The following is a 72089-nucleotide window of genomic DNA, read 5'->3' as shown; positions in this document are numbered from 1 at the left end:
CCAAGTTATATCGTGCTGCTATTTTTTCGAAGATATAACGTTAGTATAAAGGTAATAGAGAACATTAAGAGAAATATGGGACATTTGAAAAATTTCAATATTTATATCTCCTCCTGAATGTCGCGATAATTTTATGACAAAATAGAACTCTATTCTCTTCGCCAGTTTTATTTAATTTTTGAAGGAAAATGGCCATAAAAATACCTTGAGGAGTAATAACAGTATCAAACCCAGAGAGCCTAATAAGATTTGATATCTTTGAAAATACCATACAAATATTAATTAATGCACATAAAAACATAAGGTAAGGAAGCACTATCATTGCCCTCTGACTAACCAACAGTGTGGCCAAGGTTAGTCTCAGGACTTGGGCTGGGATCATCTGCCTTCACTAGCACATAATTTCATAACGCCAGGAAGAATCAGAAGAAAGAAGACATACCTCACATTCCAGTTGCTGCAAAACTTTTGAAAGGGTTCATCCGAGAGGTTTTGACTTGTGTTTATCCTCTGAATCTCCCCCATTTATATTAATTGAACACCTTTCTTGGGAGATAGCACTCCACTGTACAGACATCCTGCACTCTTTTAATTGAGCCCCTTTGGGGGAAAGTATCGTTTAAATATAACAATATATTCAGAACCCTAAAATAATTTGATCTATAATAAATTCTTAAGCAAGGGAGGAAGACCAGCCTGGGGACCCAGGGAGGGGAAGATTGCCAGGTACGAAGTCAGAGATTCACAAGGAAGTTAGAAGCTCCTTCCCTGGAGACTTTTAAAAATAGAATAGACAGCCCTCAACATACAGTGGTGTAGGAGGCCCCATTATACTTTGTTATTAGAGAACTTCACTATAGGTTTCCTTAGGCTTGATTAAAAAAAAAAAAAAAAGTGGGAGGAGGGCCAGAGAAAGCCACCTGATGTGAGGAAAATCAGTTTAAGAAATGCCTTTGATGGTGAACTACGTCTGCTCCTTTTAATATGAATTCTCTGATTTTTACACATGATTTTGAGGATAAAGTCTTAAATGGATTTAAATTCTAATATCTGTTTGATTGCACCGCTTTACATTTTTATCTACATTTTATATGACTATTGTGTTCACTGCATATTGTGCTATTTCGGGAACCTCAGTACATTCAAGGTCAAGAACAAATTGAAAGTCGTTATTTTACTTTTTATCTTCCCTTAACCCCATGGTTCTCAATATAATTGCGTGTATATGGAGACACACACCCATATACACATATGATTTAATAATAGCTTTTCAGGGGAAACTAATAACAGTTTAAGTATGTAGAATCTTCTACTAATTAATAAACTATGGGAACATTAATAAAAAATTTAACACACCCTTCTTCTTCAGTTTGTGATTCAAGATATCATAACAAATCCATTAGGAATCCTTTTCTCAGTTAAAAAAGAAAAGAAGAAAAATTCATCTTAATCCAATATCTGTATGTACACAGAGCATCATAGTGGCATGCCCACATGTCATTACTCTTGCTCAAGACTTGGGCCACTTTGCAATTTGAGTTTGAGGCCTTCTGAAGACTACTGAAATTCCTTTTGCATTCTCTATTTGGTTAAACTCATCGCTTCTTTTTTTTCATCAGATTACAATGCAAATAACACAACTAATCTCTCAGCTACCCGGATGTAGCATCTACCGCAAGACCAAATTTGCAGATACATACACTATGCTAAGCACATCATAATATAATTTTGTACTGAGGAGTTAACAACATTTTTTTTACCCTAATTGTAAATTCATTTATATTTTTAAGAAAATTAATCCTCATTTTTAAGAAAGGTTAATTGAGAACCTAGAACATGTTAATTCTACACTTTATTTTTGTTAAGTTTATTTATTTGGAGAGAGAGAGAGAGAGAGAGAGAACAAGTGGGGGTGGGGCAGAGAGAGAGGAGAGAGACAATCCCAAACAAGCTCGTGCTGCCAGTGCAGAGCCTGGCTGGGGGCTTGAACTCACAAAATGTGAGATCGTGATCTGAGCTGAAATCAAGAGTTGGACACCTAACCAGCTGAGCCACCCAGGCGTCCCTAATTTTACACTTTAATAAGGAGTTTTCAGTAACGTTCTGAGCTTTTCAATGCATCACGTTGGGCTGAGATATTTACTGTTGTGTTAGTTTACTACTGCTGCTGTTGATGACTTAAAACCACACATTTGTTATCTGGATGCTGGAGCTCAGAAGCCTGGCATGGTTTTCACTGGACTGAAAATCGAAGTGTTGGTAGGGCTGGCATTCTTCTGTGAAGGCTCCAGGGAAGAATCGGTTTCTCTGCTATTTTCCAATTTTTAGAGACTACCACATTCCTTGGCTCCTGACCCCTTCCTTCGTCTTCAAATCTAACAATGGCAGCTGGAGTCCTCAGATCTTACACTGCTTCACTCTGACCTATTTTTCTGTTAAGAACCCTTGTGATTATGTTGCTATTACTTGGACAATATGGGACAATATTTTCTTTTACAGCCAGCTGATTATCAACATTAATTCCATCTGAGACTTGAATTGCTCTTTGCAACATATTCCCACTCCAAGATGTGGACTTCTGGGGAAGGAATCATTGTCTAGTACACAACCCTCCAAATCTCAAGTACAGATTTATCATCAATTCCCCTATTCCTAACAAACTACAGCTAGTTTAAGTATCACCTGGAAAATGAATGTACCCAAACTGTGTAAGTAACTCCCCAAACTATTTTCCCACCATTTAGATGCTGATTATTTTTAAGTTTCATTGTTCACTTATATAATGTTATTTTCAAAATTCCATACAAAAAGGTATAGATACAAAATGATAAATGGTTTTGTGTGAGTTAGATCCTAAATTTTTTTTTTAATTTCAGAGAGAGAGAGAGAGCATGAGCAGGGGAGAGGGGCAGAGGGAGATATATATATAGAGAGAGAAAGACAATCTTAAGCAGACTCCACACCCAGTATGGAACCTCATGCGGGGCTTGATCCCACAACCCTGGGATCATGACCTGAGCCAAAATCAAGAGCCAGAGGCTCAAGTTAGCCACCCAGACACCCCAAATTCAATCCTACACCTTAATGCATGATAGAGAACTTGGATCAATATCATCTCCATAAGTGAGAAAGACGTGCCCCTGCCCTGGGTCCTGGGCTTTGGAAACCCCTTTTCTGGATTTTCTCTGGCACTCACCCTCTTGTTGGAAAGAAGCCCGTAGAAAGGGGTCTGGCTATTCAGAGTCCTTCCCCACCCCCTAGACTACACGCATGACACCTGGTACCCTGGAAGTCTCAATTATGTCGCCCAGATTATGAGAATGCTTGATCTCTTCTCCCCTAAGTTTACCTCATCAGGAATACACGGAGGTTTCCCTTGATATCTGAAAGTAGAGACTTCCTATGAAACCCTCTGTAAGCTGAAATGGGATAAAGCAAAAGGTAGCCCCTACTTCCCATAAGTTCCTGTTAGGCCACTTTACTTTCATAAAAGGCCTATGTTAATAGAGTAACGGCTTTCTTAATAAAAGCAAAAATCCTTTTCAGATTTCTTCTGGTTAGCGAATACAGGTACTAACACAGGTCTTTTGCAAAAGCAAATGGGTATAAAGCAAACTTTTGAAAAGTGGGGGGTACCTGTATGCATCCTTAGGCCTAAGAGGTGCCAAAACGTTAGTAAGTGCTTGAGGTATATATGGAGGTTGGAATGCAGGCTGTCATCTCCACACTAGCACCTGCAGGGTTTTGTAGTGCCCTACCAGCTAGAGGGAGGGAAGAGGAGACGAGGACACTTGGCGGGGGGGGTGGCAGGGGCGGTACAGGGGGTGAAGGGGAGTTGCAGAGGCCAGAGGCCCTTCCGGGGCATCATCTTGCCACACAGATCTCCTAGGGATTCTAGAATTCAAATTCAAATCTGGCCTTTCAGGTTGTTGTAACTTACATTTGTCAAGGTAGGAGGGTAGAACATGTTTATTTGAGTGTTTGTTAGTTTGATTTATGACCTTTAAATATTTACATGTAGAGTATGCGGGCTTGCATTTGTATACTCCTGCCTGGGGTCTTGAAAATATTAGGGGCCAGTCCGTCTTAGATATCCTTATTCTGATATTTTCATTCAAATTAAGTTTGCACATCAATAAGACAAATTAATACCTCTCGAAAAACACTTTTCAGACATATACTAGAATGTACCTATTTTTCCTCACCTAGTTCAAAGTATTCTGAAACTATCACAACTTGTTAATTTCAGGGCTTCAAGGACCTGATGATTCTTCAGTTTCTTATTGCTACAAGAAAAAGCTAATATTATTTGTGAATTCCTATCTATCTATCTATATATCTATCATCTACCTATCTACCTATCATCTATCTATCATCTATCTAGATATCTGTATAAATATGAGACCTGAGTTAGTGTATTTTGTTGGGAAGCCAAGAGAAACCATAAGAACTCTGGGCACTCAGAATGAACTAGGCATAAAGCCTTTCCATAGAGAGACTAACAGCAGGAAAGACAAAAAAGCCACTAGCGGTAATAGTAATTTTCACATTGTTTCATTGGTAGAATCATGAAGCAAAATATGGAGAACACAAGAAATTTTAAACTGGCATTCATACTTATTCATTGAGTCAATGAATAAAATTTCAATTTGGCAAAAAATATTTATAGAAATGTAAATTCAAGGGTCTTATTTTTACAATATGAATGTGAAAAGTCATAGAAGCTAGCTAATGATCAAGAGCAAATCTAACCAAGCCTCATCTTGTGTACTAACACCATCCCTGATAAATATGCACTAATCTCAGATTGAAGGTCAATCTTGTTTTTAATATATTATGTCAGTGTAACTACATTTTTAGATGTCTGTGTGATGGAAAAGAATAAAAAAGGAAAAGAAAAGAAAAAAGAAAAGAAAAGAAAAGAAAAGAAGAGGGAAGGAAAGAAAAAAGGAAAGGAAAGAAAAAAAGGAAAGGAAAGGAAAGGAATGGAAAGGAAAGGAAAGGGAAGGGAAGGAAAGGAAAGGAAATTCCAACCTCTCTTTGGAGAAAACTCTGAAAAGAACAAGCATATTTCTAATTTCTTATTGATCACGACTTCTACTGGTTATGGGTAACAATTATATAAATTTGACAAGGTTCATTCCTTTAGCTTGAGCCATTAAAAATCAATTCGTCTTTGTTTTATAGAACTATAGAACTACTGTTTTATATGCTATTGGATGTTCTTTATTGTAAGATCCTTTGATTATGTTTTCTACCAAAGAATATTGGGAATTTAATTAACTCCAAAAAATTACTAAATCTTAGGAAGTATTTTACAAAATGTCATTCTTTACTTAATAAAGGGCCAGCCCCATATTTCACGAGTTTCCATTCATCTGACAGAGCTGTGGTGTTTGTAATTGTGTATATAAAGCCATCAGTCTTCTAGAACCATCTTTAGCTGAGCGAGCCCCAAAGCATGGTCCATTCTGCTCATATCTGATCAGCATCTTTATAGCTTATCAGCCTTGGGGTTCAATTTTGTTTCGGATGCTTTTATAAATGAGCACAATCACTGGTGAATCTGTTCTTCCAGATTGCAAAGAGAAAAATTGAGAGAGGAACTTTAGTAGATTACTGTGTCATTGAGAATAAAGTACAAGCACAAATGCACCTAAAGTAGTCTCACAGATGATTTTTGTTGGGTGTACATTTTCAGTTTTATTTCAGTAAAATTAGATGATTGTCTTAGTTATTACTGTTTTTGAAGTTATGCTCTCACCCCAGGCTAGGAGTATGATCAATGCATTATCTTACTAAATCAATTTGTTCCAAAGTACTATTTTTTTTTCTTAAAAGGAAGGAAAGATAAAAGAATACAGGAACAGCAATAGATAGAAAGCATAAGAATTATTTCAGGACTTTCTTCTTCTGGGCAGGTGTATGATGCATTTCATAGTTTCTAGTAGCTAGATTCGACAGTATGGTTGTTCTCAGGATCCAAGGCAGTCACAGGAAATAGCAGAAGCCAAGAGGAAATTTTAAATCATTTTAGTGGCTTTTGCATTTATAAAATTTCTCTGTGAAAGAGGTCATAATAATATTTGCCTCAGCGAGTGGTTTCTTAAGTCAGTAGGACAATTAAAGTGTAATGTCCAGGGAAAAGTTGTATATCTCAAACACATGTATGAAAATCTTTCATAATATTCAATGTAGATCACATAAAATGTATCATTCGATATTTTAATAAAGGAAATAAAATCTCCAAAGATCAAGCTATCAAATGGTCAAGAGTATATGTTTAACTAATTAATCTTCAGAAAAACCATGAGGCTATCAAAGAAATTCCAGTGCCTGGCCAAGAATAATTTTCCTGTGTTACACCAGAAATTCAGAGGCGGAGTTTCAATGTTAAAAATCCACATTCAAATTGTTCCAGTCCTGGAAACATATTTTTCAGTCATTATAAAGTGTTATACTTTATAATAAAGTATATAAAGTGATATAAAGCATTATATCCTAGAGATTGTTCTCTTCATGGTAGGAGCAAACGCGGACATAAATGAGCCTCAAAGTACATGTGGTTTGTTCATTTTCTTTCTACTCATACTGTGTGGGGCATATAATTGATGACATCTTTCTTAAAACACTTACAACACTTTTATCAACTAAATGTTTGTGTCCCTCCAAAATCCATGTATTGAAACACTGTCCTCCAATATGATGGAGGGGGCTTTTAGGATTAGTTGAGATCAGAAGGGTAGAGTCCCCATGAATAGGATTTAGTGCCTTTGTAAGAGTCAATGAGAGAGCTTGCTTCCTCTCTCTGCTCTCTACCATGTGAGGACACAATGAGAAGCCTACAGTCTGCAACCCGGAAAAGGGTTCTCACCAGAACCCACCCATGCTGGCACCGGCCTCCAGAACTGGGAGAATTAAATTTCTGTGGGTTTATAAGCCACGCAATTACGGTATTAGAGCAGCACAAATGGACTAAGACAAAGAACTGTGAAACATATTCCTGAGACTACTTCAGGTGCGCTTGTGCTCATAATTTATTGTCAACGACATAATAATCTACTAAATATCCCCTCTCAATATTCAGTCCTCAAAACAGTTATCTTTTAGAATTGACCACATACTAACCATTTCGGCTGCTTGCATTGACAATCACTTTGGTTTACTTATAGACCAATCAATCAATGATGGAGCCAAAAATACCATCAAGATTTCTGGTTGAGGGAGCCTACAATGCATCATCTTGCCATTGTTACATCAAACAGACACCAAGAGAGGATTTCTTACAAGTGGTGAATGATTTAAGCTAATGTTAAAATTATTTCTAAAGAAGACGGAACTCCTGCCTGGATTTCTCTAAAATTATAGTCTATCACACTCCCATCCCTCACCCCTGGGTTCTTCCCTCCTCCTTTTCTCAATTCCGTGAGACTAAGTATGGTTAAAAATTAATAGATAATTAATATGAAACACACTGACTTCAAAAGCAGATGCCGTGTTGGCCTAGCTACACTGTGCTCAGAAGTTTGTGGAGAATGGGCTTTTAGTAAAACTGAACCCATTTTAGAATAGCCATGATGACAAAAATAAATAAATAAATGAAAGAGACAGACTAGAACATCCAAGAGTATTAAATTCATGTACAAGTCTGTTGGAGGAATTATAAAAATCTACTGTCTGATTCGTAGAGATCATTCAGCCAATCTTCTCACCCTTGGATGAGGAGAAAAGGAGCTTTAAGCACACAGTAGGTATATAAATAAAGCTGACCTAAAAGGACCAATGTATGGGAGGCAAAACAGCAAACAGTGATAGTGTCTCTCAATGCAGCTTTAAGGCTCGTACATGTTAGGCCTAGAGCAGCTGCTATAAACATTCCCTTGATAGGAAGGGACCACTAATGTGCCAAGGTAGTGCAGGAAATGGGTGTGACACAGGAAACAATGGTTATAGTATGTTTGAAGTCTTAAATAGACTTATAGAGAAAAATAAATGAGACATATGGGCAATTCTATGAACACAGAAAATAGAAATGTCAGCATACATTTTAGTGAGAACTTTTGCGTGGAATTGGGACCTTCCTTTGCTATTTGGCCTTTTGAGGACATCTAGAGTCACAAAAGTTTCCCATAAATGAGGACTTAAATAGAAGAAAATAAATAGCTGTCAGTCTCTCTGCTGGTCAGGTTTGGAAAACAAGTACAAGCGAAGAATGGCATTGCTTGAGGCCGGGGAGGTGTGGTGAGTTTGTTTTTTGCTTTACAATTTTTAAGTATTTACTTTTATTTTTTTGTTTGTTTCTTTTAAGCTTTTATTTAAATACCATGTAGTTAACATACAGTGTAACATTCGCTGGAGGAGTCGAATTTAGTGATTCATCATTTGTATATACCACCCGATGCTCATCACAAGTGCCCTCCTTAATCCCCATCACCCATTTATCCCATCCCCTAGCCCACCTCCCGTCCAGCAACCCTTGCTCTCGAGAGCTAAGAGTTTGTTTTATGATTTGCCTCTCTCTTTTTTTTTTTCCATTATATTCATCTGTTTAGTTTCTTCAATTCCACATGAGTGAACTCATATGGTATTTGTCTTTCTCTGACTGACTTATTTTGCTTAGCATAATACATTTTAGTTCCATCCCCGTTGTTGCACATGACAAGATTTCATTCTTTTTGGTGGCTGAGTAATAGTCCATTCCATTGTATATATACAATGGAAGATATACGTATATATATACGACCACCTCATCTTTATTCATTCATCAGTCGATGATCACTTGTGCTCTTTCCATAATTTGGCTATTGCTGATAATGCTGCTATAAACATTGAGGTGCATGTGTCCCTTCAAATCAGTATTTTTGTATCCTTTGGTAAACACCTACTAGTGCAATTGCTGGATTCTAGGGTAGTTCTCTTTTTAATTTCTTGAGGAAACTCCATACTGTTTTCCAGAGTAGTTGCACCAGTTGGCATTCCCACAAACAACGCAAGAGGATTCCCCTTTCTCCACATCACCCCAACATTTGTTGTCTCATTGTGGTTTTGATTTGTATTCCCAGATGAGTGATGTTGAGCATCTTTTCATGTGCCTGTTAGACATCAGAATGTCTTCTTTGGAAAAGTGTCTATTCATGACTTCTGCCCATTTCTTCACTGGATTATTTGTGGGTGTTGAGTTGGATAATTTTTATAGATTTGGGATAATAACCCTTTATCTGATATGTCATTTGCAAATGTCTTCTCTCATTCTGAAAGTTGCATTTTGGTTTTGTTGATTGTTTCCTTTGTGTGCAGAAGTTTTTTATCTTGATGAAGTCCCAGTAGTTCATTTTTACCTTTGTTTCCCTTGCCTCTGGAGACATATCCAGTTGCTAGGGCTGATTCAAAGAAATCACTGCCTGTGTTCTCCTCTTGGATTTTGCTGGCTTCCTGTCTCACATTTAGGTTCTTTTATCCATTTTGAATTTATTTTTGTGTATGGTGTAAGAAAGTGATCTAGTTTCACTCCTTGCATGTTGATCTCCAGTTTTCCCTACACCAATTTGATGAAGAGACTTGTCTTTTAAACTATTCAGTAATACTACAGACCAGGAATTGTATAATAATCTCATTTGATAGAACTACTTTGCAAGATAGAAATTTTTTTTTTTAATTTTATGTTGTTGGGCTAAGAATACACAACATGAGATATACCATCTTGAAGAAATTTTTTAAGTATAGGGGCACCTGGGTGGCTCAGTTGGTTAAGCATCCAACTTTGGCTCAGTTCATGATCTCATGGTTCATGAGTTTGTGAGTTCAAGTCCCACATCAAGTTGTCTGCTGTCAGAACAGAGCCCACTTTGGATGCTCTGCCCCCCCCTCTGCCCCTCCCATTATCATTCTCTCTTTCTCTCTCTCTCTCTCTCCCTCTCTCAAAAATAAGTAAGCATTAAACAAATGTTTTTTAAGTACAAAATATAGTATTGTTAGCTATAGGTACAATGTTATACAATAGATCTCAGAAACTTATTAATCTTGCTTAACTGAAACTTTATTCTAGTTGAATAACAATGTTTGATTTCCAACTCTGCCTCAGTCCCTGTAAACCACCATTCTACTCTATGATTCTATATATTTGACTATGCTAGATACCTTGCATGAGTGAATTATGCAGTATGCGTCCATCTGAGATTGGCTTACTTCACTTAGGATAATGTCCTCAAGGTTTATCAATGTTGTGACATATTATAGGATTCCATCCCTTTTAATGGCTGAATAATATTCTGTTGTACACATATACCATATTTTTTTCATCTATTCATCTGTGGATTGACATTAGGTTGCTTCTACATCTCAGCTATGAATAGTGTTGCAATGAACATCAGGGTACACATATCTCTTCCATATCCTGATGTCAATTCTTTTGGGTAAACACCCAGAAGTGGAATTACTAGATCATACGACAGTACTTTTTTTATTTTTTATTTTTCTTAATGTTTATTTATTTTTGAGAGAGAGAGATACAGAGACAGACACAGAGACAGAGACAGAGTGTGAGTGGGGGAGGGACACAGAAGGGGAGGGACACAGAGGGGGAGACACAGAATCTGAAGGAAACTCCAGGCTCTGTGCTGTAAGCACAGAGCCCGACGTGGGGCTTGAACTCACGAACTGTGAGATTATGACCTGAGCCGAAGTCCGACGCTTACCGACTGAGCCACCCAGGCATCCCCATATGGCAGTTCTATTTTTAATGTTTTGAGGCACCTACCTACTGTTTTCCATAGTGACTGCACCATTTTGCATTCCTACCCATGGTATACAAAAGCTCCAATTTCTCCATATCCTTGCCAACATTTCTTTTTCTTTTTCTTTTCTTTTTTTTTTTTTTTTTTTTTTTTTTTTTGGTGGGGGAGGAGGGTAGAGGGATAGGCATAAGGTAATATCTTTTTGTGGTTTTGATTTGCATTTGCCTGATGATTAGTGACTCTAAGCATCTTTCCATATACTTTTTGGCCATTTGTGAATCTTCTTTGGAGAAATGTCCATTCAAGTGTTTAGCCCACTGACAGAGTGAAAAAGTAGCCTGTGGAATGGGAGAAAACATTTGTAAACCATATATCTGACAGGTGTCAAGTTACAAAATATGTAAGGAACTCCTGCAATTCAATACCAACAACAACAAAAAAGAAACTAATAAGTCAACTTAAAAATGGGCAAGGTTTTAGAGTTTAAAAACTCTACTGGGTCCAACTCAGTAGCTACTAGCTTGAGGGGCTATTGTTAGTGCAGAAGAGACAGTAGCATTAAAGTGTTCATGCTCAGAGAATCAGGTGCTATCTTCCTCACCCACAGAAGCCTCCTCACCCATGTCCACATCTAAGGAATCTTAGCAACGCCCAAGGATTTCTTCCTTGAATTAATCCAGATGCAACTCATAAATGTACATTATCACATGACATTTTCCCATACCATGAAATCTATGTTTATAAATAAACAGAGGAAGGGCTTTCTCATTGATATAATGTGGCCATAAATCTGTAAGTTAAATACTGGAAAAATAAATAGATAATGTAAAAGATTTTAACTTTTAAATTGTATATTACTTTTGGAATGAGGACTGTCATAATTCTGGTACCACTATTCTGGGGTGGCCTCTATTTGTCTTGGCAGCTCGAAGTTTTTAGAAACGGAGCTAATGCCGTGAATAAGTTGAGCCTCAAGATGTTAAGTGCCAACTGCTCAATACAAATATGTATTCTCTCTGCTTTTTCAGTTGTCTCACTCTTTTCCCTATAATTTTAATAAGTCCATTCACTTTGTCATCAAAAGTAGTTAACGTGATATAATCACAGGGACATTGACTTCTCCCCTCCTCCTGAATAAATACCATAGCAATGAAACTTCTGAGTACTAGATACCAAATATATGATAATTTGTATGATGGGGAAGAGCCTACCAGGTCCAGAACTATGTCAAGAAAGAAGGATTTTAAATTCAAAAAACTTGTTTATTTTACCCTGTGCCAATCTGTAAATATTAGAATTTGGAGGAACGGATACCTTCATAAGGGCTATCATCTTATTTGCTGAAAAGGTTATTTTCCAAATCTGGAAGATTTTTTTTTAACGTTTATTTATTTTTGAGGCAGAGAGAGACAGAGCATGAATGAGGGAGGGCCAGAAAGAGGGAGACACAGAATCTGAAACAAGCTCCAGGTTCTGAGCTGTCAGCACAGAGCCCGATGCGGGGCTTGAACGCACGGTCTGCGAGATCATGACCTGAGCTGAAGTCGGCCACTTAACTGACTGAGCCACCCAGGTGCCCCTGGAAGATTCTTGACAATCAGATGTGAAGTTGGTAAAGGCCTAAGCTCCTAATATAAATTATTAGATATGATATAATGTATGAAGAAAATAATAAATATTGACCAACATCCTCTCTTCTAAGCCCACGTCAATGATAGATAAAATATAAAAACAAACAAAAACAAAAACAAAAAAAGGCACATAATGGCTCAAAATCATCTCTGTAGAGTAAAGCCAAAAGGCAGCCCAGTGGAGAGCAGGACTGAAGCCACTCAGCTTCAGCATAAAGAAAAGCAAGGGGGCCAAGAGATGGGTGCCTGCACAAAATTGAGAAACACGATGGGGCCACTATGGATTGAGGAACAGAGCTCACCCTATGGCTCGAGACAAAAGCCTGGGATAGAATATCCCTTGCTAGGAAAAGGAAGCTGAATCGAAAATTAGCTGCTGACCGCTGGTTTAGACTGTGTCTTTGGTGGCGGAGGACAAGATCACCTCCTCAAGCAGAGCTAGTGCTAAACCAACGCTGCTTTGGTGACTACTGGATCAGTGATATCTCTACCCACCACGGGGAAGAGCTCCAGAGTGACACCGTAAGGCCAAGTTCTGGACTTGGAGACTGGAATGCTGGAAAAGCTGGAAAGAAGCATCCCACCACACAAAGAAGAATTAGGAAAGAAAAAGAGATTGAGAGGGAGGGGTGGGGGGAGAAATGACACAAATAACCAAATCACCTTCCATTCAAAATCAATCTGTGACTAAAATATCAAAACACACGATGAGGAATTCTAATACTGAGAAAGTCAACCAAGTTAATCAATAGCATCAAAACATGAATGCATGTGAAAAACTTCGTCTTCATAGTCCAACAAAGACTTTAATTAGATTAGGACAATGAATGGAGTGTCAACATCCATTTAAAAGAAGAAACGGTGGCAATAATAAAATATAGGGAGAAATAGGTGATTGAGAAATAGATGATTTGAAAATGAAAAATAAAGACAAAGTTTGGACAACAAAGATTTCAAAATTAAACATTTCAAAATTAAAGATTTCAAATGGCAAAATAACTGGACCGAACTGGACACACCTGAAGAAAGAATGTTTGAGTTGATAAATGGTACTAAAGTATTTGGCTAGAGTATACCCCTCCCCCAAAAAAACACCAGAAACAGCAAATTTTGAAGAATTTTTAAGAGATATTAAACGATAATTTTATGGAATAATAATTTAAATTTTTTTGTTTATTTATCCTTGAGAGAGAGAGACAGAATGTGAGCAGGGGAGGGGCAGACAGAGGGAGACACAGAATCTGAAGCAGGCTCCAGGCTCTGAGCTGTCAGCGCAGAGCCCGACGCAGGGCTTGAACCCACGAACTATGACATCATGACCTGAGCTGAAGTCGGACGCCCAACTGACTGAGCCGAGCCACCCAGGCGCCCCATAAGGAATGATAATTTAAAAAAAAATACATTAGACCTGGGATCAGAAGTGCATCTAGGGGCACCTGAGTGGCTGAATTGGATGGTTAAGCGTCCAAATCTTGATATCTGCTCAGTTCATGATCTCACGGTTTGTGAGTTCCAGCCCTGCATCAGGCCCCACACTAGTAGTGTGGAGCCTGCTTGGGATTCTCTCTCTCCCTCTCTCTCTGCCCCTTCCCCCCTAAAAAATTTTGAAAATTAAAAATTAAAAAAAAGAAGTGCACTAAGAGAGTCAAGGAAGATAAGTATAAATCCACTAGAAATACTGTAGTGAACCTACAGAAAATAAGAGAAAAAGCAAAATCCCATATGCTATCAGAGAGAAGATACACTACAAAGAAATAGCAAGTTGGCTCTGTATCAACAACAAATGCCAGGAAACAATAGGATAGTATCCTCAAATGCTGCTGGAAAATAATTGTCAGGACATGTTTAATAGATGAGTCTTACTCAAAATGAGCCCCCTGTGCAGCATTGGTGGTATAGTGGTGACCATAGCTGCCTTCCAAAATGAGCCTCAAATAAGTCATTTTAGACATATAAAAATAATCTACCACCCATAGACCTTCAGTACTAATGGGTACTCCAAAGCCAAGTTAATACAGATAAAGAAATGTATGTAAGGAACAAAGATGAGGACAAATTTTGACAGAATAAGCTGGCAAGGAGCACCTGCGTGGCTCAGTTGGTTAAGCGTCAGACTCTTGAGACTCTTGATTTCAGCTCAGGTCATGATCTCCTGGTCATGAGATCTAGCTCTGCTGGGTGTTGAGCTTGTTTAAGATTCTCTCTCCTACGGGGCTCCCTCCACCCCTCCCCAATTCACGCACAAGTGCATGAGCTCTCTCTCTCTCTCTCTCTCTCTCTCTCTCTCAAAAAAAAAAAGAAAAAAGCTGACAAGTTTGATAAATAATATACTTTAATATAGAATCATGATATCTGTTTATACTTTTAAATTTTAAAAAAAAGACTCTTAAAAGCAGTAGAAAATGGGAGAAGTTTGCTTAACAGATCACCAAAATACTCTAAGGTCCTTTTTTGGGTTTGATAAATAATTAAAACTATTGAGTAAGTTTGGAATTTGTTAAAAGATTTCATGGCTAAGTGCATGTGTTAAAAATTGAAGATAAATAATAAACTTAAACAATAAAAGTAGTAAAAAAATACAGATGCAACTAATAGCTTTCAATTATTACAGGATGAGGACAAAAGAAAACATAAAAACTTTATCAAACTAACATGAGTCAGAAGAAGGAGAGGAGAATAGGCAAAGAATATAAAATGAAAGAAATTCAGACACAGAAATAATTAGGATTAAGGTAAACAAAGACAATTCATTTACTATTAGATTAGATTAAATATTTAAAACTCAACTTAAAATCAAAAAGACTTTAAAAAATATAGGACTAGAAAAAGATCTATCAGGTAAATCCTAATTAATTCTAATTAACTATAACTACTAATTCTTTTTTTAAGTATATTTATTCTGAGAGAGAGAGAACACAAGTGAGAGAGGGGGAGAGAGAGGGAGAGAGAGAATCCCAAGCAGGCTTCATGCTGTCAGTGCAAAACCTGACCCCAGGCTTGAACCCACAAACTGCAAGATCATGAGTTGAATGGTCAACCAACTGAGCCACACAGATGCCCCTATAACTAGTAATTCTAATACCTCTTATCACCAGATTATAAAATCACTGAAGTATAATTCATTGTTAAGAAAAAATTAATCTAAAATAAATAATACATGTTTTATGCATTTAACAACATGACTTTGAAAAATATAAAGCAAAAGTTAACAAAATTATGAGGGGAAAAATACAACAACAAAATCAGAGTGGGATATTTTAGTATATTTCTGTCAGAAGCAGAGAAAAAAAATTAAGAATATAGAGTATGGAATTATAAATAAATTAAGAATAAAATTATAAATATTTATACTATATAATTTATCTGTAATAAAAATGTATACATATATACATTAAACTTAAATAAATTCTGAACTAATCATAAAAATATACATTATTATCAAATTCACATGGAGCATTTACAGAACATATGACTCATTCAGTTGGTCATAAATTAAGATATAAATTTAGAAAAACAATATCACAGAGATCATATTCTCTGACAAAGAAACATAAAATGGAGGGGCGCCTGGGTGGCGCAGTCGGTTAAGCGTCCGACTTCAGCCAGGTCACGATCTCGCGGTCCGTGAGTTCGAGCCCCGCGTCGGGCTCTGGGCTGATGGCTCAGAGCCTGGAGCCTGTTTCCGATTCTGTGTCTCCCTCTCTCTCTGCCCCTCCCCCGTTCATGCTCTGTCTCTCTCTGTCCCAAAAATAAATAAACGTTGAAAAAAAAAAAAAAAAAAGAAACATAAAATGGAATTCAGCACTGAGAAAACAAAGGTTTCTATACTTGGAAATTTAAACAAGCACATTTAAATAACTCCTTAGTTTAAAAAGAAAATAACAATGGAAATTATAAAATATTTCCAACTTGAAATAAATGAAACCAAACAATGGAAGTACTTATTTAAACAACTGTGAAATGCAGCTAAAGTAATACCTAGTAATAAATTAATGCTTCAAAAATACTTAAAAAGGAAAAAGAAATAAGAATGAAGACTGAGGAAAGAGAGGAAAGCATTTTTCAATTCAAAAGCTAAAAAAAGCATACTAATGTAAAACTGAAAACCTAAGAATAAAATAATACATACTGTGTAAGTCAAAATGAATGTAACAGAAAACCAATAAGCAGGAAATCATCCACAATACTGTTAGCTGCCTAGTACAAATGTGATACCAAACCAGAAGGATAACACAAGAGAAGAAGGTAATAAATCAACATCATACACAAGCAGAAATGGAAAAATTCAAAATGAAGTTTTAGCCAATCAACTTCAGCAGCATGCAATATGGACTACACACACCCACACACATGTGTATAGTATGATGAGGAGAAGATCGATTTTAAAATCAGAGAGGGAGGGAGCCAAAACATAAGAGACTCTTAAAAACTGAGAACAAACTGAGGGTTGACGGGGGGTGGGAGGGAGGGGTGGGTGGGTGATGGGCATCGAGGAGGGCACCTGTTGGGATGAGCACTGGGTGTTGTATGGAAACCAATTTGACAATAAATTTCATATTTAAAAAATAAAATAAAATAAAAATAAAATCAGAGAGAGCTGAGTTTGTGTCCTGCACTCTCTATCTATTAGGTAAGTTCCCTTGGTATTTAGTGTTTCTGGTGTTTATTTTGTTAACGTGATTTCAGTAGACAGTGTCAACATAGCTACAACCAAAACAGTTCTTAATTTACCCAATATGATGAAAATTGAAACTTTAATTGAAAGGTTTTAACTGAGAAAATGTCACCTTTGAAGCTATTTATCTGCCCTGAAAAATGCTAATGGTGTAATGGTTTTGTTGACTTCAGGTAAATATCACCAAAATATATATATTTTTTAAGTATAAACACATCTCAAGGGTGGCAACTGAATACTATTTTTAGTTTTGTTTGTTTTGTTTTACAGCTAAAAAAACATGATTTCTTGGTGGTTTTGTCTTGGAGGTTAAACATGAAAACAATGCTCATTTCTTGACTTTTCCTATTGTGAGCTCTCCTGGCCTTCCTGGTGGAGGGTCCGAACCACACACAGTGTACTAACCCATAAACTGTAGGCACTGCATCCACCCAAAAGTTACATCATTCAGGGATGTATTGTGTCTGCTCCCACCTGCCTGAATTTTCATGGAAGTCCTGTTCTCATAACCTGAGGAAGGCAAGTAGGACATAGAGCCGTTGTCCTTCCAACCCGGACCCCCAAAATGCAGCCACCTTCCTCATCTCATCACTAGAGTCCATGTTACCACCCTGGAAGACACCATAGTGATCATAATCAACCATGTTGGAAATTTGAAAGCCACAAATTTAGTGGCTTGAGTGCCAGAGAAAATTGCCATTAACGAACATATCAATAAAAGCAGGTTGATTCCCAGCCAGCTGCCAACAGTAGGCATCTTCGCACTGTGCCTGTAGCCAACCCCTGCAATAGTGTCCCTCCACCTGCTAGTGGAAAATGGACTACTAACAATTACCAGACCAAATGTGCCGTAGCGTGCCTTTCCAAGCAAATTTCAACAGGTATAATTTGTTCTGTTAAAATGTTACCACGTTAACCCCCATACCTAAGGACCCTGAAGAAAGTTGGCAGTTGTTTCATAGGTAGTCTGAGAGTTACAGCCCAGAATTTCCCCTGAACTTTTCCTGTAGCCTAGCTTACTTCCACCAGAGATGACCTTGCACTTTACTTACTTATTCATGTAAGAATGCCAGACCATCTCTCAGACACCTGAATACACATGGGGTGGAGAGAAAGCTGGAGTTTCTCCTTCAGAGGGGTAAGGTCCTTAAGGCCACTCTTTGTCCCTCCCTGAGATGTGCTGAACTTAGGTTTCCTCTTGGAACAAGTGTAGCAATTAATAATGTGGACCTGTCTTGTCTAATGACAAAAGTCAGACTTGTCACCATTATCACATGATGTGTTTGGGGATCAACATGAACCTATTATACATCATAAATAGTCAAGTATACGAAACGTTCTATGGCTTACTTAGAATTGTATAAGAAAAAAACATATTCTCCTCTACACATTATTACTTTATCTTCAATTACTTTCTTATTTTACTTTTTTTACTTCCCCCCAAAAACTATTGATTGAATTAAATCCAAACATAATAAAATAACAATGTAGTGAATATTAATGCAGAAGCCCAATATTCTAGAAGAGAGGATGCTTTTGTTTCTCAGGATTTTCTTATTGTGGTGATAGGCACGGTGATGGTTGCAATCATTTTAGTAGCTTGGAGAGAAAAAAAGGGGACAAAATAAATGGCCTTGTTGGGCTTCTAAAGAAATAAAATTAATATAATCAATGTAATCATGGTGATGGCCATATTTTGAAAGAGAGTCTTTCCCAGTATATATACTGGGAAGTATATATATATATATATATATATATATATATATATATGTGTGTGTGTGTGTGTGTGTGTGTGTCCAGAGGAGTTAACTGCTTTGTGCTTAACTTTTTAAAAATGTTTAATTTTTACCTTTCCAAAAAAAAAATCTTATAATCAGGTAAATTGAAAAATGCCAAAAATTAACAATTGCCTATCTGACCAGATAAGGAGAGTTTTATTCCATTTTTAATTGCCTTCAGGGAGGAAGTTTCTTTGTAAAATGTAATCAGCTCCCAATCATGGATGAACCTATCTTAGATATATTAGGGTAACATTTAAAAACAGAGAATCAGAAACAGAGGGGCGCAAAGGAATCAATACTTTGCTACCTGCTCTTAAGAGCTTTCCTAGATGCAGAGCATCTATGGGTGGTTTCTGGAAGGATGATTCTAGCAAGCACATGTTGGAGCAAAACGTACTAGGGTGTGTGTGTGTGTGTGTGTGTGTGTGTTAAGATGAAAAAGTATTCTCTAATTACTCTACTGTAGTAAGTAAAAGAAAGCTTCAAAGAAATAGTGAAGGATGCTGGCATACAGCCAAAAATATTTAACGGTTAGCAAGACAAGTGGAGTCTTGCTGCCTTATTCTTAATCATGGATAGAGAACTCTGCTCTCTTCCCATCACTGTGAACCCTCCCAGTTTGTACGTTTCCCTTTCCATGCGTAGGACACCAGGAAAGCAAGCATCACCCAGACCCAGGCTCTGTCCTGATGCAGGGGATCTACGGAAATGCAACTTCGGCTGAGGGTTTCCTTTTGAATTGGTCACGGTCACGCTATTCAAATAGGAAGAAATCTGCAACCCATTAGACATTTTCCTCCTGCGTTAATAGTCAGAAAAATTAATTATATCTTGTAGCCATTCCTATTATTGGTTATTTTGTTTGTTTGTTTCCCCTGGTTGGGAAATGTTCTCAAAGGGCCGTGCCTGGATAACAGCATGTAGAGTCCATTCCATTAAGTGGTGAGAAAAGAGAAGGGAGCGGGCAGATTTGCAATCCTATCCTTGGAGGGAGAGGGAGGTGGCAACAGAAAAGGAGGGCAAAACTTTTGACATCTGGGGTACCACGAGCAGCCAATTCAGTAAAACGGAATTGCAGAAAACCAACCCTGTGCTTTTGAAACATTTCAAATAGATCACAATGGGCTCCCCGTTGTAATCCTGTCCTGAGCTGGCTGGGACCGCCTTTCTCTTGGACTGAAAAGCTGAATCAAACTTCCGGTCCAAAAACCGGTGCTCCTGGACCGTCTGAGACTCGAAACCTTTCAACAGAAGTATGCACACAATGACCCTGGGTTTCTCACAACCGTTTGGACAGAATCAAGTAACCACATGAGTTGCACAGATCCAGTTTTTTTTTTTTTTTAAGTTTATTTATTTATTGTAGGGAGACAGAGACAGAGACAGCCTGAGAGGAGAGGGGGCAGAGAGAGAGAGAGAGAGAATCCCAAGCAGGCTTCCCTGCTGCCAGCTTCAGAGCCCCCCAGGGTTGGAACCCACCAACCAGATCATGACGTGACTTAAACCAACTGAAACACCCAAGCACCCCTAGGGACCCAGGTTTAAAAAAAAAAAAATGTGCCACTGCCCTTGGCAATCTAGTTCACTTCCAAAGCACACGTTTTATTATTTCGCATTTTCAGAGATTGCATGAATTATAAAATGTTACGGCTAGTGGCAGCCTTACATAGCATCCAATTAAATTTCTTAAATTTCCAGATTAGGAAACTAACCCAAGGATATTAAATGACTAAATTCAAGGTGACAACTAACCAGCGACAGAGTGGGCCACAATCAGTTTTTTTATACTTATATAAAAAACTGGTAACAAAAAATCAAGCAAAATATATTTTCTTCCAAAGCTAATGCTCTATTTTCCAGATTTGACAGAAATGTGACATGCTCTACATAGCTGAAATTCAACAATATGTTGTTCTGTGTTCATTTGCTATATTTATGTATTTATACATGTGTTTCACATACTGTTAAAGCAGCAAATGGCATATTTACAGAGGTGACTATAAGTCTCAGTCACAGAATAAGACAGAAGGATATTTTGAAGAGCAAGACTTTTTTTCCTTGCAAGATATTGCAAGGTATGAGGTAATTCCGTGCTCTAGGATTCATTATATGTCTCCTTTAAAATTCTGTAAAGTATCAGATAATCATGAGAGAGGCATTATCTCATGATTACTTGAATTTATTATAAGTACATATAAAAATTAATAGCAGATGAACAACTAAAAGCACTTTTATGTATGTAGCTTGAACGAATATAGCACTTTATGGTTTTCGAAGCAGATTTCAGTTTTGTAGCAACTTTTCAAGGAATAGCACTGGCCCTTGGATTCTGGTCTTTTGTCTCTTTGTGATTTTTTTTTTTTTCATTAATAGAAATGTGAAGATGGTCAATTCATGAGGACAGTGTTGGGTTTTCATGTAATTTACAAACACACCCAAAGGGGCATTTCTTATCTTTGGCTATCCAGCCATCCTTCCTCCGGATATCAGTACCTAGCTTTTTCTCTCTGTTCATGCGGTTCTGGGCATCTAAACCCCCTCCTCCCAACCCCCACCACCGCCATCCTTACTTTTCTTTCCCACCAGCTAGGTGAAAACATGACCCAGATCCAACCAATAGAGTCTATCTCTTTGTCCACAGGGGTTTGGAGAGAAGCACAGAATGAATTCATTCCAAACTGAACCCTAGAACTTTCACTGGACCTATCATGAAAGAGATTTTCTTCTTCTGCTAGGCTTTACTAAGCTTAAAGGGTATGAGTTGAGAGTAGCCATTTTATAAGGAGACCGTGTTGGAAAAAAATGAAACCACACAAGAAAGTTCAGTGGAGAAAGCCACTGATGCTTTTAATATTGCCCACATCTTTGGATCCAGCCATCTCTACAGACTAGCCCTGGCGTTGAGGTGACATGTGCTAACGAGCCCCCCCTCACCACCACACCCTGCTTTTACTTTGTTTTTACTTAAATCAGCAGGAGTTGGGTTTTATTCCCTTGCAGCTAAAAGACTTTTAACTAATATCAAACAGCAGAGAATTGAACTAGAACATATCAGGAATCTTTGACTTTGTCCCTTGATCTAATTATCCATTTAAATAGAGGCAGCAAACATTATAGGTTTAAGCAACTGGGGCTTCACGTTCTGAACTCTTAAAGTTTTCTCAGCCTAAATCCCACCTTTTCTCACAGCTTTCCCAGGGTCCACTTTCTGGGATGGCATTTCTGTCTCTTGAGCATCCCAGAAAAGTCTTCAAATATACACAACAAAAGCTGAGCAATATTTCTGATTTCTTCCCGTTAGCAGATTGGTTAGCCCAAACACAAGCAGGAGAGGACGGGCATATCCAAGGTATCTGTGAAGCTGACAAAAAAAAAAAAAAAAAAAAAGTGAAAGGCTTCAGTAATTCAGTCAAATAGGAGGGTTTAGGAACCTTGTTACAGCGCTGAAGTCAGGAAATGTGAATATTTTGACCATATCATATTTTAGGATTTTTTTCCTAAAAGTATATTTGGAGAAAGGTAAGAAGTCAGAAACCTCTAAAGTTATGATTTCAACAAGTCTACAATGTTTTAATGTCTTTAATCGAAGAAACATAGTTATTTTTAATTCTAGTTATGCATCCAACCAAGTTTCGTCTACATCATCTCAAATGACTGGTGATGGGAAACTTTTTAGTATTCAGGACATTCTTGCTTTCCTTATCCCCTCCCCATCACCATTTGCAGAGTCACCACTCTGGGATCTCCTATCATAATGTGATTTGATATTATTATGTGTAGCAGCTTGAACGGAGAAATTAGTACACCGCATAGTAAACTTAACAGACACGACTCAGGCATCCTACCACATGTTTTTATATTTTGAATATTTCTGAGCACATAAGTTTGAGATAATTCTGAGGTTAATTCTATCAGAGGCCATAAAAAGCAAAAGTGATTTTAAAAAGAAGCTGTCATCTTACTTTAAATAATTTTAGTTAGCAATTATTGCTTATGAAAAGATATTACATTATATTAACATGTAACCGTATCTTATATTTATGTAGCTCCTTCTAGTTTCGAAATGATCTCAATCTGCCCCCCCCACCCCAGAGATCCTACAAAATAGGTCCAAGAGATTTAGTCAGAGAAGGGTCTCTATCAAATAGGAAGAAGAGGCTCAAACCAGGCAGCTGGTAAATGTCAGATTTGGGTGTTTTCAGTTGGTTCATACCTTTGGACTGGATACCATAAAGCACCCAATTAGAAGCATCTCCTATTTATGTATTGGGTCAGGGTATTCCCTGGCTAATCACCAATATCATGAACAAGTGTCCAAACTTGGGTCCAGATATGTCTACTAAAATCTTCCAATGAGGCTTGAAAAGGAGGAAATTAATAGAGCAAAGCCAAAAGAACGCCGTAGAGACTAGCTCCGAAATGTTAGTTCCATGAAGGCTACAAAAATGTTGCCTGTCATGGTTCTTCTCCAATAGCACAAGTTTATCATGCATATAAACATTGCTCATGAACTGGTTTTCAGTGCATGAACAAATCTATCCAGTTCAATCAGTAAGACCTAGCAAATGTATGGATCTATATGTTACACATACACTATTATGAAACCAGTTAAGCTATGTATAACACAGATACAATTATTTATTATTTTGTTTATTCTTTAGAGAGAGAGGGAGTCCATATGTGAGCTAGGGAAGGGGCAGAGAGAGAGATAGAGAGAGAGAGAGAGAGAGAGAGAGAAAGAGAGAAAATCCCAAGCAGGCTCCATGCTTAGTGGAGCCTGACATGGAGCCTGACACGAGCTCCATGCCACGACCTTGGGATCATGACCTGAGCCCAAATCAAGAGTCAGGTGTTCAACTGACTGAGCCACTCAGGCACCCCAACACAGATACAATTCTTAACGAATACCAAACCTTTCTCACCAGGATCTGGTAAAATGTGGTCATGAGTTGCCAAACACAAGGTCTCAGTTACAGCCTCAATATTCTTATATGTCAACTTGCTTGCTCTTAATTGGACTTCTTTTTCTTTATAAAACCTTTATAAATATACTGGCTATCGAAGCATCCTTACCATTCTCTAAGAGACCAAGGAAGTCAGGGTCACATCTTACCTAACTTTGGTTGTCCTAATAGACATAGCCTCATTAACTGCACTTAATCTGCTGTCAGTCATCAGATTTCTCTACTCTACTCTGCTACCTGGGTCATGGCAATACCTTTAGTATAGACTTCTCTTTCAAGCCAACTATTCCTTCAGTTTCTTTAAGTGCCCTAGGAGAGACCATTGATTCTGGCTCCATGATTTTGCATGGGTAGAAACAGCTTGAGTAAACCTCTTATTTCCCTTTCCTAAATTTAATGGATTCCATTAAACTTAATGGATTCACACTTTTGAGATACTAATCAATATATTCTCATAATAGTTTGCAAGTCTAACCCACCCTTATTCCTACTCCTCCTCAAGAATTTACACCATTAAGTATATGTTATTTCCTGCCTCTGAACTATTTAAAAAACAAAACAAAAACTCCTGAGACCAATGCTATGAAATCCAGGAAGAAATGTTATAATCACAGCAAAAGATTTGAGGAGAATAAGATTCTACCCTGAGGGGTGCCTGGGTGTCTCAGTCAGTTAAGCATCTAACTCTTGATCTCAGCTCCGATCATGATTTCATGGTTCATGCGTTTGAGCTCTGCACTTACATCCAGAGCCTGCTTGAGATTCTCTGTCTCCCTCTCTCTCTCTCTCTTCCCCTCCCTAGCTTGTGTGTACATACACTCTCTCTCTTTTTCAAAAATAAATAAACTAAACTTAATAAAATAGATTCTGCTCTGATCCCATATTCACAAATAATAAAATTGGTTTATATGTCTCTACACACATGAGAGAAAGGGAGACAGTTCTCAGGGGAATTGTTAAAGAAGACATTCCAAAAAGAATCCCAGGATCCTTTTCCTTAGGAAGCCAAAACCCCAGAGATGGAAACCCTAACAAATATAGAGTGATGAGATTGGATCAGTCTCTTAGAGATTTCTGTGACCTAGCATGAGAAGAAACAGCAGAGTAAATCTTTGGCCCTAAAAACAGCACAGACTTAAGAGAAAGAGCCCAAGACCCAATGAGACAGGGTAGACAAAGATATCTCAGTCATGACACCCCCAAATTAATGGCCAAAGGCCATTTCTGCTCACACCCATAGAACTATTTAACGTCTTCAGAGTCATATACGACTCAGGGAAAAATGAATGTAGGGAAATCCCAAACTAACTGCAATGAACTCTGTTGCCATGTTGAGACTGGCCCTCAAAATGAAATCAAAATCATTTGTGGAATAGAAGGACTATTGTGTATCTCGTGCACTGTTGGCAGCTGTTGATAAGGATTCATACTCACTGGAAAGCCAGGACTTCCCTAAGAAATCAAGAAACAATATGACTAGACTCAATATGAAGAATCTCAACAAAATGTTGCTAGGGCAACAGAACAAAAAACCGGTTCATAAGTTTTAAAGCCTTCTGTTATTTTTTGTCCCTTCCTACAAGGGTTATATGTGCACATTTTTATGCATGAACCTGATTAATCCACTCAACAAATATTCCTTGAGTACTTCTAATGCAGAAGGTGCTAGATATTATAAGAAATGCAGAGAAATATACAACATACATTCTCTTACCCGATTGAGGACAAGGAGACAAATTAAATGTAATATATTGGCATGCATCAAATAAACCATAGAAATGATAAAAGTATTATGAGTTTAGACAACTGAGGGAGGCACCAGTGGGCTGGAATTATCAAGGAAAGCTTCACAGAGAAATGTTTTGCAAACAGTGGATGAAGACACATTGGCAAGAATGAAATCATTTTCGGGAGCTGTGACCAAGATTTAAACTGAATAAGATAAAGGAGGCTAGAGTCAGATGCAATAGAGCAGGAAGGGTGGGAGAGTAAATGAAACGCTTGTGTCAATGTCACTGAGAGGGACTTCTTGGAAATATTCTAATTAAAATATTTTTTCTTTGGCATCTGAAGGTTCATTCCCCTTAGAAATCTTAATCAACTGAACTAGATCACTCCTCTTAAATCACTTTTTTAGTAATGAATCCTTAGCCTTGATATGTATCTTTTTAGTGCCCTTTGAGATAAACTTTTCCCTGACATCACCCAGTAATTCTGATAAAGCCAAAGTCCCCTCCCGACACACACACACACACACTGACACATTTACACAATTCCTTACCCACTTAGATCTAGATGAAAGTCAGTGTTAACACCCTCCACCCTGCATACACACAATAATACAACCATAACCCCTATGGCTCAACCTAGACACCCTTCCAAATCCTTCCCTGTGACTTAAAATGCATCAGTCCTGTTCCCTTTCAAAACATATAGTTTCCTAGAGAACTGGTAAAACAAAAAAAAGAGGAACACTGGCGTTATTTCTATGAGCACTTTGTGTCTCTGCAAACTCTACGTCCCATGCAGAAGTCTGCTGATACGGTCTGCCCTGTTCCCACGTTGTCTAGTAATTAGAATTCTTCTCAGCAGGAGACAATGCCATGCATCTTGAGCAGAGAAGAGGAAACTGGAAGGATTCCAGAACCTTTGCACTATTGGCTCAACTTGCCCAACTGGTAAACATAATGTTTCTGTCGTTTGCTGGAGGTGATTATATTCAGTCTGAGTTGAAGAAGAATAAGATTTTTTTATTATTATTATTCTAACGCCTTGCAGTATTTTTTTTTCTTAAAACACCAATGAGTCAACCAGCAGAGGAAAACCCTGAGGGTTTACTCATAATACCCAGAGGCAGATCATGCAGGGAAAATGAAGACCTTGAAAAAGGATGCGAGGTATTCTCGTGCAAAGAAACCAAATCCAATCGGCACATTTCTAACAGATCCCTACTATGTGCGAGACCAAGATATCACATCAAAATAAGTAGTTAAGAGAAGCAAATATTGACGCGCAGAGACTTGGATTCTTTTTAGATTTGTTTGCTGACAGTTGATGGGACACCAAATTGATTCTGGCCATATACATATACAGCCTCAGGTCTGACGTCCTGGAGTCGTTTTATCCCATCATCCCTGGGAACATCACTAGGCGATTTAATAGACTCTGTTCCAGACAAGACAAGTAGTACTCAATACCAGGTTAATGAAATTTTTGTGGTCATTGCCTCTTCATACATCTTTCTACTAAAGAATGTGTGGGTTTTAAACAATCATATAAACCTCTATTCCTTAAGCAACCACAGTAAAATTCTTAAATCGTTTCTGGTAAGTACTTTATCTGTGCAATCCCTTCTAGTCTCTTCGCCATTTTTATAGATGTAATCAATTATTTCAGTCAAGCAAAGTACACTGCCAACTTTCCAGAATTCCTAGCACGATTTTAACTACCAGCTTGGGGTTTTATTCGGTATGAGCATAAAAGTTATTATATTCTAATTGCTTGTGATTGTTACTACATTGAGATTTATTTTTGTTGGTTTTTTTCAAGAGATTGTTAAAATGAGTTTAGTGACTTCATTCTGGTTTTCCTGATTGATTCTATTATTAGGACTGTGGAAGCCTGGGGCCCTTTGGCCTTGCTACACATCTTGAACAATTTTTTAAGCAGTTTGGGTTTGGCAAAACCTATTTTACCAAGAACATTACCCTTTAATTTTTAAAAACCATGTGCATTTTAAGGAAAATGTGACCCATATGTTCCTAATTCCTCTGTACTAAACACATCAAAATGTTTTGTAAGAAACACTTGATTTCCAAGAAGACGTATGAGCCTTCCTTATAAGACCTTTTAACTTATTTTCTTTTAAAACAGGAAGTTGCTTCTGCCAAGAATAAAGTTATTTAGACACCAACTGTTTCAAGAAACTCATGAACTAAATGGACATATTTTATGTTACTCTGGAATATATTTGCTGAATAAAATGGTAGCCAAAAACAAAAACTGACCTGTGACAGAACCCAATCAAGTAAAAAAAGTTCTTAGAATATGTTTTCTGAATCTTCATACCCTTGAAATATTTAGTTATAGATTTACTATTTGACAAAAACACCTGCTTCAAAGAGTCTTTTAGGAATAAGACTGGGGGGTTTGGGGGGGTTTTCATTTTGTTTTTGTTTTCTTAGCTCTGGGGAAGATATTTTAGAATCTTATTTGAATATCTGTTTTCAACATGGTACACATTCACTTCTCCCAGAGACTTTGGAAATTTTAATTCAATTTGTCTTCACCTTCACATTTCTATCTCTAATCCTAACAGTAAGAATAGAAAGAATATTCACAAACCAGCCCAATGTATTTTTCTGCATATATATATATATATATATATATACACAAATGAGACTCTCGCAGACAGAACAAACAACCTGTGTTGTTCTGCAGACAGAACAAACAACAGGCCTGTGTCTGGCTGGGTTTCTTAGATATTCCAGTATATTCTGGTTTCCATCTTATTTGCAAATATCAGATCAGAAGAGAAAAGTAGAAACTGTCTCCATGCCGCAAGCCTGCAAGGATCCACCTGTTTGCCGTCTCCAGGTTAGTTCTCCCCTCAGATCCACCTCATTTTGGAGGACCCTGAAGACAAGGACCTCTGCTCCCACTGGCCATGTTGCTCAAGGCTCTTGAGCCCTTCCATCTCCACCACCACAGCCCCCGGAGGCTGCTGTATCATAACTCCCATCTGCGAGCCAGCCCAACCCTGAGCACTCAGAAACAACCCAACAGATATCACAACAAAGCTATTAAAAGGCAAAATGTTCTGATTTGTAAGTAGCCATATGGTTCGTGCTCAACGATATGAGACGATGGATGTGTTAATTAGCTTGATGGTGGGCATCATTTCACAATGTACAGCTATATCAAATCATCAAATTGTACACCTTATGTATATAAGAGTTTTATTTGTGAATTATGCCTCATGAAAGCTGGGGAAAATGTGAGAAATTATATCATCCGGCTCTGTTGTGAATATAATTTGTTATATGTTAATATTACTGTTTATGTTCTGTTAAAATGTACAGATCAGGAGCACCTCGGTGGCTCAGTCGGTTGAGCGTCTGACTTAGGCTCAGGTCGTGATCTCACCGTTGGTGAATTCGAGCCCCGCGTCAGGCTCTGTGCTGACAGCTCGGAGCCTGGAGCCTGCTTCAGATTCTGTGTCTCCCTCTCTCTCTGCCCTTCCCCCGCGCTCTCTCTCTCTCTCAAAAATAAGTAAACATTATATATTTTTTTTAATTTTAAATGTGTAGATCAGAAACACAAAAAAAGACTACTCATTGTCATCTTCTCCCAGGCCTCAGTTTCCTCGTCTGTAAAATAGCGTGAGAGGATGGAATAGTTCCTAAGATTATTTCCTGCGCAAACTTTTTATGAACCTAATTCTTAGCACGTGAGCTTTCCTTTCAGCAAACCTGACATTAAAGACGTCAGTGGCGGTTAGTGTTCAGGGCTCACAGTACTTCTTGCTGCAAATATTTACTAGATCCGCCCTGAGTTCCTGCTGCATGCCAGACACTTTGCTAGGATTAAGAATACAAAGAAGAATGCAGAAAGAAAGAAACAAATTCTGCCTTCATGGGTTTTAGAAGAGCTTAGATAAATAAGCATCCAAACAACTGTGACAACGTCTGCTTAGAATTTTCACCGATAAGAAAAAAAAAAAAAAAAAAGTAGAGGCTGGAAACTCTTTGTATTTAACATGGAGATGTAAAAACAGAGGCTGATCAATGTCAGGGGGTAATTGACAAGGAAGGCGTGGTGTCGGAGAAACTCCAAGTTATCTAATTAGCAGTAAGAAAATTTCACTTATTTTGTACACATAATATACTTTATGTCCTCACTTTCCTCTTCATTTTCAAAATGAAAGGTTTTATCAGTTCTAAAACAGTAACTACAGAGGGATTGAGTTCTATTTGTTTTAAAATCGCCGCTGCTTTAGTTTCAGTGCGTATTTCTATGTGATGCTTTTCTTCTAAGTTCTCCAGCACCCCAATGTACTGCATCTGTTGCCAACGAAAATAGAATAGGAGGTCCATCAAACATCTTACGGTCATAAAATTCAAAATATACAGAACCATCTCCAGGCCTGGAAATTAATCTAATAATTTCTTGCCTATCTGTAAAAGAGGCCATTATGAAGCTGGAGGAGGGCCATGGAAACACCCCAGATCGTACTCACGTGACAGCAAGAGTGCAGCAAGTGAGGGCATTTAAAAAAAATACAACCCTTCAGGGGCGCCTGGGTGGCTCAGTTGGTTAGGCGTCCAACTTCGGTTCAGGTCATGATCTCACGGTTTGTGAGTTAGACCCCCGTGTTGGGCTCTGTGCAGACAGCCGGAAGCCTGCTTCAGATTCTGTGTTTCTCTCTTTCTCTCTTTGCCCCTCCCCTGCTTCCACTCTGTCTCTCTCTCTCAAAAATAAGCAAACATTATAAAAAAAAAAATCTGTGACCCTTTAATCTTAAAAGACAAGAACAAAGCTAGACATAATCAAAGTTTTTAAATTGTGAAGAGTAATATTACAAGAATATTCTGATTCTCTTATGATCTTCAAGGATTAAGGAATTTCATGAAATAAACAACACACAGTGGATTGCCTGTGTTAAGGATTTAAAATAGGAAATGGCAGATCCATCCATAATTTTCTAAGTTAACCTAAATCTTTCTGAATGTACATCATCCACATTTTTAGATTTAAATTATAAACCACAAAAAAAGTGTTACACTTGGGAATAATCTGGTAAGAGTGTTCTTTGCTGTCAGGATTGCTAGGTAGTTCATGTGTTAAGAATACGTTCATAAAAAGTTTGTTCAGGAAATCACCTTAGAAATCATTCCACCCTAGGACACCTGGGTGGCTTAGTGAGTTAGGCGCCTGACTCTTGATTTCGGCTCAGGTCATGATCTCACAATTTGTGAGTTCAAGTCCTGCATGGGGCTCTGTGCTGGTGGCATGGAGCCTGGTTGGGATTCTCTCCCTCTCTCTCTCTGTCCCTCCCCTGGTCATGTGCACATCTTCTCTCTCTCTCTCTCCCTCTCTCTCTCTCTCTCTCTCAAAATAAATAAACTTAAAAAAAATCATTGTAAAATTCCTTTACAAATGAGGAAACTGAGGCCTGGAGAAGATGAAAATTAGTTGTGTGTTTTGTGTTTCTGATGTGCAATGTGATGATGTGATATAGCTGTACCTTGTATATATTGGTAATATCATTAAAAGCAGATCTGCTCTCATAAATATGATCTAAGAGAAAAATATTAATGAATTGGTCTTAATAAAGAGCTGACGCTTCAAACTTATAGAAGATCCATTAGTATGTTGCAATATTCCCAAAATTTTACATACAGTTGGAAATTTCCTTTCATCTGCCGCTTTTGGTAAGGGCATGGATGAGGAGGTGAGAGAATTCTCCAGAGTGAAGCAAGTGGGTATAAATGGTCATCAATTACTATTTCTTCTTCACATATATTGTGTTTGAAAAGGAAGGAAGGAAGGAAGGAAGGAAAAGAAAAGAAAAGAAACCCTCCAAAAAAAGAATAAATCCAAACAACTTGAATTATAAAAATATTTTAAAAATAGAGTCACTAATCTCACCAGCCTCAACTGCAGTAATAAGAAAAGTTTGTTTGAGAAACAGCAAAATCTAGGTCTTGACTGGCTTCTTTCAAAACTTACTTTTGTATAACTTACCCTGAAATTCAGTCTCTGGAGAAGTTAAAGATCAAATGCTGAGGAAGGTATCGAAGTATAGATAGAGAGAATATGGCTTTGGTGAATATAATGGTAAAACCAATGCAAATTGTTCCATCTGATAAACTTTTTTAAAACTCAGAAACATTCACCTATAAACTATGGAATGGGTTACTTGATTTTTAAACCAACCATAGTGACCACTAGCTTTCCATCACTGCAGAAGTATTCAGAGTAACCACAATTAAATAATTATAGTCACTTAACTGTAAATCCAATATGTTTGGTCAAACTTTTTTTCCTTTCTATGACACTATGCAGAACTGATGCCCATGTTAGCAACAGTCTACCACTGTTCATTCAAGTGAAGTCTGTCTAATTTTGTGGTAACAGCAATCACACAAAACAGGATTTATTCTGTTTATGGATTGTGAGTAAACAAAATTTGTAAAGAAGCGAATTGTTTACCCATGGGAGGTGGATGAGCTCTTCCAGAAGAACAGGATTTAGTGCCCTCAAGGAGACCTTTTATGAAATGGAGCTACAGGGGCACCAGGGTGGCTCAGTCAGTTAAGCGTCTAACTCTTGACTTTGGCTCAGGTCATGATCTCACGGTTTGTGGGATCTATTCCCACATCAGCATCTGTGCTGACAGCATGGAGCCTACTTGGGATTCTCTCTCTCTCTCTCTCTGTCTCTCTCTCTCTCTGTGCTCTCTCTTCCACCCTGTGCTCTCTGTGCTCTCTTCCACCCTGTGCTCATGCATGCTCTCTCTCTCTGTCTCAAAATAAATAAATAAACTTAAAAAAATAAATGAAACTAGAAATGTGTGTTCATTTCACTGGTCTAAAGAGAGCAAAGGCATCATCATTAAAGTTACATCAGGGCACTAGGATTTCTGTATCAGGTATTATGTAAACTTTGTTTGTACAAACAACCTGCCCTCACAAGCAGTCACAGCAACACAACAATATTTATTAGACCATCCTGCCATGTCATCTCATAATAACGGAGGGGAGCAAAGCCCTATTCTAGAAGTCAGGACATCTCAGTTTGTGTGACCTTCTATGAGCAAGACATTTAAACCCAGGCCATTCATCTGTACACATGGAAGTTATACGTTATACAAGATAAGCTCTAAAATCTCTTTCAATTCTAAAGTAAAATTTTTTATTCATTTTCCTTTTTCTGTGTTAACATGTCTTCCCAGTTGTGCTTAAAACATTTTTCTTTCAAGAATGCCTCTTTTACACCCTCCCCAAATATACATGTAATTCCCAAGAATTAAAAGAATGTTTTAAGTGCACTCTTCTCTTTCAAAACACACAAAGAGGCCAAGACAATGCAAAAACTGTTTTATGATTGTGACAAAATCACTAAACAAATAATTTCCATGCCTAAATAACAGGAGTGTAGGCCAGTCATTTCACTTCCCACCTCCTCTGTTTTCCATCCCCCAAACAGATAATTACTTGCTTATTTTATAAAGTGGATGTCAAAAAGTTTCCTGGAGACTGGGGGGGGGGGGGGGGGGAACAGGCAAAAGAGGGATGCAGAGCAAAATTTGTTTATATCTTTTATTTTTTTAATTTTTTCTCTCATTAAACTTTTGTTTTAATGGGTCTCAAAATTCTGTGACACGCTTTTGGTCAACTTGTTTCCATTAAAAAGTACTGATTTGAGAAATTAATAACGTAAAACTGCCACACACACACAAACTTAATGGGTCCCCAAAACATCCTCCTTTCCTTCTGAAAGTTTCACGATGCATTGCTATCACTAACTAGTCTTTTACTACTAAACTTAAATGGCCAATTGGCACAAAGAGTTCTGAGACCGTTCTTCCACCGCTGATTAAGACTGGGGTGGCAGGTGGTGGCAATGATATTCATTTAGCCTTCTGAGCTTTCTAGGCAGGCTTGGTGACCTTGCCAGCTTCAGCTGCCTTCTTGACCACTCTTTGATGACACCCCCAGAAACCATCTGTCTCGTGTCACAAACAGCAAATTAGCCCAGAGGGTAGTCAGAGGATCTCTCAATATGCACAGGCTTGCCAAGCACAATATCAACAATGGCAGCGTCACCGGATTTCATAAACTTGGGGCCATCTTCCAGACTTTTTCTAGAACTACGGTCAATATTCTCTTTCAGCTCAGCCAGCTTCCGAGCAACGTGAGCTGGGTGACGATGCAGCACACGTGCATGTCCAGCCCTGATTTGGCTGGATGGTTCAGGATAATCACCTGAGCTGTGAAGCCAGCTGCTTGCTGTCACCAGCCACATTGCATGATAAGATCTTTGACAGATGTGTTCTTGACATTGAAGCCCATGCTGTCCCCAGGAACAGCCTCACGCAAAGCTTCACAGTACATTTCCACAGACTTTACTGCGGTTATAACAAGGACTCGAGCAAAGGGGACCACCATGCTGGATTTAAGAACACCAGTCTCCATTTCGCCCATAAGGACAGTACCAATGCCCCCAAATTTGTAGATGTCCTAGAGGGAGAGACGCAAGGGCTTATCATTTGGACAAGTTGGTGGCAGGATACAATACAGACTTTCAAGGAGCATGGTTCCACTGGCATTGCCATCTTTATAGGTGACTTTCCATCCTCTGAACCAAGGCATGTTAGCACTTAGCTCCAGCATATTGTCGCCGTTTCAACCAGAAATCGGCACAAATGCCGCTATGTTGGGATTGTAGCCAAATTTTTTTAAGTAGGTGCTGACTTCCTAACGATTTCCTCATCTCTCTTCTGGCTGGAGGGTGGCTCAGTGGAATTCACTTTGTGAACACCAACAATGAGTTGTTTCACACCCAGTGTAAGCCAGAAGGACATATTCACGGGTCTGCCCATTCTTGGAGATGCCTGCTTCAAATTCACCAACACGAGCAGCAACAATCAGGACAGCACAGTCAGCTTGAGATGTGCAGTAATAATGTTCTTGATGAAGTCTCTGTGTCCTGAGGCAACGACGGTGGTCACATAACACTTGCTGGCCTCGAATTTCCACAGGGAAATGTCAACGGTGATATCGTGTCCATGTTCAGCTTTCAGTTTATCCAGGACCCAGGCCTCCCTGAGAGGACCCTTTCCCATCTCAGCAGCCTCCTTCTCAAATTTTTCAATAGTTCTTTTGTCAACCACATTTGTAGATCAGATGACCAGAAGTGGCAGACTTGTCCAAATCTGTGTGTCTGTGACGATGATATTGATATGAGCCTTTTCCTTTCCCGTTTTGGGTTAGGTTAAGCAGGGGTTTTCATGACACCTGTATTCTGGCAGCAAACCTGTTGCAAAAAATCTGATTATATCTTTTTAAAAACTTGTCAATCTTTTGGGGAACTTAGTATTTTGAAAAGAAATAAATGAAAAAGGAGATCCTGGGTCTAAAATTCAAGTCAGATTGACTTCAGAAAGAATCCAACGTGACAAATTTTAAGTTATTGCTGAAAAAGTGAAGGAGAATACTACGAGGAAACTAACCACACAAACACAGCTCATCACTTTTGTGCCCCTGGTATATTTCAGAGTTCAATATTCACCTCTTAGAATTCCCATAACCGCCATTCCTAACTATGAGCTATCTATGTATTTTTGTGTCCTCCAGGCACAGTGAAAATACCACCTCACTGATTTCATTTCGTTTAGATATTATTTTCAACAAGGCAAGGACTCATTATGCTCTACTCTTTGAACATGTACACAAACACCCCCCAAACAATTAGACTGTTATGCCTTTGAACGTAGGGGTTCTGCTTTATTCCCTTGTGTCCCAGCACCTACCACTAGGCACATACCAAATGATTAACGCAAATGTGCTGCCTACATAAAAATAAAGTACTCGATATGGAGTTTCATTAAGGTAGAACACGAATTGAACATGAGCAAAACAATAAAACACGTTTAATGTGCTTGTGTTCACTGGTGCCAAGCACTTTACCCTTAACCCTTAGAATTGCCCTGTCAGGCATCATCATCCACGTTTCACAGAGAGGACATTTCTAGGAAGTAAATTGTCCGCCATGATAACAGCAAGTAAGTAACCCGTGGCCCGGCTCTCAGCCCCGGTCTGTTGACAGCACAGCCTGGTGCTCTTTCCCTTCCAGCACATTTTCTCTCCTTCCTCACTGCTCTAACCACACACCATCCAACTTACATATGACTTTATGAACACTATTATGAAAAAGCATGGAGAAAAATATGTCTCTGCTTCACGGCTGGCTAATATCTTCCAACGAGATCTCCAACTTAGTAATCACTTTGTCTGGTGGGTGAGTTGCTTTGTTTTGGTTTACCAAAATATTTTTCTGTCAGAGGGAAAGGCTGTCTGAGAAAATATACATACATCAGTACAAAGGAATCAAATAAAAGGATTATTAAGTGTTCTAGGTAACCTGTAAGCTAGCCACGGAAATAATGGAGGGATGAGGTAGACTGGGAGAAAGAAAGGGGACCCATCGTGGTCATCCAATTACATTAAGTCTTCAAAACTCAAGCTCTTGAGTCAGAGGCCTAATCATTGGAGGTCAGTGGACAAAGAAGTTGCCTGTGTCCTAAAGCAAGGCCCTTTTGTAGACTGGGCTCCTTAATCAGATTGGTGTGCTGGTTAAGGAAGCCATGGAGTGACCAAACCCCCTGATTATAGCTTGCTGACACAGGGCCCCACCTGACCCACAATTCAATTATGTTGGGAGAAATTGAAGAATCAGATTAAGTTTCCAGGATCACTCAGCAAGCAGGATATGAAAAACAGCAGCCTGGGTTTGACCAGGATTCAATTTTTTTATGGAATGTTTTTATAATCCTTGCCATCAGAAGTGGGGTCTGATCTTTATTGGTTGTACATTCTCCTAAAAATTGTCACTTTGACTCACTCTCTCTAAAGATTGCCATTTACTCAACTAGGGATTGTCATTTACTCAAATTCTTCTTCATTCATGGCTTGGCAACAGGTGGTTAACATCAGAACCTAACGTTTGCCTTCTTAAAATCAGTACTTGCAAAACATAAACATTCTTGCTACTTGATCTTCTTTCTTCAGCTTCCAAGAGATGATCATAAATAAAATATGACTAATCCTCAACAATTCACTAAGCTTCAGTTTTGTATTTATAGCTACTATGCATACACATGCATAACAAATGTCATACCCGCATTTGTCATAAATATGTAATTAAAATGTTCCCAAGGATTGTGCAAACTGTTCTATATAAATTATCACAACAAACCTAGGAGGTAGTAATGGAAAAAACTGTGGCTCAGAGAGGCAAACGTGCCCAAAGTTGTGTGTCTGTTTAAACAAACTTTATAAATATACATAACTAAAGAGATGACTCTAAGTCCATTGAGACAAACCTTATGATGTAAATCACTCTTTTGGTTCTTATCATAAACTGATCTATATTGTCATAGATCGTGTCCAGTCTTATCTTCAAAGGTCAGCTCTTTAAAGCTGGAGAATCTGACGAAAGCAACGAACACTTTCCCCAGAAAAATCCATGCATCCACCATGGTTGTTCCATAATTTCAGAGAGTTAGAAGGCCTTCTGTAGCCTGCCTCTGGGCTTGAAGTTCCATGTACTCCACAGAGCCATGAGCCCCAGGTGCAGAACACTTCACATGCTCTCTTACCCTCCTTCCTGTCTTCCACAGACCTTGTACTCTTCTGTTTCTCAAGAAATATGTTGACTTCAAAAGAGAAAGACCCTTGCTGTGAACTTTGCAGTCCAGGAGCCTATAAATGTGGTTTACCAGAGAACTTGTTTTTCTTTTTTATTATCATACCCTTCAACACATAAAACCCAGGAAAATAACTGCAGCTTGTGCTGAGCCTTGACTTTGGCGAGCACTATGGGAACAGACACTTCCGTATTGGACTGTTTTTGTCTTGCATCAAAAGCTCCAATGGCTGTTGAAGACCTGGATTTATCTATACCAACTGGCTCATGTTGGAGATATTTAGGGAGGTGTCAAAGTGGACATTATCACTCTTTGGAAAGGAATGATTCTTCTTTCTTGAAAACTCTTATCATGTAAAAATAACCTGGCAGACCAAAAATTGAGACTATTTAATATATGCTTCTAATATATGCTTCTTTGGTAAAAGCTAAAATTCAATTGAAAGATCTTTGTATGAAATTCACATATTATGATTTTACTTTGCTTCCTTCTAAAAGCATTTTAAAGTCTAAACACTCTTTTTATTGTGGGATCTGTAGCAGAAATACCATAAATCCAGTCCTCTGCTCCATCTTTTTTGACTAATTCTGAACTTTATAATCTTTTGCCTAGGTTCTTAGAACAGCTTTTTGGCTCAGAACCCCTTGACCAAGTTGGTAATGTTGAGTGACTCTAGCTATTTTCCTAATAATTAAGTCTAATCATGTCATTCACTTGTTTAAAAACCTCTCTTGCCTCCTATTGCTTATAGAATTAGAGTCAAATTTCTTATTTTAGCTCTGAAGTCCCTTCTACCACAGTTCTGGCCTAGTGTTCTTTGCCAACTCCATGTAAACTCTTGTCCACTTCCTCCAAGCCATTAACATGCCTCTAAAGTCATTTTACTAAAGTCATCACCATTTGCTAAGCACAATAGACCTACCATAATAATAAGCATACTATCTCTTCTGGAAGGTCCTTTCTTATATTCACCTATTCTTACAAATACCCCTCATCTTTTAAGACTCAATTCAAATGTTGTCTCTTCCAAGCAGACTTGAAACATTTCATGTGGTTATTTATCCTTTTAACTTCAGTTCCATTTTCTTTGTAACTGTTAAAGTCGATTCCATTGGAAGTTTCATGTGTGATGGCTGTCTTTTCAAAAATACTACAAGGCCCTAAAAAATAAAAACAAATGTTTTTGTCTCTATATACCCAGCACCGGACCAATGATTGGTGTAGATCATTAGCTCAGAAATTGTTTGAATAATCAATGAATAATATATAGGAGTGGAGGTGAGCACAAATTTTTGCTCTGTTGTTAACCAATGTATAAAATGGAAGTAAATAAATTTGAGTAGAGAGTGTCATACATTTATCACTTATATTTTATTGAATTAAATTAACATGCAATATTACAACAGTTTCATGTATACAGCATAGTGATTTAACATTTTTTACATTATGAAAGAATCACCTCAATAGTTCTGTCACTACACAAAATTATGCAAATATTGACTTTATTCCCTATGCTGTATATTATATCTCTGTGACTTATTTATTTTATAACTGGAAATTTATATCTTTTAATTTCCTTCACCTATTTTACCCATCCACACCCAGCTCCCCTTTGGCAACCACTGGATTATTTTCTGTATCTGTGAGTCTGTTTCTGTTTTTTTGTGCTTTTTAAAAATTTTTTTGTTTTTATTTTAAATTCCACATGTAAGTAAATCACATGGTATTTATCTTTCTCTGACTTATTTCATTTAGCATAATACACCTTGGGTCCATCCATGTTGTCATGAATAGCAAGATTTCATTCTTTACTATATGAACTTCCAATTCTAGGTTAAATAAAAGTGGCAATAGTGAGCATCCTTGTCTTGTTCCTAATCTTAGAGGAAAAAACTTTCAGCTTTTTACCTTTGGGTATGACATTAGCTATGGGTTTGTCATATATGGCCTTTACCTTGTCGAGATGTATTCCTCTATCCACTTTTTTGAGAGTTTTTATCATAAATGGAAGTTGAATTTTGTCAAATGCATTTTCTGCCTCTATTGAGACGATCATAAGAATTTTATCTTTTGTTTTTTTATGGGGTATGTCATGTTGATTGATTTGTGATGTCAAATCATCCTTGAATCCCTGGAATGGGTCCGCTTGGTCATGGTATATGATCCTTTTAATTTATTGTTAAATTTTGTTTGCTAATATTTTGTTGAGGATTTTTGCATCTATGTTCATTAGTAACCCTGGCCTGCGATTTTCTTTTTTCTTTTTTTTCTTTTATAATATCTTTGTCTGGTCTTGGTATCAGGGTAACCCTGACCCTATAAAATAAATTCAGAAGCGTTCTTTCATTTTCAACTTTTGGAGATAATTTGAGGAGGGTAGATATTAACTCTTCTTTAAAAGTGTAGTAGAATTAACCTCTGAAGTGGACTTTGTTTATTGTGACTTTTTTGATTACTGATTCAGTTCCATTGCCGCTAATTGATTTGTGGAGATTTTCTAATTCTTCATGATTTCAGTCTTGAAAGATTATATGCTTTTAGAAAATTATCCATTTCTTCTAGGTTGTCTAATTTGTTGGCATGTAATTTTTTACAGAATTCTTGTGATCCTTTATATTGCTGTGGTATTGGCTGTAATTTCTCTTCTTCTGTTTTTTTATTTTATTTATTTGGGTCATCTCTCTTTTTTTCTTAATGATTCTGGCTAGAAACTTGTTGAATTTTCAAAGACAAAGAATCAGTTCTTAGCTTCATTGATCTTTTGCTTTAGTTTTTTTTTTTCCAGTATGTATTTTATTTATTTCCACCCTAATCTTTATCATTTCCTACTTTCTTTCTTTGGACTTTGTTCTTTTTCTAGTTTCCTCAGGTATAAGGGTAAATTATTTATTTGAGATTTTTCTTGTTTCTTGAGGTAGACCTGTATTGTATGAACTTCCCTGTTAAGAATTCTTCTGCTGTGTCCCAAAGATTTTGGAATGTTGTGTTTCCATCTTCATTTGTCTGAAAATATTTTTTTTATTTCTTCTTTGATTCTTTTATCGATGCATTGATTGTTTAGTAATATGTTCTTCTGTACACTTGTTTGTGGGGGTTTTCTTCCAGTTTTTTTCTAGTAATTGATTTTTGGTTTTATGCCATTGTGGTTGGAAAAGATACTTGATATGGTTTTAATTTTCTTGAATTTCTTGAGACTTGTTTTGTGGCCTGACATGTGATCTACTCTGGAAAATATTCCATGTGTATTTTTTTTTAAATGTGTATTCTGCTGTTTTGGGGTGGAATTCTCTGTATATATTAAGTCCATCTGGTCTAATATGTTGGTTAAGGTCACTGTTTGCTCATTTATTTTATATTTTGATAATGTATCCACTGACATAAGTGGGATATTAAAGCTTCCTACTGTCATTGCTATCTAATTCTCCCTTTATTTCTATTAATATTTGATTTTTATGTCTAGATGCTCTTATTTTGGGTGCATAAGTGTTTGCAAAAGTGATATCCTCTTGTTGGATTGACTCCTTTATCTTATGCAATGTGCTTCTTTGTCTTTTGTTATGGTCTTTGTTTTAAAAGACTCTTCTCAGCGGTATTAGAAATACCCAGCAAAAAAACAAAATAGAACCCTGGACTGAGGTAAAACTTCTTGGAATAAACATAAATTTATTAGGTCAGAAACTAAGGAGTAAAGAAGAAGAGAAAATTCAGATACAATTGGCGGAGGGCACCAGACAGATATCAGAAAATACTGGATGCTTGGCTATATGGAGAGACCATATTTTTTAATACTCTGCACGAACAACAGGATACAAAATCAGAGAGGAGTACAAAAGAAGAACCAAATTCTAGAAAAAAATCTAGCTTGACCCACTTCTATCCCCTACACAGGAATCTCTTCTTTGAAGTATAGAGGTACCCAGCTCACTCCAATATGAACAACAGAAAAGAATTAAATATTATTTAATTTAATATTAAATTACATATTTTTATATTAAATATTAATTTAATATTAAATAAATGTGTAGACTAAATAACCTTAAAGAAATAAATACATATATAGTGAAAGATGAGAACAAAAGACCACATAAAAGAATTAGAAATAAAAGTAATAGGTTTAGAAATGAAGACTCAATGGAAACTAATATAAAAGTAGAGAGACGACTCAAGAAGCAATGTTAGGAAAAGAGAAAGAAAAAAGAAAAAATAGAACTAAAAAAAGTAAACAAAGAGATTAAAAATAATTTGAGATAGACATAGGACAAAGAAGACCTAGCATGAGTATAATTGGAGGTCCTGTTGAAGAAAATCAAAACCATGGGATTAACAAATACTAAAATTACAATCCAAGAAAACTTTCTTCTTCATAAGAAATTTGAATCCATATATTGAAATGTACAATGTGTACCTGGAAATTGATGCAGGATAGTTATATCTTAATACACAATAAGAAGCTAGATATTTTTATCAAATTTGGAAAGACTACTTAATTATGGTAACCATAGATGATAACGTGTACACTATTTAACTTTAAATTTCTCAAAATTCCAGAAAATAGCTTGTCTATTTGAACATAAACCCATAGGTAATACCTCTTGAATAAGTAATTACCTCTCATCATCTATCCTGCCAAAGTAGCCACATCTGTCATTGTGATAATGATGGCAAATCATGCTATTTGAAGATCCGTGTTGGTAGTTACCTGTATCTTTGATTAATTAAAATTGCTATCCAATAAATAATCACTTAACATTGTAAGTGATGGTAATTAATGATGGGGGAGGGAGGGAAGACAACCAAAGTTTTGTCATAGAAAATGTTGAAAGCTACTCACCTTGTGCTGTTCTTTCAGTGTATAAACAAGGAAATTAAATTTAAAGAAGATAAGTAATTTGCCCGAGATAAAACAGCCAGACCGTACCAGGCTTCAAATAAAAAGTTTAGTCTTTTAATTTTCAGGTCATGTTTTGTGCTACTAGGAGCATGCATAAAATTAAAGTTATTCATTTTATTTAAGAGTAAATATCATAGTGTGGGAAATTAAAAAATCATAGTTCTTTTTGGAATATGATCTTCACAACCGTTATGTATAAATAATAGACCCCTCTGAATCAAAAGATAATTTTAAAAATAATAATAGTCAGTCAGTGTAGTAAAGAATACTATAATATTATGGATTTATCAAAATCTACATGTTGTCACAGCTTCCTGGGCCCACAGCTACCTTATAGTTAAGTATGGCCAAGTGCCTGATTTCGAGCCAATGCAACGTGACAGAAGTGATCTGTACTGCTTCCAAGCTGGGCTATAGAAACCTCCCATAAGCTGCACTCTAAGACGGAAGAAAACGTTCTAGGAGCAGATGAGACCAAACTTTGCTTATTTTTTTTAATGTTTTTATTAATTTTTGTGAGAGAGAGTACAAGCTGGGGAGGGGCAGAGAGAGAGGGAGACACAGAATCTGAAGCAGGCTCCAGGCTCAAACCCACAAACTGTGAGATCATGATCTGAGCCGAAGTCAGATGCTTAACCGACTAAGCCACCCAGGCACCCCAAACTTTGCTTGTTTTTGATTCTTAGTATCAATAAAGATAATGAGAGAGAAAAAAATAAAACAATTAAACCTCCCATAAACAAATCTGCATTCTCCCTTCCATATCTGCTGGCTAAGTGTCAGTGCCTTGAAAAGTATATATTTAAAACAACAGAGTATTGCTACTTTGGACTGCTAGATGAATTTATAAAGCAGAACCCACAGCCCCTCCAACTATTGGATTTTACATGAGCAAAAACCAAACATCTTGTTAGATTAAGTCATTTATATTTCAAGGTTTACCTGCTACTATAATTAGTGTTATCTTACATAGAAATTTCAGTCAGAGTGGGTAGTAACAAAAAATATAAAATCTGTGTTACTGGCAGAAGAAAACTAGGAAACTAATATCAGAAGCTGGGCAAGTGAATTATCAAGTTAGGCAGTGGGAAAATATTCAGTTACAATGATGCTGATGATATTTGGAGAGGCAAACCACACACCTTCCTAGCCTGTGGCTCTAGCAGAAGAGATTGGAAAACAGAATTACATTAGCATGCATTAGATATTAGTAACTTTATGTGGCAAGCTATTAGAAGAAGAAATGACCACAGAAAACACTTGCAACTAATTTGGCCATCTAATAAAGAATTGGCAGTCTTTGCATATTAAAAGATTAAAGTAGGAGTGCCTGGCTGACTCAGTAGATCATCCTTAGGATTGAGAGTTCAAGTCCCACGTTGGGCATAGAGTTGACTTAAAAGTAAATAAAAAGAAACAAGAGATTAAAGAAAAGCATTAAATCTTTTACAGATATATATAAATTTATAAATATATAAAAAGGTATCGAGAAATCTTTTATAAATATATATATATGTATATAGTATGAGTGTGTGTATGTATGTATATATAGAGAGAGAGAGAGAGTAGAAAGGAAGCCTCCAAAAATTTAAATCTTTGAAAATTTGGGTATGCTTATCTCAAAGATTAGATTCCAAAGATTAGAGAATAAGATTTTTTTTTAATTGAATCATTAAGGATCTGATAATATAATTATGTGACAAAGTTTAGATTGAGCTGGGCCCTCAACCCAAGGCTGATGTCCCTAAGGTAAATGTCATTGACTAGAGAAAAAAAAATTGTGATGAAAAAGAAAATAAATTAATTGGATTTAAGAATTATGTCTAACAAAGAATTGTAGCTGTGAGTACCAGCATATTGAACTAACTACAAGCAAAGAGAGGAAAGTCTTAGTAACTTTAAAGGAAGTTATATTGCCAAAACAGCTATGAGTTAAAACTTAAAAGTCTTTGGCTGATTAGTTTTCTATTCACTTGTTTATTAGTTTATTGATGTGGTTTTTGGAAAAATACCCTGAAATCCTTTGAAATTTAAGAGTTAATGTTTATTTAGACATATCACCTATATGACAAATTCTTGATGTAAATGATTTTGAATTTCCTATTGGCCAAAATATGTATCATATATTTTTTACTGTAAATCCATATAAATGATGTCTATTTGTGAATTTGTATCTTTAAACTTTTTTTCCTTTGCCCCCACCTGCAAAGCAGAAACATTGCTAGACATAAAAATATTCATGATGGGAATATTATTATTATTATTGGATTTGTTTTCTTCTCTTGGTGACGTTTGAAGTTTAAGCCTAGACATAGGCTCCTTTCCTTCTCTGAATGATCATGTCTGATGAAATAGCAAAAACAGAAAATATACTTTCTTTTTAAAGCCCTTGGTGGAGAATTAAAACAACTCTTAAGCCACCCAATTCATACAGACAGGAAGTACGCAGCACAAAACTCTGGAGCCCTCAACTCCCACTACAAATGTGGCCATGTCACGTCATGGACCAGCGAGAAGCCCCAGATGGCAGAACCAGAGACCACAGAGGACAAGGAAGTTCCTCTCCGAAAGCAAAACTGAGTTCTAAGCAAGGAATGTCACTCACAGCCAGGACTTCATAACAGCTGTCCAAAAGGATTTCATCATTACCGTGGACGGCAATTACTACGTATAATGCAATTTTCTGTTTTCTGAATGGGCTATTTATTACAGTCATCCTGTCTCTATTCCACCATGCACATTGGCTAAAGTGGAGGAGACAGGAACCTTGCAACTAATTTAGCCATCTAATAAATCATTCGCAATCTTTATAGATTAAATGATTCAAGCAAAACATGAAATATATAGATAGATGGATAGATAGATAGATAATGTCTAAACGATATCTAATTCAGGAATTTCCAAGTCTTAAGATCTGTAATATTTTCACATCCTCCTTAGTGAAAGGCTTTATAATCAAGGTCTTCATTAAACTACTTTAGGCTACTTTCCTTGTCTCTGCCTATAACCTCTTTACCCACCAATGATATTTGTCCAAAGACTTCCTAATGTCCTTCCAGGTCCCACAATTCAGTATAAATAAAAGGAAGCCTGTAGCTGAAGAAATAGTCCACTGTGTTAGTTTATGTCAGCCCCTGCCCTGCCCCTACCCCCTTACCCCCTCCAAGCAGACCCTGAGATAAAGATTTGAGTCCTCAGAGTTTATTTGGAAGGTGAACCCAGGAGATACTGTGAGAGAAAGGGGAAGTGAGAAAAGGAAGGGAAGAAAGACGATAAAAGGTGCTTTATCAAGTAATTTGCCCTTGAATGGCTACAGTCTCATGGCCTTAGGAAACTGTAAGAGATCCTCTAGAATGTGCACCTCACTGCCATCCCATCCATGGATGAGAGAATTCATCTGGGTCTCACTGAGGACGCTCCTTCATGGCAGCATCTTCCCAGTACTCTGAGGCTGTTGCATGCCCAGGCAGAGCAGACTCCATGGGCCAGAGAATGCCCTCAGGCAAAGGGAAGCAGTTGCCAGCAACTGGAAGCCAAACCAAATTAATACATAACTGGTGAGGGGCAAGGTGATGGTAATCTCATCTATACTAAGGAAAAGTTATTATGTTATGAGTTGTTTTGGAAGCTGGATATTTAGTCTATTTTGGATATACAGCATGATGCTACTTTGCTAATATTTTGGTAGAAAGAAACTATTTTTCATTTTATCTGAATCATGAAAGGCAAAGTCTTCTGGGAATAAGTCCTAGATAGAAGGCTAACTGATAATATTTTCTGAGTACCACCAGGAATGCTGATAGGAAAGTAGCTTCAGATACTTTAAGCTTAGCTGCTTCTAACTTACTCTGTGTGTTCTTTCCCTGCCAAATTCCATAGTGAATAGAGCAAACATTGAACATTCAGCCTGAGTGAGAAGACTTTGGGATTGCAAGCCACCAAGTTGGGGGAGTTCTTGCCCCTGCAGCTTAACAGTAACAGATATATTCCATTTACCCCTTCAGTTAAATTCTCCACCCTCCTCTGCTGCAGGAAGCCAGCCTGTAAAGAGTATACCAATGAGCTGTCTTGCCCTCTGGCTTCTGCGTGAGTTCAACCACTAGAGACCTGGCAGGAGATTAGAGGGAGAGAAGAGAGTGGGAACAGAGTATTCATAATCCCTTAACTCCCTATCTGTGGGTCACTGTGGGTTGCTGGTTCCTCCCCATAAAGATCATGGCTCTTCACAAGGTGGTCCCTCCACAAGACTCTCCTTCCAGGTAATTTACCTCTTCAGATCTATAGGTGAAAATTGGCTCTGAGTGACTAGTGTTGGGGTACTTCTCCTTGATGGTTCTCCTATATCCCACCTACATTTTCACAAATGGCCCCTTTATTAAATATTCCTTGAAATATTCTTTGGAATGAATCATCTATTTCCTGCTGGGACATCAACTGATACATTATTCTAACCTATACCATCTGGTTTTGTTTTTCTGTAATAAAACATCACATCATGATGGCATTCTTCCTGAACCACTGTGGTTTCCACTACATTCAACCTTGCCAAAATCAAGGAAGAGACTGGGAGATCTAAATTCCACTGTCATCTCAACATTATTTATGCAATAGAACTCTTTCCTCAGACAATGATGTCTTTATATCTGAGAGAGCAAGTGTTCCATCCAAATTGCATATCTATTGCTCCATTGACCAACCCCAACCTATTTTTTAAATGCAGTACTGATTCTTCAGTACTTTAGGGAAGGTTTCTAATGTAAGATCTTTGATATTATTTCTTCTTCCCCATGTTACTCCCTCAACTCTACCCCAGGTTGAGTCTGTTTTTGTTTTACGTGTGGAAAGGACAATTTTCATAAAAGTCATATTTGTTGAGAATTGATTAGTAATTCCAAATACTGGATCTTAGTAGGAGGTAAGGACTGACATGCTTCAAGTGTTATAAATCAATGCATTAAGTCAAGGTAAGAATTGAACAGATTATTTAACTACTTGGAACCAGGGAAGACTTGTTTTATCCCACACTTAAGTGTTCAACAACATCACCTAAGGAAAATTATAAAAGGATCTCAAATATATGTATTACAATTTCAAAAAGAAACAGAAACTAGTAAATTAGAGATTATCATCTATGGAATATGTTCAAACACACTGTTTAACAAGCCTATATTTAAAATTATTATAAGTGAAAGTAATTTTGCCATTACAGGTAATTTATGTTGTATGTAAATTAGACTTACCGAATCATCTTATAGAATTCTAGTCCAAGTTTGTTAAAGACAAATGGACATTTTTTTTTCTCCTACTGAAAATTACCATTTTGTTTTTCCCTCCTGAGCATTGCTTCTTTACCCTTGAATGCCACTATTTACATAGTGTTTCACAATTTAAAATCCTTTCCACATACAATGCTGGTTCATCTAACAGTCCTTTGAGCATCTAATGGCAATAATGAGCACTCTCTCTAGAGTTCTGTTCATGGGCCTATATACATATACCACTGCATTGCAATTATGGAAGGTTCATTGATTTCCTAAAATCCATGCAATGGTGAATAACTCCTGTAATTTATAAGTTAATCCTCACAACACTTCTATGAGATAGGTTTTGTTATTCCCATTTTTCAACTGAAAAGATTAAGCCACAAAGAAGCTAAATGATTCGCCCAAGTGAGGCAGAAGAATTTGGTGTTAAATTCAAACCTAACTCTATATCAAATGTGCTCCCCTTTGTCCCATGATGCCCTCCTGCTTCGGTTAGTGTGGGTCATCACCTATATTCCACTATAAAGCATTTTATGTCAATAAGGTAGAATCAATATTTATTGAATGAGAATTCCAGGATATCTAAAGTTTTCTGAATAAGTTACGGGCTAATAATCTCATCTGATCTTCAAATGATAGCTCCATTTTTATTTTAGATTCAATTGAATTTCTGGTCTATAAAGCATTTTCAGTTTATCTTATGGTGTTATAGAAAGTTAAAAGGCAATATCTATGCCCCAAATATAGATTTGGCTCATTATTTCAACAGTGTTTCCTCTCCTCTGTTTGCCTCTCAGCATTTATGCCCAACCTACCACCTTGGACTCTGGACCCACTGCCTGGACCTACTGATATCCAATTGTCGGTGTGGGGAAGAGAATGACGAAGATACTTGAGTACACATAAGAAGGCCTGATTCTAATGCATTTTGCCACTTAGCAGGTGAATTACCTTAAGTAAACCACTTATTTTCTCTGAGTAATAATTTCCTTACCTGAAAATGAGGATGATATTGTCCACATCTATGTCTCAGGGCATAGAAAGTATCCAACAAGATATACTGCCTGAGAAAGCACTTCAGAAATGTTTAAAGCAGCATACACTTAGGTTGCTGTTATTAGAGTCAGCAAAGATGCCTCCATCAGCAAAACCAGCATTAAATTTTTTAAAAGTAAGAATAGTGAGATTATTCATCCATTAAATTACTCACTGCAAATGTCCAGCCATCACTATTATGTTCTACATGTTGATGCTGCTTTATTATAAGAAACTGACTACATTGAGCTCACTTATCCAGCCAACTTTGCAGAAGAGCTTGTGTCCTGGTTCCCAAATTGAACATAAACCAACACATGAGTCACTTAACAAACTCAGTGACCTTGCGTGATGCAGGGATTTATCTAGTGAAATTGTATGGGAGATTTACTGTCTGGTATTAAATTACTATTTCATTATAAATAGCACCAACCTAATTGTCTTTAAAAAGTAATCTTCAGTAACATCTTCAAATAAAGAGGGATCAATTACTTCTCAATATATGTGGGATTTTTAAAGATATTGTTGCATAACCTGTTTGGTAGATTTCTCAGAATTTTTCAATGCAGTAAAGGCTTATTTTACCAACTTTCTTGCGTCCTAATGGTTGAGTGAACAACACTGCAGTATGTCTTTCAACACATGGATTAAGCCCTTCTGTAAATGAAGCCAGTAGAATTATATCACTTGAGTACAAAACATGCAAGGCAAATATAAACTATGAGTAAAAATCAAAAGGAGTCAGAGAAGACCCATAAGCAACTGTTTTCCAGGACTATAAAATCCAGTTAGGGAAACTGGCTCTGAAAAAGCTGAAAAAAATAATGAAATTCCTAGTGTTGTACAGATCTTTTTAAAGAAGAAATTAAGCTCAAATGTAATTCCTTGAAAAGGCAAGTTTTATTACATGATGGCTAACCTATGACTCTACCACAAACAATAACTGCAGTCACTTCAGTGACTTTTTACATTTCATAGTCAGGTTCTCTTAGGTTGCAAATCTGTAGCAATTAAAATGTCCATGAATAAAACAACTGAGGATAGTAATCTCAGGCTTCAAACATGCGTATACAAAGTTTTCTCATTTTATATTTTCTTTAGCAACTCATTACTATCATGCACCCCCAGTCAGTCTCATGGTCAAATTCAGGATTAATCAGTCAGTGCAGTGTTTTCTCCAGCTATGACTAACCTGAAGGTTTTCTGTACTCATTCATTATCCCGGGGTGGCATCTCAGTGTCAAGGGATCTATTTAGTATCACAGAATCAGTGGGATTGGAAGGATGTCTGGCTCTCAACCACCACCTTCTCACCATGGTCAAATGTTGAGACATTCACACCTTATCTTCTTTCTCGCCATTGGTATCTAGTATTGCAATCTCCCCATTCCCACCGGGTCTTGGATCATTACTCCATGCAAGTCACCTTGCATCCTTGAAGCCCCTGCTGAGAGGCTTCTTCATGTCTACCAGCTGTCTCTCCACTACCAGTGTGCCCCTCGAAAGAGGGAGCGGAGAGAAAGAATGTTATGTAAAATGTAATGTTGATGTATAGACTTTAGAAATCACTCCTACTCTAAAGGTGCTTGCAATCCAAAGAAAGCATTAACTTAATAGTTCTCTGTTTTTCTCAGAGTGGCCACACCAAACTTTACCCACTTGAGTATGGGCTTTGGATTCAGATGGCTGGGATCAAACCCAAGCCCTACCTGTGGAAGAGTTTCTGGTTTTACTTTGGATATCCCATCGATGCAACAAATTGAACAGTAGCCCCCTCATAAGGTTGCTCCACAGATAATAGATCTAAAAATAATTAAAACATTGTCTAATAATCTCTAAAGAAGTCATCTCCAGTCTCATCATCATTATATCTCCTTCTTTCCATTCCCTCTTTCACCCACTCCTACTCATAGAAATGTGTCTGGGTTGATGGCTCCAGTGAAAAAACAGCGGAGCTAACACTGAGTTAAATAAGTGGGACACCATGTTGGTCAGGAGAAGACATTTTTACCAGATCCCACATACTGTTCGCAATCCTGTCATATTTGCCTATGAGTGTATAGCATTCTTTATTGCTCTGCAAAAAAATTTTCCCCAAATTCCTAAAATAGATTCTTTCAATGTGAACACAGAAGGCTAACATTTGGATCCAGTCATTAAAATCTATTTAATTTTATAACCAGAAGCCGGGGTGGGATATTTGAAGTAAGAAAGGAATGCATGAATTCTGTCAGCTTTCATCTGTTTCCTTTCCTAAAAGTATCCAATTGTAAAGCCAAAGAACTAGTTCTTCCTAAGTCGTGGAGTGAAAAAGCTCCAAAGATTAAATCAATCCAGAATCACCTCATGGGTAACTAGCCCAGTAAGTTAATTACAGGATTCTTTGTTGCTTTTTTTTTTATTGTGGGTAAGAGTTCTTGATGCAATATTTTTGGTTAATTGAAGATTTTCTTTAAAACTATGCAAGACAGCCAGCAAATAGTGCATTTATGTATGTAATAGAAATGGTTGTAATATATCATTAAGGCACTCCAGGGCATGTTTTATTGGTTCATTAATACAGTACATGCCTTAGGTGTATTCAACCACTCGGGGCCTATATTAATGGACCAATAAAATATACCCGGGAGTGCCTTAATGCCACCCTAATATGGCTAAGTTTAAATTAATTTTTTCAGGCTTATCTTTTTAAAAATCATTTTTCCCCACTTGGGAAGATAGATTCCTTTACAGGGGGAAAAGTTCATGGTGACAGAATAAGAAGAAGCAGGATAATGAAAATCTTTTTTGTTCCATCAGTTTTCTAAAATGTTTCATCCTTTCAGATCCATTTCTAATCGTCTGCATTCTACATCCAGTGTCTTCCCACATCTTCCATGGAAATCAATAATCTTATGGCTAAGATCAGGGAGATAACAACTATTCTTGGAAGTAACAGATCAATGTGCCAGCAAATGTCATGTCTAGCTATAAAAGCCAATCACCTTTCAATATTCTACCTGACCAGGACAAATGCTTACACTGATTTAAGGACCAGCTTTTCATCTACCTCCTGTCACCTTGTGTAATCAAGGAATCATGCTTCCCTACAAAAAGAAAAATATTCTTCCCAATCATCCACATTATACTTCTCTTTCAGCTTTACAAAAGTTCTTGATTTCCACTTTGGTTCACTGAGGAATCTTCTTTAAGAAGAGAAATGTGTAGAAGAAAGAAAAAGCATTGAATCCAGTTGAATGAAAATCTTGGTCTTACCATCTACTTGTTCTGATACTGATCTGGAAGCTTCTAGTTCCTCCTCAGCAAAATGTGTACAATAATGTCTATCTCATAGGAATAGAATGAATGTTAAATGAGAGAATTCATGTAAAACACTTGGTATAATGCCTGGCATGTAGCAACTACTGGATAAGTGTTAGGTTTTATTAACCTGTGAAATGCTATGGAAGAGACCAAGGTGAATGCAACAGTTGAACAGCATGAACTTCCTAAAGAAATGCTGAAAAGTTGAGAATCCTGTCTATGAAAAGCAGATCTCCCTCACTCCTTCCTGTTTTTCTTTTCCTATTACCAGTGAGATACATACCTTTAAAGGTTACTTAAAAAACAAACAGAGTGTAATCCAGGACTTATAAATGCCATAAGTAAGGCCTACTCTGTGGGGGTGGGGTAATGGAAAGTCTGTCACCATCTTCAAAGAGGTTATCCGTTACTTGGAATAACCATATAATATGGAAGAATATAAAATAACAATACAAGATTGATCAATTGTAGGTGCCACCTAAGTTTTAATTCATTTTTGGACATAATGGAAGAAAGCTCTGTACACAGGATTGATCAGAAAAGGAGTCAGCCGGCCAGTAGGATCTATACAGGCCCATTTGCTTAGTGAAGAAGGAAGTAAACATTGAAACCGGCCATGGTGAATTCAGAAGGCAGAGGTGGAAATATTCCACAGTGGGGAATGAAACAAAGGCATGTGTAACATTGAAACCGGCCATGGTGAATTCAGAAGGGAGAGGTAGAAATATTCCACAGTGGGGAATGAAACAAAAACCAGCGAGTTTTTGAGGAATGACTTTGGGGGCACTAGCAGGAGATGCAGTAGGCTGGGTGGTGTGGAGAACTCTGCCTTTCAGGTGATGATGGAAAACCAGTGTAGGGGTTTGGATCAGGAAATGTCCTGAAATAAAAGCAGTATTTTTTAAGTAGTCGAATTACCAGTCTGTCTGGAAAGTGGAGTAGAGAGAAATGATACCAGAGGCACCAATTGAGGGAATATTATTCTATACTATGTTTGAATTCGGAGGGACCTGTACAAGTTGCTGAAGGGAAGACTGAAGAATGTGAATGCAAAAAAAAAAAAAATGTTCGTGAAGAGCATTTGATTGTGGTATGCAAGAGAGAGGAAAGGTAAAAGAACAACTGAGAGGCTGAAGAAATGGGAGTGTTAAATAACTATTTGCTCCATTCGATTTCTTATATTCCATTTGCTCCGTTTAGAAATAATTTTCCAAGTACTTGTTCTATGAGCTTCACATACTCTTGAGTAAGAATAAAACAGGATGAATGGCAGAATAGAGCCAATGTCATTATTAGGAAATACAGTGAAAAAGTACAGGGGCGCCTGGGTGGCTCAGTCGGTTAAGCATCCGACTTTAGCTCAGGTCATGATCTCGTGGTTTGCGAGTTCAAGCCCCACGTCGGGCTCTGTGCTGACAGCTCAGAGCCTGGAGCCTGCTTCAGATTCTGTGTCTCCCTCTCTCGCTGCCCCTTCCCTGCTCATGCTCTGTCTCTCTTTCTCTCTCAAAAATAAACATTAAAAAAATTTTTTAAAAAAGTACGTACCCCGACAAAGGTGGGTCAGTCAAGTGCATTAATTTTATGTCTGAAGAAAACCACTTTGTCAATGATCACAGCACAAAGTATGGCAAAACTTGAACACGTCATTGAAATGTTTCTGTCATTTCAAGTCATGCCATGCTTCATGCATTTCCTTCATTTTGCCAAAATGAGTCCCTTCCTCTGTGCTCTGTCTTCTCCTTTCTGCTTACCTAAATAATATTTACTCTCGAAGGCCCACTTTATCCAAGAAACTTTCCCTAACTACTCAAACAGTGACTGAGCCCCCTCTCCCTCCTTGAAGTTCTAGAGCCCTTGCTGAATTAGCCACTTAAATTAGCACTTAATTATGTATGTCTGCAACACACAAGTCTGTGTCACTCTCAGGGTGATTGTGCTATAAAATACTGTATCCCCACTTATTAATTCAAGTAAAATATTAATTTCTTAGTTCAAAGTTACATGTTATTATAAGCATTAACTGTAACTGTCATGGAAATAGGAAAGGTGTCATTTATTTTTATATTTTTGCCAAAATTACATGAAAGAAACTTTTCATAAATACCTTATGGCTTATTGGGACGTTTACACAATTATTTGAACAGTTAAGAAAATACATACCTTTTTGTTCAAATATCTGCCCCAACTCAAAGATGACAAGGCCAGGGGGGTCTCATTGACAGTTCACAGGGGCGTGTGTTCCAGACAGCCATAGTGAGGTGAGCCGGGCATGAGGGTAATGAAGGTCTGCCCATCTGAGGTTGTACAGAGAAAGAAAACCCAGAACGTTAGGAGAAGCCAAAATCCATTAAGGAAAGCAATGAGTAAAAGCCAGAGAGAACAAAATCTGAATGTGGAAGCCAAAGAGCCGGAGGCAGATCAAAGCTGGGGTGTATTGCCAAGAGTGAGAGCTGGAATTAGTGAGAAACCCAGTGATAGCGTATCAGCTCTGGTGTTGAAAATTTCAAGCAATTGCTTAAAAATAGCTTGGAGCATCTGAGATAGACTTAATCATACTGAGTAAAGGATACTTTTCTAATATTTCTTGACACTTTCGAAATCTGTTTTTTAATGTGTTTGTATTTGGGGGGACCCAGCCTCATGGGTTAATCATGAATTTCAATAATTTGCCCCAAATTCAAATTTTTGAAATGCAGAGTTTCTATGTGTCCTATGTATAAGTTAAAGTTTTTCACTACCTGTACAAATGTAAAAAAACGACATGTCACCTACAGACGTTGAAGCTGACAACATATTTTAGTAATCAGCGCACGTGATTCATTCTTAACTGAAACCTATCAGATTGGAAGACAGGAATTTTATAGATTTCCAGGCACATGGCTCAGATTTAATTATCAACTAAGAATCTCCAAGTAAATTCCAGTTTTGCAAATAGCTATTTAAGACTATCTCATAGAACCTGAAAATTTCCCCCAGTCATCTCTATAACTTAGGCTCAAAAAGTAGATTTGTCACAGATGGTCTTTTACACTACCATGGAAATAATTGTTCCAATCTTTCTGGAAGGCAATTTGGCAGTTCATATTAAAAGCTTGCAAATGTCCTTATCCTTTGACAGCGAAATCCTGTTGTGCTGTTTGTGAATTTTTCCCAAAGAAACAGTTACGAATGTGTACAAATATGTCTCCACAATGATATTCATTGCATCAGTGTTAATAATAGCTAAAACAACCAAAAATTCAAAGGTATAAAATAGGAGTGTGGTGAAGTAAACTATGAAAAATCCGTATAATGAAACTAATTAGCAGAAACAAAATTGTTGTGGAAGAACATTTAATGAATACAGATGCAAGTTACAAACAGCGTACAATGGCTGATCCTCTGAGAATTAATGAAAGAGAAAGAACAAGTTGGCTCAAGCTATTAATATTTTTTCTCTCTCATTGTTTTTAGAAAAGTTGAGTTCCTTCAAAGGTGCCACATGATCTGGTTCTGACCTGCTGTTCCAGCTTTGTCTCTGCCACCTTCCTTTTTGCTCACCACTCCCCAGGCATTTGGGCCTCTGGGAACTTGCCAATGGCCTTCCATCCTCAGGGCCTGGCCACTCCCAGTTCCTTCCATCTAGAATGTTCTTCTCCCATTCACCACTCCCACCCTCTTACCCAGGCTCTGCTCAAACTTCAGACTGAAACACATTGTCACAATATTCACCCCTTCCCCTAGTCTACAATAGGTCCCCATGTCATGCATCCTAAGAGAACCTTGGACTCTGTTTTCATAGCATTGGAGTCTGTTGCAATCATAGAATCCTTTTGTGACTCTCTGTTTAATATCTGTTATCTCTGATATTCTATAAACTCTATAAAGGCACAAAATATGTATTGTACATATTAGGTACTCAAATTGTTACAGAGCATAGGATAAATGGATAAAATTATGAGTATTATTTATTTTCCTCTCTTGTCATTATAAGTTTTTGTAGCAAGCGTGCATAATTTCTGTAATAAAAAAAACAAAAAATCTAATTATAAAAAAAGTTGATATGAAATATTCTAAAATTAAACAAAATTAAGTTTGGGAATGTACTCGAATTATTCAGGTTATATCAACACCCCAATTTGCTTGCTAATATAAACTAGACCATGACTTTGAAATTAGGGTTTTACATGTTGAAACCTCATCACACATTTTAAACTTGAATTTGACTTCATATTTTTCATTGTTGCTTGTTGAAAGGATTTGTTTTATTTTGGTTTGTTTTATTAATTTATTTTCAAGTTAGTTAACATACAATGTAGTCTTGGCTTCAGGAGTAGAGCCCAGTGATTCATCTCCTACATAAGACCCCAGCAGACATCCCTCCAAAAATGCCCTTCTTAATGCCTGTCACCCGTTTAGCCCATCCCCCTAGCCATCTCCCTTCCAGCAACCCTCAGTTTGTTTTCAGTATTTAAGTCTTGTATGGTTTGCCTCCCTCTCTGTTTTTATCTTATTTTTCCTTCCCTTCCCCCATGTTCATCTGTTGAGTTTCTCAAATTTTTTTCACGGCAATCATTAGAAACTCCTCAGAGTAAGAATCTACATACCATGCAGGAAGTCTCTGTGTGGATGGTGAAAGGAATTTTGCCTTAAGTTAACAAGCTACTTCTCAGATAATAAGTACTAAAATAGGAATTTCATGGGTCAAATAAAAAGAAGAGATAGCTCTTAAATTGTGGAATGGTTCAATGGTATGTGTGAACTGATAATATCTTGCCCTACTCTTTCCTTTTAGCCTTGACCTATGCAACAAAGAATTTGGTCTCCACCACTCCGCCAATTTGAACATGAATTGCCAACCTAGTACATGATCCAGTCTTAGTTCATGATTCTTTTTTGATGAGAACAGATCCGTATGTTTGTACTTGTTTTAGGCTAGTTTTTTTTCTCCTTAAGTTGCTTCTCTGTTTTTAAGCACATAAAATGTATTTCAACACTTAACAACACAAGAAGTATAATCAAGGGCTACAAAATGTTCCAGCGAAGGTTCTCTTTTGAAGTGATAACCAAGCATTGCTACACAGGCTGACTACATGGTAGCTTAATGGTACGTTATAAAAACCCTTTTCAACATTAAACAGGAAAGTAAACCTGCCAAATTTACTTTAAAATGCAAAATTAATTTCCTGCCACGATCTCATTGCCAAAATGATTTCTTGCAATGCTGAAAGTTTGTAAGTTAAGTCTCTTCCTAAAAATTGAAAGTTGAGTGCTATGTTCCTAATTAAGACTCAAGTTATTATTTTTACAGGAGAAAAAATAATAACAAATATAGTCCCTCCTCTTCAGGTGATCTGAATTGTTTAATATGTATGTAAGATTCTTGATAATATTTTTAAGTTCATTATTATTAACTTTGACAAAAATACTGTTCTGTAGTCAACGACAATTTTACTAAAATCACATGTAACTGCGATATTATAAATGCCTCATCTTGGCTTTCTTACAATCTATCCAAATTCAGTGTTTCTGGTGTAGCCACTTGAGTTCACATTAGATTTATCTCACCCTATAAAAGCACAATTCATTAAACAGACTAGTCTATTTAAACTAAGGCAATTTTATCACAGTCAATTCAATTATTTAACACTGCTTTTTTAACTCACTACTTAAAGCTTTCTTTTGACAAGTATTCCTTTAAATAAATGAGTTGTAATTTAAAGAATGAAAAAAGATTAAGTTCCTTTACAATATATGCAATTAGCCTATAGGGAGATGTTTTTCTGACACAAAACGAAGTTTTCTTTGAAAGTTAGACTGAATTTCAAGTAACAAGAGCCACCAAGTTTATTTTTCAACAGAAATAAACAAAAAGGCGCTTCCTCTGTATAGTTAACTTTCTTTTTTCGTGTTGCTTGAATTTCATTTAAGGAAGTAACTTCTTGGCCAAGCTTACATAATTAAAGAATCAGATTGATCATCTGAATAATTTATTCCAAAGATAATATAACCTGGACTATGTGGAATTGGCTTCCTCATCCTACTAAATGATAATCTGGTAAGTGACTTTATAAAGTCATAATAAATGCCAAAATGAAAGTTTAATAGCTGCCTACTCCACTGCTAACAAAAGCAACTTGAGCTGGTGTGCCAAGTTCTTTTACAAAATTTCCCCCCAAGATGCTTTGTTTAAAATTATTCAGAGGCTTGGGGCGCCTGGGTGGCTCAGCCAGTTAAGCGGCCAGTTTCAGTTTATGTCAAGATCTTACGGTGGTAGGTTGGAGCCCCACGTAGGGCTCTGTGCTGACAGCTCTGAGCCTGCTTCTGTTCCTGGGTCTCCCTCTGTCTCTGCCCCTCCCCCATTCACGCTCTGTCTCTCTCTGCCTTTCAAAAATGAATGAATGTTAAAAAAAAAATTAAAATTATTAAGAGGCTTAAATTTTATTCCATATTACAAATATGAACTGCAGATTACACGAACGGAATTACGAATGGCACCGTCATCAAAGAAAAAGGAAGGTAGATGTGTTTAGGACACAGTATATTCACCGAATAGTGGCTTCATAAAGGCGATGTCATTAATTTTTCCTGCGAGTTATCCTAGAAAAACAAGGTGAAAAGAGTCAAAGGAACATGGCACATGTTCCAAGAGGATTACCATGATTTATTTTATTTATTTTATTTTTTGAGAGGGAGAGAGAAAGAGTGTGAGCGAGCTCAAGTGAGGGAGGAGCAGAGGGAGAGAGACAGGGAGAGAATCTTAAGCAGGCTCCATGCTCAGTGTGGTGGAGGGTTTTATTTGTTGGTTTTTTGTTTTTCTTTTTGTTTTGTTTTGTTTTGTTTTGTTTTGTTTTAAGTAGGCTTCATGCTCAGTGCAGAGCCCAATGCAAGGCTTGAACTCATGACCCTGAGGTCAAGACCTAAGCTGAGATCAAGAGTTCCATGCTTAACCTATTGAGCCACCCAGGCACCCCTGATTTTGATAGGTATTACATGAAATGAGTCTCATGACTATTAGGTCAGGTTTCACGTAGTGTTGCTTCTTAATGGAAATACTCAAAATATATTCTTATTACTAAAATATTTGAGGGAAAGGGAATTTTTGGAACTTGGCCTCTCATGAATTGTTTTTGTTTCTCCTTTCTTTTTCTATTAAGAAATAGGTTTGGGTGACTTTTATTTTTCTGGTATAACCACTCATCATACTTTAATAAACAAACCATGGATCAAATTACTTCCTTTAGTATAGATTAGTGAATTAATAACTTTTATCAAAAAGAATTAAATAATTGTCCAGAATGAAATCTTTCATTATATTGGAATCACCTAGAAATTAAATGCTGCATGCTGGGATAAACCAAAATCATCTACTCATTACCTGAAAAAATATTCCTAAATTTGAAGATAGCTTTGTATGCCCCCTGGACTTACTTTGTACCTTCCATATCCAAAAAATGAAATACATAATTTTTAACAAAACATTACAATATTTTCATAGGATATAAGTGTCAATTTTAACCAGTAATAAATAGTAAAACCTAAGAGCCAAGTTGGATATTATCCAGAATGCCTCATTTTGGTGTTAATTCAAGTGAATTAATTACCTAATTTAGGACTACGAGGGTAAGCCAAGCTATACCTGGAAGGAAATGAAAGAAAAGTCTAGACAAAAGTTTCAAAACAAAATACGGTCATGGTGTGTCTGTTTATTTCAGAGACTTATTTTATCCCTGCCTTTCACTTTCTCCAGTAGAGGGGCCTAACACACTAGTCAGATCTTTCTCCACTCTAAACACATTCTTTGGGCCTTATACGCATCACCACTGACAAATGGTGGCCATAACTGAGGGCACTCAAGTTCGTGGCGGGATCCTTGTAGTGGTCAGAGCTGATACCAGCAGATCAAGCAATAGAGTCAGTAGTCACGAAATGTGCCTCCACTGAAAGCAACTAAATTCTTTGTCCTCAAGTCTATCATAAAGCACGAGGTTGTATCTCTTTGATCAACCTCCAAATTCCATTTTTATATCATTATTTCACTTTGCCAATTGAAAAGATTTTCTTCTGTAATTAAATTCCTTCAGTAGCATGTATATGATACATGGGATTTGTGATTGTTATTGTCATCTACTTGATGTCGGGCTGATGATTTCTCATGAGTTAACACTAAGAGTTGGGAGTCTTAGGATGAAACAGGTTGGATCCAGATTAAAAGGATTTGGGCAGACCATAGAGACATTCCTATGCACCCAGAGGAGATACATATGCCAGTGTTTGCCAGTACAACTCTACCTTATGTCGTCAAGAAGAGACAAGAACTTTTCTACTACTCTCAAGAACGTTTCTACTCTTCTGGGTTCTTTTCCCTTATAATTGTCTGTTCTCACATTTTCTTTATCATTCTCTATGCTTCTCAAATTTATAAAGAGAGAAATAATTTAGAAATATTGTATCTGGGGCAGCTGGGTGGCTCAGTCAGTTAAGTGTCTGACTTTGGCTCAGGTCATGACCTCATGGTTCATGAGTTCAAGCCCTGTGTCAGGCTCTGTGCTGACAGCTCAGAGCCTGGAGCCTGCTTCGGATTCTGTGTCTCCCTCTCTCTCTCTGCCCCTCCCCCACTTGCACTCTGTCTCTCTCTCTCCCTCTTTCTCTCTCTCTCAAAAATAAGTAAACCATAAAAATATCTTAAATAAAATAAAAAAATAAAAATATTGTATCTGATGGATTTAATCCATAAGACATATAAACCTCCATCTCAAATTAATCTAAAAATTAAAAATAGGAACAAAAGTACTCAATAAAATTTTCTTTAATATCTGAATCTCATCTTCTCCTCCTCATTACTAATCTTTCCTTTTTTTATTGTTTTAACTTAAAAAGTACTTTTATAGCCATGAATTAAATTTCTACTAGAACCTTAAGTATTTTACAAAGTATAATGACTACCAATAATTTTGTCAATAGATAATTCTTTAAAAAGAGTTCCATGGCCAAATCACTTTGGAGATCATACATAAACTTCCTAATTCTGGAGATTGTATAGAAAAAGTACCAAGAAATCTCAGAGGAAAAAAATCCTACTAACTTCATTTATCTCAAATTTTCCCAAGTTTATTTTATCGCAGTTTTAGCATGGAATACTAACGTCTTGCAGAACTGGTATCCAGAGCAATGCAGTTTAGGAAACACTAAAATATGTCACATTTTATAGACCAGGAAACTGAGGCTCAAGAGGTCGTTCTATCTCACCCATGGCCACCCAGTCATTTATTAGCAAAACTCCCACTGAAATCCCAGGCTCCTGAATCCCAGTCAAGTTGTCTTTTTCTCACTAGGAAACATGCATGTTAAAAAAAATTTTTTTTAACGTTTATTTACTTTTTGAGAGACAGAGAGAGGCAGACTGTGAGTGTGGAGAGGCAGAGAGAGAGGGAACCACAGACTCTTAAGCAGGCTCCAGGCTCTGAGCTGTCAGCACAGAGCCCAACATGTGGCTCAAACCCATGAACCGTGAGATCATGACCTGAGCTGAAGTCAGATGCTTAACCAACTGAGCCACCGAGGCACCTGAAACATTCATATTTTTACCAAAAATAAATGCAGTTGCTTTTTCTAATATTGTTAGATGTAAATTGTCAAATGGATCTGTAAATTATTTAATACCAAAACATAATCAATACCAACTGAAAACTAAGGATTGTAAAGACGTTTGAACCACAGCATTGAACAGAAACACCTTCCAGAAAAGCTTTTAGACCATATTTCATATTGGGGCACCTGGGTGGCTCAGTCAGCTAAGCGTCCAACTCTCGGTTTTGATTCAGGTCATGATCTCATGGTTCATGAGATCAAGCCTTACGTTGAGCTCTGCACTGAGAGTGGGAAGCCTGCTTGGGATTCTCTCTCTCTCTCTCTCTCTCTCTCTCTAACCCTCCTCTGTGCTCTCTCTCTCTCTCTCTCTCTCAGAAATAAATAAATAAGTAAATAAATACATACATACATACATACATAAATAAATAAGTAAATACATAAATACACTTTAAAGAAAATATTTCATATTTTAAATATCGAGGTTATGAGAAATAAAACATTTCAGTAATGAATATCTTAATTATATATTTAATATGGCATGTAAATCTGAATTTATAAGTGAGAATTCTAGATAGCATATTTTATTAAACATTGAAAACTATCTTTAAATGCCTAGGAGTTACCAAACATAGGCTCTATACCTTGTATCACAGTAAATATAGATTGAATAATCCTACTTCACTCAGAATGATCTCAGATTAATGTAATAAATGTAAATTGTAACTTACAGAAACAGGACGGTAAGTACATGTTACAGCCTTGGTCTTTGTTCAGGTTTGTATTTCAAAAGTTAAACAAAGCTAATAGATGGAGATGCTAAGAATGAGTAAGTCTACACAGCACAGGACCCAAGAAAAATTTCTCCTTCAGACTAGTGATAGCTCTACCAGCTGGTATAAATGAGGGTGATCTTTCTGAAGGAGAAATGTCCCTTTATTCACCCATTCAATGAACATTTATTGAGCGCCTACAATGGCAAGTCACTGTGGCAGTTTAGGCATAGGAATGAGGAGAGAAACACAGTTACTGACCATGGGAGCTTAAGTTCTAACAAGGGAAGCAGACGGTAAATAATTGCACAGGTAATTAATCCATTAGTTGTGGTAAGTGCTACAAAGTGGTGCAGGGCTGAGTAGAGTGGGGCATAGGTATGAACATAACTGTCACATCAGAAGACCAATCCATGGGATAGGGCAAGTCTCTTTAGACAACTTACATTTGATATGGATCCTGAACCTGATAGGAATTTACCAGAAAAGGAAGAGAAATGTATTTAAGGCAGAGTTGCTGGGTCCTTTAACAGGAAAGCTGGCTGAAGAGTAGAGAGTTAGGAAAATTTGATCGCCAAAGGCTGGTAGAAAGTCAAAGTTCTGATATGAAGGTCTGACCAGCTGAAAGGAGCAGATCAAAAAATCACAGCCCTGAAATGAGCAAAAGGCCAATTAAATGGGCCCATAGTTACACAAATACAGTTTGAGATTAGAGGGTGTAGGCAGAAGGGTGACAGTGAAGGGAATAATCTACCTACAGCCCTTCAGAAAAATAGTGTTTTCTATGAGCTTTCCAAGATTCTGGCCTCTGCAATGGCTGGCCTTGACTCCTCAGTCTTTGTAGCCTGAACTGATATCTTCTCAGTTCTCCTCATTCTGTTCATGCTTCCTGTTTATTTCTGGAGTTTAACCAACCACATCCACAGAAATACACCCTGCTGGTTCTGTCCATGTGAACATACTTGGGAGGGTGGAGAATGTATCTTCACTTGTGATCCTCACATATTGAAAACAGATGAGCCTCCATTCTGTCTTTGAACTCATTACTTTAAGATATTCAATTAACTAAACACCAAATTAGCTACATCTCAAAATCCTTATGAAATACACTCAAACTCCTGGATGTTATTAAGATTAGGAGAATGAAAACTGTTTTTGAAACATTTTGAATGAAAAACGATAATATCTCACTATCTGTTAAAGCACTAAGTACATTTTCCCCTCTCCTGTTAAATATGGGTAGAGATATGACTCCCAAACTACTTACGTTTTCAAAATGTAGTCATGTGCTATAATTTTCAATATGAAAGTATGGGAAATTATATCCTAGCTTCTAATCTGAATTTTTTTCCATAAAAAATATTGGAAAATGAGTTATCTATTTACCTCTTATTAACACGTAAGGATACTGCATTTTTGCAATTATACAAGGTTTATAACTAAACATTTATCCCAGTAAAAGACTTTTATCTTGAAACAAGTGTTATTCTTTATGGAAGTTTTCAGTTTTCTGAGGTTCCTTGAGCAGTCTGTCAAGAAAATAGGAAGCATACTTTTGTTTTATAAGCCAGCTTCCGTATGATTCCATGTATCACAATTCTAAATGACTTTACATCCAAGATGTCTTATTAACTGGTTGGTGAAATAAATAGATGTGAACCTCAGCAGATATTATGCACAGGTATAGTTGATGATTAGCATTTCAAAAAGTTATATGCAATCTATGGATGATATTTGGAGATTATAAATAAGAGGGGCTATTTTCTATTTATTTGCATGCTTTAACTTGAGGATATTTAAAGAGGAGACTATGGAAAAGCAAGTGTTGGACATATGGTCCCAAAGGTAGTTTTTACTATTGTTCCCTGGAACACGGTGGTTCTTCTAAGAAAATTATTACACAAGGTGCTTGTTTAAATTTTGCATATAACATAAAATGCAACTCCAGGCCGTCTCAAATACTTCTTTTTCCAAAGGTTTGTTATTCAGAAACCAAAAAGCATATTCCCAGAAAAGAAACAGTACAACATTTACCATTGTTAAGTTACCATGCCAAGCCTATTTAGCTCAGAATACAAGTAAACCTCATATTTCTTGTGTGTGGGAGTTTTTGTGAAGATTATGTAAGATGATAAAAAGCACATAATCAGATTTTGAGTATATAGTCTAATATAGTCATTCTTTTTTATGGAATCTAGGGGTTCAACTGATGTTTGTGTCACTTCTCTGTCTCTTGTTATTTAATAGGCTGATTTGAATTCAGTGTTCTGGAGGCATTGGTAAGAAGCCAGAAATATTAATAAAGGAGAAAGGAGGGAAAAATCAAATGACTTTCTCAATATCCCAAAGCTTCATCTATAGAACAGACATTGAGTATATCCTTCCTGCTGGTCAGATATTCTCAAAATAACCACCTATCCAGGCCTGCCCTGATCTCCAATTTACCAACCCCTGCCCTCAAGCATCCAACCCAGCACAGCTGATCCCAGCTAGGTATTTGAAATGAAGTCATACTAACACATGGATGTAATTTTAAGGAAGTTTAAAATACTGAAGTGTACTCTAATTTAAAAGTAGAAATGGGGGCTCCTGGGTGGCTCATTTGTTGAGCGTCCAACTTTGGCTCAGGTCATGATCGCAGGGTTTGAGAGTTTGAGCCCTGCATCAGGCTCTGTGCTGACAGCTCAGAGCCTGGAGTCTTTGGATTCTGCATGTCTCTCTCTCTCTCTCTCTCTCTCTCTCTCTCTCTCTCTCTCTCCCTCTCCTGCTTGTGCTCTCCCTCTCTCTCCCTCTCTCTCTCTCTCTGTCTCTCTCTATCTCTCTCTCAAAAATAAACATTTAAAAAATAAGTAAATAAAAGTAGGAATAACTTGGAAGCATAATTGTTTTTCTGATTCGTTGTAACCTGTAATTTGTGCAAATTTTTAAGGAAATGTTAGAAAATATTGGGATTGGGGAACAGTATCTGACATAAAAAATTTCTATCATAAAGGTCCTGCTATGAAGTCTAGCCCAAGGGTCAGTTTCCATGAACTAGGGAGATTCTGCCAACCCTCTTCTGCCTCCACTTTTCCACCTATGTCATTGTCCATGACTGTTCACGAGCCAGTATGTGCTTACTGGGAGTAGCTGAAAGGAATAGTCATAGAAATGCAAGCAGGAACTGTAGGTGTTCAGTGGCAAACTCAGCCCCTGGGCAGAAACTTGGGTGCAGCAGGTCAGGGGCAAACTTCATCCTGGTTCCACTCCGGGAAGTGGGGCACAAGGGGCTGGGTGACCAGCCACTCCTTCTCATGTGCACTAGACCACTCTCTGGGATACAGAGACACCCTCTGTGTCATTTGCCATCCCAAAGGGCTGGAGTATTTGTATTTTTTGACATGATTTGTAACATGCTTTTGATGATTTAAAAAATACACAGAAATGCAATACTCAGAATTCAGCATAAAAGTCTCAACTTTCTGTAATCAGTTTTTTTAACTGATAGCAAAATTTCAGTCATTTTCATGTTATAATTGATGTGATTTAGCTTCCTGGATTTTATTATGAGAGATTTCCAGGTTCTTAACAAGTTCTGCAAACACAGTTGGCACTTGAACAACACAAGATTTGGGGCACTGATCCCCCACACAGTTGAAAAATCCACATATAAGTTTTGACTCCTCAAAAATTTAACTATTAATAATAGCTTACTGACGACCGGAAGCCTTGTCAGTAAGGGCAAGGGCAAGTTGATTAACACATATGTTGTATGTTATGTGTATTATGAACTGTATTCTTACAATAAAGTAAGCTGGAAAAAATGTTATTAAGAAAAATGTAAGGAAGAGAAAAATAGATTTACAATACTGTGTTGTAATTATTGAAAAACTCCACATTAGAATGAACCCATGCAGTTCATGCCTGTGAACCTGCGTTGTTCAAGGGTCAACTATATATATGTGTGTGTGTGTGTGTGTGTGTGTGTGTGTATACATACATACGTATAGTTAAATCTACACAAACAGTGAAATGGAAAATTGAGGACCATACTTTGTGACAAAATTTCTTTTTTATACTTTTTATGCTGTTATAGTATAAAAGAGAAAAGGGAAAAATATGTCAAAAAACAGTTGCTGCTGTTACTTTTGCTATTTAGTTGATACACTGATGAAAAGAAGTAGGAAGAGAACAGAAGATTCTTTATACACGTTAACCAGGTTATGAACATTTGTGTGGTTTCCGATTTTTAGGAATTGTGAATAAGCTATCAGAAGCATTCAGATATAGGTGTGTGTGTGTGTGTGTGTGTGTGTGTGTGTGTGTGTGTGTGTGTTCTTCCATCTTTTGTAAGTACCTAGGTCTAGGACTGTTGGGTTGTTGCTAAGTATAACTTAAGTTTATATGAAACCATCAAACAGTTTTTCAAAGTGGCTATACCATTTTCATTGACACCAGCAATGTGTTGAGAGTTATAATTTGCCTTATCCATTGCAGATTCTAGTATTTTCAACTAGTTTGTTTTGTTTTAATTTTAGCTGTCTTAATAGATGTTTGTTTTGTTTTAATTTTAGCTGTCTTAATAGATGTGTTCTGATATGTTATTGTAGGTCTAATTTGCATTACTCTAATGTGATATATTATTGAGCATCTTTTCATATTGTTACTTGCAATCCGTATTTCCACAGTAGTTACTTGCAATCCGTATTTGCTTAAATCTTATGCATACTTTTAAAAGTAGGTGCTTTATTTTCTAATGATTGAGTTGTAAAAATTCTTTAAATATTCTGGAGAAAGCTGGGTTTTTTTATTATGTATTTTGTAATTTCTTTCCTTGTAGATTTTATGATTTCAGCTTTCTGTATTCTGCCTAAGAAATCTTTCCTTAATCCAAGGTCACATGGATCTAGTTTATGGTTTCAGGCTTAGAATCTTATGGAGTTTTATAGTTCTGAGTTTTACATTAGGTATATTTTCCATTTCAAATTCATTTTTGTATTTGGTATGAAGCATAGGTCGAGGATTTCTGTTTTGTGTAGGCTTGTTTCTTTTTTTATATACAAATATCCAATTTTTCCAGTATCATATTTAAAAAATAATATCCCTTTATCACTAATTATCTAATCAAAATTCAATCGATCATATATATGTAAGTCTATTTTCTTTCTATTCATTCTATTAATCTATGTCTCTATGCATTCAGTCTTAAAATTGGGTTGTGAGAGTACACCAACACTGACACTTTCAAAAAAATGTTTTGACTATTCCATATCATTTGCATTTTTATAAATATTTTAGAATTGATTTGCCAGTTTCTATATTATTGCATAGTTTCTGACATTTATAAAACAGTTTGTTCCTTTTACATAATTGATCTTTTTTCTCTCTTGCTTCCTTTAATATTTTATTTTATCTTTGGTTAATAGCTGTTTATAATGATTTGACGTGTGTGTGTGTGTGTGTGTGTGTGTGTGTGTGCGCGCGCATGTGTGTGTCCTATTTAGGCTTCTTAAAGTTATTTGGATCTGTGGTTTGATATCTTTCATTCTTTTTGGAATATTCTCATCCATTATATTTTCAAATAGTTCTTCTACCTATTTTCTATCTTTCAGTCTTTTCTTTCTAGGATCCAATTAAAGATATGTTAGACCATTTAATATTGTTGTACAGCTCCTGGATGCTCTGTTCCTTTTACCTCACTTTTTTTTCTCTATATATGTCAGTTTTGATCATTCTAGGAATGATACATTCCTGATATTTTTCTCACTGATGCCTTCTTCAGCTGTATCAGGTTATTTTCTGAACTGTCCAAAGGCATTCTTTATGCGCGATGGTGTGTGTGCCATGCGGATGTGGATATAATTCTAGCATTTCTTTTTCATTGCATTACTATAGTTTCCGACTCTCTACGAAAAATTTTCATATGTTAATACATGTGATCCACTTTTTCCACGAAATCTTTTAACATGTGAACCATCGTTATTTTTACATCTCAGATAGTTCCAATATCGTGATCATCTCTGCATGGGGTACTATTGATTGCTGTATCTGTTGACAAATCATTGTTTTTTCTTGCTTTCTGTGTACCTTCTACCTTTTTATTGAACACTATGTACAGATCCGTAGTAGCGTAGTATGTAGAACATTATGTGTAGAAGAGTACATAATGAAATAAGTATCATTTATGATATTTATTCTTTTGTCATAGGTATTAGGGTCAGGATTTGAGAAAAACTAGCCATGGGTTGAGCAGGATTTGGGTTTTGATGTCGCTACTGCTACAGTTACCTTTCTTATATCATATGCTTCAGTTCTTCTAGAGGTGGGGTACATTCTCTTGTACTTTGGGCTTGGGTTCCAGAAGTTTTCCTTAGTACTGCTGCTCCAACTCAGCTTTCAGTCATCTCTCTGTACGCTCCACTATATAGTTGCCCTTTTTCCACCCTCTTGTGCTTCCTCTAGTGGCATATTGCTTTCGTTTATTCTCCATGCTCTTCTTGGGAAATGGAAAGAGTTCTCTGGATGCCAGGGTCTCAGAGGTGGGGTTTCCACTCACTCTTTGTCACAGCAAAACTCTGACTTGTATCTTAGGCGGGAATTTCCCCTCCTTTAGAAATAGCAGGCCTTTAATGGTATCAGTATAGGTATAAAAATGGTATAAAACCCTTGGCAAAGAATTTTCCTATCTCCCACTCACCCCCTCCACAAATAAGTGCTTTTTTACTCCTATCTTTCAGTCAACTCAGCTACTGTATATATTTGTTCTCTTCCTGTCACCACTTCCAGTCTCAGCTGCCCTCACAGAATAAGCCTGAAAACTTTATTATAGAGTCTCTGGTTTTCTGTCATTGTTAGGATGGAAGCAATACTTTCAATTTTAAATGTTTATTTGAATTTATTGTCCCTTGGATACCTTGTAATGTAGTCTCCATTTCTGATATAATTTTCTTCTTTTTAATTCTATCTAATTTGACTCTTATTTAATTTTATACTGATTTTTTATACATTTATATTATTAGATTTTGAACTTTTGATTTAAGGATTTTTTTTTAATATTTCTAAATGCTTAGAGAGTATTTATTTCAGTTTGAGGAATCATGTTACACTTTTCTGCTTGTGGTTTTTGGGTGGGGAGAATATTCAACAGTTGAAATTGTCTGATTTAGATTTTCTGTTATCATTTTGCAGTACTTTTATGTAAAGTAGCAGATTACAATCTGCTTTTTTTTTCTATTTTTATTCCATTCGTGGATGGGGTTACTAGTTCAAGAGTGCCCTCTTCTGTTATTTTAATAAAATACAGACACTCTGATGGATAATAATGAGTGGGTAAGGCATTACCAATTTTTCACAATTTGTTTCGGAATTCTTAATTTCTTTTCTCTTATTTCTTCTTTGCCTCATTGTCACATCTCCAAAGGATACCATTCCTTCTCTATATATCTGATTTATCCTGAAAACAATGATTCCTCAAGGATGTTATTTCTGGTCCCACTCACTTTGAAGGCCCTTCCCTCTAGACAGTAGAGCAGACTACCAAATTCCAGCTCTCTGTTCAGTATTTTGTCCCCTCCCCTGTGACTTTTTTTTCTTCTGGGAGTGATTTATGTGTTTGACCTACACTTTTCTTTGTGAAGACTTATGAACCTTCCTCCCTCTCTGTATATTCTCAGCTCAGACAGCAAGAACATTCTAGAATTTGGTTTATTATTCTACTTAAAATAATTTGAAAGTTGATGTTTTTCTATTCCATAATGCTGAAAATGTGAGTCATGTATAGTTGAATTTGCAAATCTAGTTTGTTATAGGGTTTTCTGGGGGAGGGGTGTATGAAGAGGAATAAAATTAGGCATCCACCATTCAAACTGTAGCATATTCATAAAACAGAATATCCACAAAGCACAAAAATAGAAGGAGTTTTTGATAAATGTAAGACAGATGAAACTCAAAAACATCATTTTGAGTTGAAAGTAACTATATGCAAGTATATAAATCCTATATGTGATTATTTTTATGAAGTTTCACAACAGGCAAAGTCAATTTTGTGATATAAATAAGTTGTTGCCTGGGACAGGCCACAGAAGGAAATCACTGCAAAGGAACCCAGGGGACTTACTGGAATGATGAAAATATTCTACATCTTGACTACTGGATAGATGGCTACACAGGTGTATACATTTCTCAAAACTCATCAAGATTTATACTTAAAATCTATGAATTTTGTGGTATATAAATTTGACCTCAATAAATTTGACTTAAAAATTTTCAGTATATGGGTGAGGCGCCTGGGTGGCTCAGTCAGTTGAGTGTCAACTTTTGATTTCAGTTCAGGTCATGTTCTCAAGGTTGTGGGACTGAGCCCCACGTCGGGCTCAGTGCTAAGGATGGAGCCCACTTAGGATTCTCTCTCTCTCCCTCTGCCCCTTTCCCCTACTCACCCTCTCCTTCTCTCTCAAATAAAAATAAATAAAACTAAACTAAAATAAAATAAAATAAAATAAATGAAATGAAATAAAATAATAAAATAAAATAAAATAAAATAAAATAAAATAAAATTCAGTAGCTCAGTTAAATAGCAAATTAGGCACAAATGATGAGGGAATTGATGAAAGATCAGAAAGATAAAATATGGACAATATAAAAAGAAAGCTAAGAGACTTAGAAAATAGTAAAAGAATATCCAATAATGTATATTTAGTAATAGTTCCACAGGAATAGAGGGAAGACAAAGGTAATATCCAAAGAAGTAATGACTGTGAACTTTCTAGAAAAAAAAAACAAGTAATAAACCTTTATACTGAAGAAGGAAACAGAAATTTGAGCAGATTAGTTTTTTTTAATCTATATCAAAACATTGTAATGAAACTGTAGAGTTCAAAAAAAAAAAAAAAAAACAGAAAGAAAATCCAGAGAGCATGAATACAAAAAAGAAAAATTGAATGATGAGTAATATTCTCATTAGTAAAAATAGATGACAGAAAACAAGGGAGGAAGAGCTGTAAATGTAAAAGTCTACACCTGCCTAAATTATAACTCAAAAACAAAAGCAAAATAAATATGAATTCACATGAAGATAAACTTTGAGTGTTTTCTATTCGCTGACTGATACATGCTGAAACGTTTACAAAAGAAGTAATTCAGTAAGAAATAAAGAGCAAAGAACAACAATGTTGATAAAAATTAGGAAAAAAGAACCACTGAGATGAAAATATTTTGGCACAACTCTAGAGGTAGCAATAAAAAATAGTCCAGGAAGCAAAAGAAGTTGTTAATTATTATTATTTCATTGTCTTCAAAATAGAAAAGTATAGACCACAAATGAATTATCTGAAAGGGACAAAGGATAATATGGTTATATTTCAACATTGAAGAGGAAGAAAGACAAGGACTCTGAGAAAGAAAATATGACACATAACAATAATAACTAAAGTATTTGTAGAGGGAATGTGTCATCCTAATTAACAGCACAGGTTCTAAAACAAAACAATGAATATGTTCAACTCCTGATTTATCACTTTCCAATTGTGTCACTTTGGGTAAGTGACTAAGATTATCTGATTTCCTCATCTGCAAAACGAAAAAAAAAAATAGTGCCTACCTCAGAGGGTTATTTGAGGAATAAATGAGGATAGCTTCTCATAAAGGCTATGGCCTGTCATTATTCACAATGCTTGGTAACACTTCAGTATTTTGGTTCTGAAAGCCAAGTAGAGCTGATATGGCTTTTGTTTGCTCAGGTGTGTTTATTTCTCCTACTAATGAAGATCCCAGCAATCCCAATGTGAGCTTTTACTAACTATGACCTTGTACAATTCACCCGACCATTGTGAGGCTCAGTTTGCTCCTCCATAAAATGGGGATAAGACTGCCTATCTGTCAATGCTGTTGTGATGAACAAGTGAGACGACAGGTTAAAATGTTTGAATGATAAGTAAGATGGACTCCTTACAATGACCTCTATGACTCAACATGATCTAGACTTTATCTCATATTACTCTGATTTCTCACTTCTCTCCAGCCCCGTTGACCTCCTCACTCTTGTATGAATATAGCAACACTTT

General features: G+C 36.9%; 1 long non-coding RNA gene across 1 annotated transcript; it reads right to left on the bottom strand.

The window, feature by feature from the left end:
- Positions 1–21654: 21654 nt before the first annotated feature.
- On the bottom strand, positions 21655–55434 carry LOC113593874 (uncharacterized). The gene is made up of 3 exons (XR_003414238.2): positions 55207–55434; positions 53870–54003; positions 21655–22181 (listed from the first exon to the last, which is right to left on the bottom strand). It is a non-coding gene; the product is annotated as an uncharacterized LOC113593874 (long non-coding RNA).
- Between the last annotated feature and the right edge of the window lie 16655 nt (positions 55435–72089).

The sequence above is a fragment of the Acinonyx jubatus genome, chromosome B2 (genome assembly GCF_027475565.1).
Source record: "Acinonyx jubatus isolate Ajub_Pintada_27869175 chromosome B2, VMU_Ajub_asm_v1.0, whole genome shotgun sequence".
NCBI lineage: Eukaryota > Metazoa > Chordata > Mammalia > Carnivora > Felidae > Acinonyx > Acinonyx jubatus.
Note: the sequence above shows the minus strand (reverse complement) of the source record. Positions and strands in the feature narration are given on the sequence as shown.